Raw genomic sequence first — 72,089 nt, 5'->3', positions numbered from 1 at the left:
AAAGAGAGAGATGAGGTTTTGTGTGAACTACAGAGGACTTAATTCTGTCACCAAGACAGATGCCCATCCCATTCCAATGGCTGATGAACTGATTGATAAATTAGGTGCTGCCAAATTCTTAAGTACCTTTGACTTAACTGCAGGGTACTGGCACATCAAAATGGCACCAGGAGCAAAAGAAAAGACAGCATTCTCCACACCTGATGGGCATTATCAGCTTACCGTTATGCCCTTTGGTTTAAAGAATGCCCCTGCCACCTTCCAAAGGTTGGTGAATCAAGTCCTTGCTGGTTTGGAGTCCTTTAGTGCAGCTTATCTTGACGATATTGCTGTCTTTAGCTCCAGCTGGCAGGATCACCTGGTCCACCTGAAGAAGATTTTGAAGGCTCTGCAATCAGCAGGCCTCTCTATGAAGGCATCCAAATGCCAGATAGGGCAGGGAACTGTGGTTTACTTGGGACACCTTGTAGGTGGAGGCCAAGTTCAGCCACTCCAGCCTAAGATCCAGACTATTCTGGACTGGGCAGCTCCAAAAACCCAGACTCAAGTCAGGGCATTCCTTGGCTTGACTGGGCACTACAGGAGGTTTGTGAAGGGATATGGATCCATAGTGACAGCCCTCACAGAACTTACCTCCAAGAAAATGCCCAAGAAAGTAAACTGGACTGTAGAATGCCAACAGGCCTTTGACACCCTGAAACAAGCAATGTGCACAGCACCAGTTCTAAAAGCTCCAGATTACTCCAAGCAGTTCATTGTGCAGACAGATGCCTCAGAACATGGGATAGGGGCAGTTTTGTCCCAAACAAATGAAGATGGCCTTGACCAGCCAGTTGCTTTCATTAGCAGGAGGTTACTCCCCAGGGAGCAGCGTTGGAGTGCCATTGAGAGGGAGGCCTTTGCTGTGGTTTGGTCCCTGAAGAAGCTGAGACCATACCTCTTTGGTACTCACTTTGTAGTTCAAACTGACCACAGACCTCTCAGATGGCTGATGCAAATGAAAGGTGAAAATCCAAAACTGTTGAGGTGGTCCATCTCCCTACAGGGAATGGACTTTATAGTGGAACACAGACCTGGGACTGCCCATGCCAATGCAGATGGCCTTTCCAGGTTCTTCCACTTAGAAAATGAAGACTCTCTTGGGAAAGGTTAGTCTCATCCTCTTTCGTTTGGGGAGGGGTTGTGTAAGGAAATGCCTCCTTGGCATGGTTACCCCTTGACTTTTTGCCTTTGCTGATGCTAAGTTTTGATTTGAGAGTGTGCTGATGCCTGCTAACCAGGCCCCAGCACCAGTGTTCTTTCCCTAACCTGTACTTTTGTTTCCACAATTGGCACACCCTGGCATCCAGGTAAGTCCCTTGTAACTGGTACCCCTGGTATCAAGGGCCCTGATGCCAGGGAAGGTCTCTAAGGGCTGCAGCATATCTTATGCCACCCTGTGGACCCCTCACTCAGCACAGGCACACTGCTTGCCAGCTTGTGTGTGCTAGTGGGGATAAAAAGACTAAGTCGACATGGCACTCCCCTCAGGGTGTCATGCCAACCTCACACTGCCTATGAAGTATAGATAAGTCACCCCTCTAGCAGGCCTTACAGCCCTAAGGCAGGGTGCACTATACCATAGGTGAGGGCACCAGTGCACGAGCACTATGCCCCTACAGTGTCTAAGCAAAACCTTAGACATTGTAAGTGCAGGGTAGCCATGAGAGTATATGGTCTAGGAGTCTGTCATGCACGAACTCCACAGCACCATAATGGCTACACTGAAAACTGCGAAGTTTGGTATCAAACTTCTCAGCACAATAAATGCACACTGATGCCAGTGTACATTTTATTGTAACATACACCCCAGAGGGCACCTTAGAGGTGCCCCCTGAAACCTTAACCGACTATCCGTGTAGGCTGATTGGTTTTAGCAACCTGCCACACTAGAGACATGTTGCTGGCCACATGGGGAGAGTGCTTTTGTCACTCTGTGGCTAGTAACAAAGCCTGTACTGGGTGGAGGTGCTTCACACCTCCCCCTGCAGGAACTGTAACACCTGGCGGTGAGCCTCAAAGGCTCACCCCCTTTGTTACAGCACCCCAGGGCACTCCAGCTAGTGGAGTTGCCCGCCCCCTCCAGCCACTGCCCCACTTTTGGTGGCAAGGCCGGAGGAAATAATGAGAACAACAAGGAGGAGTCACTGGCCAGTCAGGACAGCCCCTAAAGTGTCCTGAGCTGAGGTGACTCTAACTTTTAGAAATCCTCCATCTTGCAGATGGAGCATTCCCCCAATAGGGATAGGAATGTGCCCCCCTCCCCTTGGGAGGAGGCACAAAGAGGGTGTACCCACCCTCAGGGCTAGTAGCCATTGGCTACTAACCCCTCAGACCTAAACACGCCCTTAAATTTAGTATTTAAGGGCTACCCAGAACCTAGGAAACTAGATTCCTGCAACCTAAGAAGAAGAGGACTGCTAAGCTGAAAAACCCTGCAGAGAAGACGGAAACACCAACTGCTTTAGCCCCAGCTCTACCGGCCTGTCTCCCCACTTCTAAAGACACTGCTCCAGCGACGCTTTCCCCAGGGACCAGCGACCTCTGAATCCTCAGAGGACTACCCTGCTCTAGAAGGACCAAGAACTCCCGAGGACAGCGGCCCTGTTCACCAAAGACTGCAACTTTGAAACAAAGCAGCAACTTTGAAACAACTTGTGTTTCCCGCCGGAAGCGTGAGACTTGACACTCTGCACCTGACACCCCCGGCTCGACTTGTGGAGAACAATCACTTCAGGGAGGACTCCCCGGCGACTGCGAGACCGTGAGTAGCCAGAGTTGCCCCCCCCGAGCCCCCACAGCGACGCCTGCAGAGGGAATGCCGAGGCTCCCCCTGGCCGCGACTGTCTGCTTCTCAGATCCCGACGCCTGGTAAAGACTCTGGACCCGCAGCCCCCAGGACCTGAAGGATCCGAACTCCAGTGCAGGAGTGACCCCCAGGAGGCCCTCTCCCTTGCCCAGGTGGTGGCTACCCCGAGGAGCCCCCCCCTTGCCTGCCTGCATCGCTGATGAGACCCCTTGGTCTCCCATTGAAACCTATTGAAAACCCGAGGCGTGTTTGCACACTGCACCCGGCCGCCCATGCTGCTGAGGGTGTACTTTCTGTGTGGACTTGTGTACCCCCCGGGTGCCCTACAAAACCCCCCTGGTCTGCCCTCCGAAGACGCGGGTACTTGCCTGCTGGCAGACTGGAACCGGGGCACCCCCTTCTCCATTGAAGCCTATGTGTTTTGGGCACCACTTTGACCTCTGCACCTGACCGGCCCTGAGCTGCTGGTGTGGTAACTTTGGGGTTGCTCTGAACCCCCAACTGTGGGCTACCTTGGACCCAAACTTGAACCCCGTAGGTGGTTTACTTACCTGCAAAAACTAACAAACACTTACCTCCCCCAGGAACTGTTGAAAATTGCAGTGTCTAGTTTTAAAATAGCTATATGTGATTTATGTGAAAACTGTATATGCTATTTTGCTAATTCAAAGTTCCTAAAGTACCTACCTGCAATACCTTTCATTTGACGTATTACATGTAAATCTTGAACCTGTGGTTCTTAAAATAAACTAAGAAAATATATTTTTCTATACAAAAACCTATTGGCCTGGAATTGTCTCTGAGTGTGTGTTCCTCATTTATTGCTTGTGTATGTACAACAAATGCTTAACACTACTCCTTTGATAAGCCTACTGCACGACCACACTACCACAAATTTTTGCCACTATCTTACCTCTAAGGGGAACCCTTGGACTCTGGGCATACTATTCCTTACTTTGAAATAGTGCATACAGAGCCAACTTCCTACAGTGGTCCAAAGTTTCCTTCAATGGACTGCAGTAATCCTGGATGGTAATACAATTCTGGAAAGACTAATGCCACAGTGTTTGGTATTTCTCAATGTGATACTTCCCAATTCCCAGTTTGGCAGTTTAAATGAGCAATAACGCCACATTTCCCCCCAAAAAGTGAATATTGTGGCTTTTCACTCGCACAAGGTTGCCAGGCAAACTTTCCACAGGGAACAACCGCCATGGATGTTCAAACTGTAAACATTGGTTGCAATCCTCACGCAGGTGCAACTTTCCATTAGTATCCAAATTGGAATGAGGGCGAAAGCAGGAAAGACAGTCTAAATTATGCTCTTAGACTGAAGGTGTCCCATAATTAATCTTACAAATATGCCACCTAGTCAGTAATCCACTGACATAGTTGGTATTGATAAGTCAAGCCAGTAAAAAGAAAAAAAGTAGGCTCCTCTAGTATTTTATCCTCATTGAAATATAAACCACAAAAATAACTATTGTCTGAAGTATTACTAAACTTTGTATAATCTAATCCTAAATTATTATTAAAGAAAAAGGCAGAATTGTCCTATCAAGAGAGTACACAGGATTTTACGCAAATTATCTTTAAGTTACCAGGTAGGAGAATCCCCAGAATATCATAAAATGAACAAATGGCTGGCATTGTTATCTAAAAAACACAAAATGGTACTCCTTTACAACAGACATGATAACACAGCCCCTTGAGCTGAAAAAGCTTCAATTGAACATGGAACAATTTATATTCTTACTTAGAACACAACCCAAAAAGCATGAGGTCACTGTACTGAGCAATAAAAAGACACATGCAAGGCACCTCAGGGTCACCTAGGAATGCATTAGAGAAAATGACCAAACCCCAGAAATGGTTTTATGTAGGTTGAATCGCTTTCGGTAAATGAATAATTACTAAAAGTAAAAATGGTAAGTTCATACTTGTTCTCATTTTGAAACAATTTTCAGACAGAAGGCGTAAGCAGTAGTAGTTTGTTCTCACTGCTACGTTGACTTACAATATACAGCTTACAGCTTTGAAGTTACTAACATTTCTGGAGTTGAAAAAGAGTGAGGTACGAAACTAAATTCAACTTTGTTGTGAAAACATGAAACAATCTACTAACAATTCATGCTGAGAGTAGCGTGACCAGATTTTGAGACACAAAAAGTGGGACAGATCCTCTATCTATCTATCTATCTATCTATCTATCTATCTATCTATCTATCTATCTATCTATCTATCTATCTATCTATCTATCTATCCATCTATCTATCTAACTATCTATCTATTGGATAGCCAGTAGGCTGTTATAGTTAGGACCTAGAATCTATAGGAAAAGCATTTTTTATTTTGCCTATATCTTTGGTGCTGTTTGCCGAATATTTGAAATTTTTTCAAAACTAGTTTGCCACTTACTTCTGCTGCCTTGTGGAAAGTTTCAGGGTGATACGTTAAGCAGGGCCCAACCAAAAGGGGGAGTCTCAAAACGTGTCTCCCCCATGCAATTTCTCATAGGAATTTTAGACACGACTACAGCCCAAACCGCTGGAAGGAATTACACCCATTTTGGCAGAAAGCAAGATTTTTGTCCAGAAAGTGGTGTAAAACTGTTCAGTAGTATTGGAGTTATTAACCTCTTAGCTGCTGGGCATTCCCCCCGCCCCCAGTGCTGAGCGCATTTTTTGGCTATTTGGGGTGGTTTGCACTTAGGCCTTCATAACTTTTTGTCCACATAAGCTATCCATGCCAAATTTGCGTCCTTTTTTTCCAACATCCTAGGAATTCTAATGGTACCCAGAGTTTGTGGTTTCCCATGGAAGAGACCAAGAAATTAGCCAAAATACAGTGAAAATTTCGTTTTTTTTAAAAAAAGGGGAAAAAAGGGCTGCTGAAGAAGGCTTGTGTTTTTTGTCCCTGAAAATGCCATCAACAAAGGGTTTCTGGTGCTAAAATCACCATCTTCCCACCTTTCAGGAACGGGCAGACTTGAATCAGAAAACCACATTTTTCAACACAAATTTGGCATTTTACTGGGACATACCCCATTTTTGCTGTTTTTGGTGCTTTCAGCCTCCTTCCAGTTAGTGACAGGAATGGGTGTGAAACCAATGCTGGATCCCGGACAGCTAAACATTTCTGAAAACCAGACAAAATTCTGAATTCAGCAAGGGGTCATTTGTGTAGATCCTTCAAGGTTTTCCTACAGAAAATAACAGCTGAAATAAAAAAATATTGAAATTGAGCTGAAAACAACAGCCATTTTTCTTTATGTTTTACTCTGTAACTTTTTCCTGCAATGTCAGATTTTTGAAAGCAATATACCGTTATGTCTTCTGGACTCTTCTGGCTGCGGGGATATAAAGGGCTTGTAGGTTCATCAAGAACCCTAGGTACCCAGAGCCAATAAATGAGCTGCACCCTGCAGTTGGTTTTCATTCTATACTGGGTATACAGCAATTCATTTGCTGAAATATGAAGAGTGAAAAATAGGTATCAAGAAAACCTTTGCATTTCCAAAATGGGCCCAAGATAAGGTTTTGAGGAGATGTGGTTATTTGCACATCTCTGAATTCCGGGGTGCCCATATTAGCATGTGAATTGCAGGGCATTTCTCAAGTAGACGTCATTTTTACACACTCTCTTTTATTTGGAAGGAAAAAATGTAGAGAAAGATAAGGGGCAATAACACTTGTTTTGCTATTCTATGTTCCCCCAAGTCTCCCGATAAAAATGATACCTCACTTGTGTGGGTAGGCCTAGCGCCCGCGACAGGAAATGCCCCAAAACACAACGTGGACACATGCCATTTTTTTGACGGAAAACAGAGCTGTTGTTTGCAAAGTGCCTAGCTATGGATTTTGGCCTCTAGCTCAGCCGGGACCTAGGGAAACCTACCAACCCTGTGCATTTTTGAAAACTAGAGACCTAGGGGAATCCAAGATGGGGTGACTTGTGGGGCTCTGACCAGGTTCTGTTACCCAGAATCCATTGCAAACCTCAAAACGTGGCTAAAAAAACACGTTTTCCTCACATTTCAGTGACAGAAAGTTCTGGAATCTGAGAGGAGCCACAAATTTCCTTCCACCCAGCGTTCCCCCAAGTCTCCCGATAAAAATGATACCTCACTTGTGTGGGTAGGCCTAGCGCCCGCGACAGAAAAAGGCCCAAAACACAACGTGGACACATCCCATTTTTTGACAGAAAACAGAGCTGTTTTTTGCAAAGTGCCTACCTGTAGATTTTGGCCTCTAGCTCAGCTGGCACCTGGGGAAACCTAGCAAACCAGTGCAGTTTTGAAAACTAGAAACCCAGGGGAATCCAAGATGGGGTGACTTGTGCGGCTCTGACCCGGTTCTGTTACCCAGAATCCTTTGCAAACCTCAAAATGTGGCTAAAATAACACGTTTTCCTCACATTTCGGTGACAGAAAGTTCTGGAATCTGAGAGGAGCCACAAATTTCCTTCTGCCCAGCGTTCCCCCAAGTCTCCCGATAACAATTATACCTCACTTGTGTGGGTAGGCCTAGCGCCCGCGACAGGAAATGCCCCAAAACACAACGTGGACACATCAACTTTTTTCATAGAAAACAGTGCCTACCTGTGGATTTTGGCCTCTAGCTCAGCCGGCACCTGGGGAAACCTAGCAAACCAGTGCATTTTTGAAAACCAGAAACCCAGGGGAATCCAAGATCGGGTGACTTGTGGGGCTCTGACCAGGTTCTGTTACCCAGAATCCTTTGCAAACATAAAAATATGGCCAAAAAACACTTTTTCCTCTCATTTCGGTGACAGAAAGTTCTGGAATCTGAGAGGAGCCACAAATTTCCTTCCACCCAGCATTCCCCCAAGTCTACCGATAAAAATGGTACCTCACTTGTGTGGGTAGGCCTGGTGCCCGCGACAGGAATAGATCACACAACGGTCAATGTTGGTCCTTACATTAGGCAGCTATTGACCCTGGGGTGATCCATTCCTGACGCAGGCACTAGGTGTAGGCACTCAAGTGGGGTAATGTTTTTATCAGGACAGGTGAGGAATCACTGGGTGGTAGGAATTTTGTGGATCCCAGCATATTCCTGTAGTTTGTGTGACAGAAATGCGAGAAAAATAGAGTTTTTATTCAACATTTCAGCTTTGCAGGGTATTTTGGATAAGAAAACTTTGGGGAATCCACACAAGTCACACCTCTGTGGACTCCCCCGAATGTCTAGTTTCCAGAAATGTTTGGGTTTAGTGTGTTTCTCTATATGGCCGCCGAACCCAGGACCAAAAACACAGGTGCCTGCCTTACAAAACCAGTTTGTTTTGCGATAGATCATTTTGATGTCTCCACAATACGATTTGGGCAGTGGAATTTGGGGCTGAACTAAATTGGGGAGCTCCCAAGAGAGCACTCTCTCTCTCTCTCTGCTTGCCGCCGCATTCACCTGCTCTCTGGGTTGGGCTAACCCACTATTACCCAGTTGCACAGACTGCTTGCGAAGGGACAGCAGGACTGTCCTCATCACCTCCCTCATAATGTACTGGAAGAGGAGTTATCGAATGGGACTCCTCTGACTGAAAAATCACTCCCAGAGTCTGCGCCATTGTCCTATCCCTCAGATGCTGTCTCAGTATCTGATGTCTCAGTCTCTGATCCTATGTCAGAGCTGTCCTCTATAACCCGAGTGCCGGCAGAAGTCATCCATCAAGATGCCATCTCTGCTATTGGCTAAACTGTTGCTCTAAAACACTAGCCTACGTAGACAGTCACAAAATCGATGGTGTGTGTGAGATACGTGCAACAGTAGAGGCCACCTTACCTGCGCTTCTTCCCTCAATCAGCACGTTCTTTCAAGACACTCAAAAAACACCTTGTCACATACCATTCGTCACAGTCTTTAGCACCTCCTGCGCCCAGTCCAACAATCATTATTGGTGCTCCCACTCCCTCCTCCTCGGATTCCCTCATTACCACCCAGCAAAAGTGCCCTTCATCTCTCCATAGCCGCCCTCGACCCCGCACATACATTTCATTTGTATTATAGCGCAGGTAATGGCTGACTTTACTAATGTACTCAGCTATTTACATAAAATACAGATTTGCTCTTTGCAGTAGGCATATAAACCTTCTGCGCTTCTTTATGGCACTAAAACTGCCACTAGACAAGTCTGACCCTTTTGTAGCAGAAACATAGTCACAATACTTACTTGACTTTTTTATTGCTGCCTAAAAGCTACAGTTGAAAAGCATCAGTTGAAGTATGTGCATTGCTTTGAAGACGCAAGTTGCAACTGCAAGACAACTGGTGGCAAATCTATATATATATCTCACTTTTAGATGTGGGTCTGGTTTTCCTGGGGGCCGATCGCAGCCCCCAGGGAAACCACACACATATTGACAAAAGTGATATATATATATATATATATATATATATATATATATATATATAGTTATATAGTTATATATATATATAATAGATCTATCTCTATATATATATTTATCTACATAGATATATCTATAGATAGATCTATATATATACATATATCTATATATATCTATAGATCTATCTATAGATATATCCATGTACATAGATATATCCATGTACATAGATATATCTATATATAGAGTATATATATAGATCTATTTTTTTTAGTTGTTGTATGGTTTCCTTGGGGGCCAAAATGGCCCCCAGGGAAACCCTACAACAACTAAAAAAATATTGCCCCCACAGGGGGTCGCCCTGCCCATGGGCGACCCCCTGTCCATTTATTTATTTTTAAATATGCTCCCGAGGGGGGGGGGGGGGCAGTTTTCCGAGGGGGCCGACCCCCCCAAGTGAAATCCCTGGCGTCTAGTGGTGTTTCCTGGCCCCTGATCGCAGCTCTGCTGCGATCGGGGGCCAGGAAACACTTTCAGAAGGCCTCATAAGAAAGGGGAGACTCTCCCCTTTCTTACGAGGCCTTCCTGAACGTGGGGAAGGCCGTTTTCCCCATTGGAGCATGAAGCGGCCGCAAGGCTGCTTCCTGCTCCGATGGGGAAATCAACTTTGTTACGTACAAAGGGGCGGGTGGGGGGCGGGGGGAGACACGGAAGAGCTTCCGTGTCTCCCTGGGGCAAAAAAAAAAATTATAAATCCTCGGGTGCGCCCGCATTGAAGGGGTTAAAGGAAAAAGAAATATAGATGTCTAGGGGCGTGGATCGTTTGTGGATCACCTCACGGGGGATTCAGGGGGAAAAGCAAGGCCCTGATTGGCTGGCCGCAAACTTGAGAGGAAAAATGCGGCTGCCATTTTGTTTCTCGCATCAGCTGGGGGTGAGGGTTTGAGCAACCCAAAACTGACATAAGGGGTCAGGATACTAGTATCCTGCCTCCACAGGACAGATGGAGGGGTCTCTGAGGGGCCACATCTTGTGAAGAAAATGACCCAAAGTTTATTTTTTTGGCCAATCCACAGATACAATGCGGCTCTCAGCACAAAACCCCAGTGTAAATCCGTGAGGGATCCGTAGATCCAAAATCCAATGAAAAAAACATACGTCCATTCACAGCAAAACCTGATGCACATGGCCAAAGGCAGTGCGCTGGGTGGAGTTGGGTGCATGCAAGGGGGTTGCCTGTGGGGCCTGGCCGCCAACTCCTACTGCGCACAGGCAAAGGCCATACGTAGTGGTGGTTGTATTAACGTACGGTAAGTATATATTACTTTTTTTTTTTTAATCACTGAAAAAATAAAGTTTACAGGGACATTGTAGTTAGGTTGACGTTTTACCCATACAAAACCATAGAAATTCAGCAGTTATGTTATACTTATAGTTATACTTATCTGAAGGAACTATAACTTGTGCCGTTAAGCACCGTTAGGCCACGAGTTATAGATACTTAACATAAGTATAACAATGACTGCTGAATTTCTATGGTTTTGTATGGGTAAAATGTAAACCTAACTATAACCTCCCTGTAACCTTTGGTGTTTTCAGAAAATATGTCTATGTGTGTGTGTGTTTGTGTATATATATATATATATATATATATATACATACATATATATATATATATATATATATATATATTTATTTATTTTTCACTCAAAAAGCGAAAGGCTACAAGGACGTTATATTTAGAAAATAGAGTTAAATAATCCTTAGATATTAACTAAAAAACAAAAGTTAGAGAAACGTTATAGTTGGGTTCAAATTTTAAATGCAAAAAAAACATAGACATTCAACAGTTATAATTATACTAATCTCAAGACACTATGGCCCTCATTACGACCCTGGTGGTGGGTGATAAAGTGGCAGTAATACTGTCAACAGGTAAGTACCACCAAATTATGACCATGGCGGTGATATCTCCAATAGACAGCCAATGTACCACACCGACTGCCAGGGTGGAAACAACAGTCACCACGGCGGTAGCCACCTACAGCCAGGTGGAAGACAAAGTACTGCCCACCATATTAAGACACATCACTCAGCCACCCTTCCCATGGCGGTACCAACGCCATCAAAAGCCTGGCGGAAACACATCACAGCAGAGAAAGGACTCATCTTCTGAGACACAGGGAAGAAACACGCCGCCATGGAACCCGAACTGCAAGTTTTCCTGATGATCTTCCACGTTATGCTCCACCTGGAACACCAATGCCGGTGAAGACAACGACAGTGAGTACAGCTGTCTAGCACACAAGGGAGGGTGGGAGGAAATGGAGAGTGACACACACACACGCACAACACACACCCAACACACACACACCATACACACAACCATATGCATTACAAAAACAATTTGACCACGAAAATCGGCAGAATAATGCAAAGGCAACAGTAATTTACAAAAATGATTGTAATCAGTCCAACAATAAAATCAACAATCCGATTTGCACATTAAACAGATCTGTACACATGTATAAAAAAGGGACACTACCCAGTCCATAGTTCACAGGGCCCACATGGCCAGAGGGCAAAGTCCAAGGCCCCAATCGAATCCTGCCCCAATCCGTAGAGAACACTGCAGGGGCATCAGTTGGCAAATAGGCAGGCACCTTAGTGGGGGGGGGGGCGCACCTCATCCGGATGCTGAAACAGGCTGACTAGTTCTGGAAGGGGCAACATGCCCTGTGCTTGGTCCTGGGGATTGCAAGGCCACAGTCTCAGGAGTGGGTGACTTGCCCACTGGTTCTGGAGGGGGCAACATGCCCTGTGCTTGGTCCTGGGGAGTGCAAGGTCACAGTCTCAGGAGGGGGTGACTTGCCCACTGGTTCTATAGGGGGCACATGCCCTGTGCTTGGTCCTGGGGAGTGCAAGGCCACAGTCTCTGGAGTGGGTGACTTGCCCACTGGTTCTGGAAGGGGCAACATGCCCTGTGCTTGTCCTGAGGAGTGTAAGGCCACAGTCTCAGGAGTGGGTGACTTGCCCACTAGTTCTGGAGGGGGCAACATGCCCTGTGCTTGGTCCTGGGGAGTGCAAGGCCACAATCTCTGGAGTGGGTGACTTGCCCACTGGTTCTGGAGGGGGCAGGCCGCACAGCAGCCCTTGGAGGCTGGACTATATGGCGTCTGCCGGCAGTGACATCTGCACTGTGGTGGTGTTTGTGGGAGGCTCCTGCTCAGCCCCTGCACCCTCCGATAGCTGCACTCTGGTGGTGGTTGTGGGAGGCTCCTGCTCAGCCCCGGCACCCTCCGTTGGCTGCACTGTGGTGGTGGTTGTGGGAGGCTCCTGCTCAGCCCCTGCACCCTCTGATGGCTGCACTGTGGTGGTGGTTGTGGGAGGCTCCTGCTCAGCCCCTGCACTCTCTGATGGCTGCACAACCACGCCTGGCGGTGGGGACTCTGTGGCAGCTGCTGGTGGTGGCGGTGCTTGGCTGGCATCTTCCACTAGCGTAGATTGCCTCCTCTCCTCCTGCTCATGGGTAGGGGGTCCCTTACCCTTCCTGGCACTGGTCGATTGGCTCTTTCCCCCTCTGCCTGCTGGAGCAGGCTCCTTCCCCTTCTCTGCAGCTGGTGCAGGCTCTTTCCCCTTCTTTGCAGCTGGTGCAGGCTCTTTCCCCTTCTTTGCAGCTGGTGCAGGCTTCTTCCCCTTCTTTTCATCTGGTACAGGCTCCTTCCCCTTCTTTGCAGCTGGTGCAGGCTCCTTCCCCTTCAGTATTGTTGGCCTGGAATCCTTTCTACCACGAGTAGGTGGTGCTACCACTGGGCCCGTGGTATGTTTGGCTGAGGTGTTTGGCTGGGTCCTTGCTACCCAGCCCATACGTGCAAGACAGAGGTGGAGGGGTAGGGAAGAGGTCAATCTGGGAAAGGAAAAGCTTTTAGGGACTTTGGGGCGGGAAAAGGGAGGAATAATGGGAGTCGAGGATGAGGGAGTGGTTGTTGGAGGTGTTTGTCTGCTGGATTTGGGTGCAGGTGCATGGGCTGTATGCTGTTGTGAGGTGGATGGCTGTTGGGTGTCTGAGTGCTTGCATTTGTGTACTTTGGGGGGAACAGACACGGTGGGAGAGGACACAGAGGACGTGTGCATGGATGTTGTGGAGGTGTCTGACAGTGAGGTGTGTGTTCTGCTTGGTGTGGTGATGATGCTGGTAGTGGATATTGATGTAGTGCATGCAGGTGTGAGTGTGGATGTAACTGGGTGGGAGGGGGAGACAGTGGAGATAGTGGATGTTGTTGTGTCTGCAGCTGAATGGAGTTTGCGTGAGTGCCTGTGGGATGCCCGTCTGGTTGTGTGCTTGGGATGGGTTGGGGTTGAGGAGAATGGGACTGGGAAGTGGAAGTTGGAGGGGGGACGGTTGAAACAGGGACAATGGCTGCCATCAAAGAGAAGGCCAGAGTTTGAATCGATCGCTGTTGGGCCACCAGTCCACCGTGCCCTCCAGGAATGCATTAGATTGCTGCAATGGTTGTTTTCACTACAGAGATGGATCTCAGGAGGTCAATAGCCTCCTCACTTAGGGCAGCAGGGCTCACTGGGGCAGGGCCTGAGGTGCCTGGGGCGAAGGAGATGCCCACCCTCCTGGGTGAGTAGGCACGGGCAACTCGCTGAGGGGCTACTGGGAGGGCAGTGCTGGTACGGGGGATGGTGGCTGTACCTGCAGCTGGGGTGGTCACAGAGATGTCCGCCACCACCAGGGAGTTCCCAACGGAGGAGGTATCAGAGTCTGTATTGTCCCCTCCAGTCTCCGCCGTGGTGCTCCCCTCGCCCTCCGTCCCACTGGTGCCCTCAGCGTCGGTGGACTCTGCCTCCAGGGTCCTGTGGGATGCAGCTCCCACTGTCGCCGGTGCCTCTGCTCCTCCGCCAGATGATGACAAAACAAGAAAGGGGGAGAGAGAGAGTCAAAGGATACACTAGGTCAATGACTGCACCAACACCACCGTTGGCGTACACAGCACCCTCACACACAGGGAACAGGCCTACTGTGCATGGCACTACCAGTGAAATGGCTACTCAACAAGGAATGAGGAGGGGTACACACCGCCAACTGCATCACATCTGGGAACCACGCAGCCCTGACCAGTAGTGAATACTAACAAGCAAGGTAAGCGGTATTTCACAATCAAACCCTTAGCCACCAGGGACCTACGCTGCTATGCCTGGCCTAGCCTAGGGGCACCCACTGACATACAACCACCGCCCGTATACCACCCCTCCAGCCGTGAGTTTCAATGATAGCCTCTGTACTCACCCCCTTGTGGCTGCTGTGATGCCCTCAAGTGCCCATCCAGCTCAGGGTAGGCCACCGCCAGTATGCGGGCCATCGGGGGGGTCAGGGTCTGACGGGCACCCCTTCCTCGTTGGGAGGCCATCCTCAGCTGGGCCTCCGTGGTCTTTCGTGCCCAGCCAGTGGGTGCTCCGTCTGCCATAGACCCCCGGGGTCCACATGTCCTTGGCGATGACACGCCATATTCCCTTATTTCGATGGGCGCTGACCTGCAGAGGCAATACAGACAGGAGAATACCATTAGACAAACAGTCCAGCCAGCCAGCCACACAAATGGCACACCATACCCGTTTCCATCACCATTGGCACGCACATAGCCCAGCACACAAAGGGGGTGATTCCCCCCTCCAGAATACCGCACCGCGGTCATTAGACCGCTGCGGGTATTCTGTGTTTTACACTGGGCTGGCGGGCGACCGCCAAAAGGCCGCCCGCCAGCCCAGTGTAAAACTACCTTCCCACGAGGATGCCGGCTCAGAATTGAGCCGGCGGAGTGGGAAGGTGCGACGGGTGCAGTTTGGGGACCTTTTACGGGGGCCCCTGCAGTGCCCATGCCATTGGCATGGGCACTGCAGGGGCCCCAAGGGGCCCCGCGACACCCCATACCGCCATCCTGTTCCTGGCGGGAGAACCGCCAGGAACAGGATGGCGGTATGGGGTGTCAGAATCCTCCATGGCGGTGCAGCTTGCTGCGCCGCCATGGAGGATTCATTTGGGCAGCGGAAAACTGGCGGGAGACCACCGGTTTTCCACTTCTGACCGCGGCCGAACCGCCGCGGTCAGAATGCCCAGCGGGGCACCGCCAGCCTGTTGGCGGTGCCCCCGTCATTTTAGCCCTGGCGGTCTTGGACCGCCAGGGTTAGAATGACCCCCAAAGTGTACACCGCCAAGAGGACTTCCACCCACCCCCCTTACACAATGTCTTCACACACAACTCCATGCATACATGCCACATGCATCGTGCCCACAGTGTACTCACCTGTTGGTCTGGAGGCCCATACAGCAGTCCGTACTGGGGTAGGACACCATCCACCAGTCACTCCAACTCCTCAGAAGTGAAGGCTGGGGACCTTTCCCCGGTCACACGGGCCATGGTAGGTTCCAGACACAGGTCACAGCAGCACATGCAGTGTAGGTCCTCTCCTATGGAAGTTCAGGAAACAAGTGAGGAATCTGATAGAAATGGCGGTCACGTCCACGGCGGTGCATACCGTCATCACCGGCGTAGATCAGCATTGGCCACTGTACCCCATAGGGCCCAATTATAACCAATGAGGAATTGCACAGTGGTTCACGACCGCCCACTGCCACGGCGCACAAGGTCAGCGGCATTACCTCCCTTACACCTGTCCCTCCACACAAGACAGGTGGATGCCATTTCAAGGGGGGGGTAGGCCAATGGATTAATGCTGCGTCACAGGACATACTTCACAAATTACACTGTCCCATAACATATTTGCACATTGCAGACTGCTGTTGTGGCTCCATTGTTTGGTTTGTGACAACCTACTAACTCTTTTGTCCCTTAGATACCTACTGCTGTGGATGAATAGGAGATAGAGACATACCCCTGTGTACAGATCCCTGGTGGACTTGGCTACACTGGGGGACAGGCACATAATAATCACCTATAGACTGGACATGGCCACAATCACAGAGCTGTGTGCCCAATTGGAGCCTGACCTGATATCTGCTATCCGTCACCCCACTGGGATCCCCCCTCTTGTGCAAGTGCTATCAGTTCTCCATTTCCTGGCTACTGGTTCTTTCCAAGTGACAGTGGGCTTGGCAGCAGGAATGTCACTGCCAATGTTCTCAATAGTGTCTACCCTGATAAAACACACGTGCAGCTACATTGCATTCCGCCAGTTTGAGGATTTGGCCACTGAAATGGCCGGATTCTATGCAATGGGACATATCCCCAATATAATTGGTGCAAATGACGGAACACATATAGCATTTGGTACCCCCACGCCAGAATGAACAGGTGTTCAGGAATCGTAAGAGTCTCTACTCCATGAAAGTGCAGATGGTGTGCTTGGCGGACCAGTACATCTCCCATGTCAATGCTAAGTATCTAGGGTCGGTGCATGATGTCTTTGTCCTGAGGAATAGCAGCATCCCAAATGTGATGGCCCAACTACAGAGGCACAGGGTGTGGCTAATGGGTGAGCCCTGGTTCCCACCCAGTATATGTTGGTGTATGCCTAAGGTGTGGGCCATATAGGATAGTGTGTGGTTAAATGTTGTCCCTCTATATTTGCAGGTGACTCTGGTTACCCAAACCTATCATGGCTGCTGACCCCTGTGAGGAATGCCAGGACAAGGTTATAATGAGGCACATGGGTGAACCAGAAGGATCATAGAAAGGACCTTTGGCCTCATGAAGGCCAGGTTCCGGTGCCTCCATCTAACAGGTGGATCCCTGTGCTACTCACCCAAGAAGGTCTGCCAGATAGTAGTGGCATGCTGCATGTTGCACAACCCTGCCCTCAGACGACATGTGCCTTTTCTGCAGGAGGAGGAGACTGGAGATGCCCCTGTGGCAGCAGTGGACCCTGAGGACAGTGAGGATGAGGAGGCAGAGGATGAGGATGTGTACAACAGAACATCTGTGATACATCAATACTTCCACAGGTGAGAGAGTGCAACTTTACACTTCTATGACTTTGGTTGTATTCTGTGTGGCATTGGCATGCTGGCATTTCCCCCTTCTTTGCCCACTTACTGTTTCCTCTTGATATTCATTTTGCAGATATTGGTGATTTGACAAATTCTCCTGGTGCGATCACAACAGCCAGCTACAGGTCATTAATTCTATGCTCATTCTATGTAAAGTTAATTTGCAATGGTTGTAGCTGTTTCAATCAATACATATTTTAAATACATGAAATACTCGTAGTCGATTTGTATCCAAGGGTGTTTATTGTAGTGCTAACATATAGAGGGGAAAGTGCAATGGGATGGGGTGATGATGGAAGAAAGTCCAGGGTATTGTTCCAGTCAGTTTGTAGCACAGGTGCATTGTCCATGGGGACATAGGAAGGGGAGCAATGGCAGTTGAAGGTGGACAGGGTGACTGAGTGGGACACAAGGGGGACAATCAAAAGAGTCTCATTTCCTGGCAGTGGTCTTGGCAAGTGTCTCTGGCTTCTGTCTAGTTCGCAGGGAATGTTTGTGGGATGGTTCACCTTCTGCACGGGGAAGGGTGCTGGTGGCCTGTTGGTCCTGTGGCGGGGCCTCCTGGCCATTTGCGGCAGTGGAAGTGGAGGGCTGTTCAGATGACTGGCTACACTGCTTCCCTCATAATGTTGGCCATGTCTGCCAGCACCCCTGCTATGGAGATCAGGGTGTTGTTGATGGCCTGCAAGTCCTCCCTGATCCCCTGATACTGTCCCTCCTGCAGCTGCCTGTTCTCCTGCACGTTATCTAGGATATGGCCCATCGTGTCCTGGGAATGTTGGTAGGCTCCCAGGATCTCGGAGAGTGCCTCCTGGAGAGTCGGTTCCCTTGTCCTGTCCTCCCCCCTGGCACACAGCAGTCCTCGCAGTGTCCCTGTTGGCCTGTGCCTCTGTCCCCTGAACGGTGTGCCCACTGCAACTGACTCCAGGTCCCTGATTGTCTTGTGTGCGAGGTGTGGCCTGGGGTCCCTGTACAGGTGGGCACACTGCTGATTGATGTGTCCTGGGGACAGAGGTTTGAGGGTGCTGGGTGGGTGTTGTGGTGTTGGTTCCTGATGGGGGAGGCTCTGTGGTGGTCTGTGACTGGGCTTGGGTGACCAACTGTCCAGTGGTCCTTGATGGGCCAGGTAGATCATCCAGATCCTGAAGTCCAGAGTTACTGTCATCGCTGTGGGCCTCTTCTGTTGGGGGACTGGATAGTGATGGCACCTCCTCTCCAGTGATATTGGCTGGGGTACCTGTGGGGATATAAATGATGTATTATGCTTCATGTGTATGACATTTGTACATCCCTGGCTTCCCCTCTATGGTTGGTGTTGCCCTGCCAGCTTTTACTTGTGTATGTTGGTGTATGGTGGGATTTTTAGTTTCCCTATGCTGTGCATGCTTTAGTGATGAGTGTCCATGCAGGGCTGTGAGGGGTGTCCATGCATTGGTACAGCAGTCAGGATTTGGCATTGGGATTAGTGTGATGTGGTAGTGGAGTGTGTGGGATGGAGTAGAGGGATGGGAGTGAGGGTGTGCGATGGCATGCAGGTATGGAGGCTGATAATTGTTGAAAGTTGACTTACCAGAGTCCAGTCCTCCTCCAACTCCGGCCAGACCCTCAGAACACAGTATTGCCAAGACTGGCTCCTCGGATGCTGTGAGTTGTGGGGGAGGACGTAGGGGTCCACCGCCAGTCCTCTGTGTAGCGAGCTGTTGTCTAGCTGCTATGGAACGTACCATTCTCCGTAATGCGTTCCACGTCTGCCTGATGTCGTCCCTTGTTCTGGGGTGCTGTCCCACGGTGTTGACCCTGCCCACAATTCTCTGCCATAGCTCCATCTTCCTTGCTATTGATATCTGCTGCACCTGTGCTCCAAATAGCTGTGGCTCTACCCTGACAATTTCATCCACCATGACCCTTAACTCTTCCTCAGTGAAACGGGGGTGCCTTTGTGGTGCCATGGGTGTTATGTGATGTGTGTTGGTGAGGGTGTGTTGGGTAATATGTTGGGGTGTGTGATGTGGAATGCGTGAGGGGTGTATGGGTGTGAGTGGTGTGTGGGTCTAGTTGTCGCAGTGGTCTTGGTGTCAGTCTCGTCCAAATGATTTGTATTCGTAAAGGGTTGTGGGTACTGTGGGTGTGTGTTTTATAGTAGTGTGGGTGTGTGTATGGGTGTCAGGTGTGTGTTGTTTGAATTGTCCAATGTGGTGTTGTTTTGTCTGTGGGTGTCCATTCTGTGTGCAGCAGTATGTACCGCCAATGGTTTACCGCTGTTGAATGTCTGCTGTGGTGATTCGTGGGTCATAATGTGATGGGCATTGTTCTGTTGGCATAATGGTGTGGGTTTTGAGACTGCCAGTTTATCACTGACCTTTGGTCTGGCGGATTTGTATACGTGGCTCTATTCTGTCGGATTGGTGTGTGTGTGTCATAATATGGCAGCGGTAGGTTGGCGGCCATCAGCGCTGCGGTAAACGGGATTTACCGCTAGGGTCATAATGTGGGCCTATAACTTGCACCCTAAGGTAACTATAACTTGTGCGCCCACCATGCACAGTTTTCTCATCAATTATCAATTATTTTATTGCAAATATTGCAGGTATATAATAAATGATGTCATAGAAGATGTCATTACTGATGTAATATGTGGGGTAGGTAGCACTGCATGGCGAGGGCATGAGTTATAGTTGCCATAAGGTAAAAGTTATAGGACCTCATTAGGAGTTTGGCGGAGAGGAACTACGTCCGCCAAACTCCCTATGGGGTGATTGCCACCAGGCTGGCTACCTCCCTGCTGGACCCATTAACATTTTACTACTGGGCTGACTGTCAGAAACCAAGGTTTCCGCAGTTCAGCCCAGTGGGAAAGAGGCAGCAGCACTGTCGCCGGTTCATAATCGAGCCGGCTGCAATGCTGCCGCCCGCAGGGGGAACTAGCCCCCTCGTAATGCGCACTGTCTGCAGAGCAGAGCAGACAGTGCGCATTATGAGGGTGCTGGGCAGGGGGACCCTAGCACTGCCTATGCCATAGGCATGGGCAGTGCAGGGGCCACACTGTGGGCCCATGCAGCTGTTCTCTACCAGCCTTTCCATGGCATTGAAACGCCATGAAAAATCTGTCATGGAACCAGGTTGTAATCAGCAGGGGGGCGCTGAGTTCAGCGCCACCCTGGATGATTCCAACTTGCACCTTTTGTCAGCCCGTCAGGATCGCCGATCCGGGCGGAGACAGTGGTAGGTTGGCAGGGCTGCCCGCCAACCTCCTAATGTGGCAGTCAGACCACCACAACCGTGGCAGTCAGACAGCCACCGCGAGACCGCCACACTCGTAATTAGGCCCTTAGGGGGTGATTCTCACACTGGCGGGCGGCGGAGGCCGCCCGCCAGAGTTCCCCCCTCCAAAATACCGCTCCGCGGTCGAAAGACCGCTGAGGGTATTTTGGCTTTTGCACTGGGCTGGCGGGCGACCGCCAAAAGGCCGCCCGCCAGCCCAGTGCAAAAGACCCTTCCCACGAGGACGCCGGCTCAGAATTGAAGTGGGAAGGTGCGACGGGTGTAGTGGCACCCGTCGCGTATTTCAGTGTCTGCAAAGAAATACAAAGTGGGGCCCTCTTACGGGGGCCCCTGCAGTGCCCATGCCATTGGCATGGGCACTGCAGGGGCCCCCAGGGGCCCCACGACAACCCATACCGCCATCCTGTTCCTGGCGGGAGAACCGCCAGGAACAGGATGGCGGTATGGGCTGTCAGAATCCCCATGGCGGCGCGCAGCGGAAAACCGGCGGGAGACCCCCGGTTTTCCGCATCTGACCGCGGCCAAACCGCCGCGGTCAGAATGCCCTGCTGGGCACCGCCAGCCTGTTGGCGGTGCTCCCGCCAACCCTGGCCCGGCGGTCCATGACCGCCGGGGTCAGAATGACCCCCTTAGTGTCTTGAGATAAGTATAACTATAACTGTTGAATTTCTATGGTTTTGTGCATGTAAAAACTAAACCTAACTATAACGTCTCTCTAACCTTTGTTTTTTAGTGACTTTGTAATGTTTTTTTAATTCTGTTTCCTAAGTATAACATCCCTCTAACTTTTGTTGTTTTAGTGAATTTCTAAGGTTCTTTTAATTCTGCTTCCTAACTATAAAGTCCCTGCAACCTTTGTTTTTTTCAATGAATTTCTAGGGTTTTTAAATGTTAAGTAATGTTTAATTACCTTATGTTAATCCAACCCTACTGTGCACTGCAACAACAACAAAATGTAGGCACCCAAGGCGTGGCGGGAGTTGACTGAAGGCACCTAACACTGGTCCACGCACAGCCTTTGGATATGCGTGCTGGGTCGGCTGCAGGGCCGGCCACACCCAACCCCCACAGGCACCCACAGAGCAGACAGTGCGCATTACGAGGGTGCTGGGCAGGGGACCCTGCACAGGCCAGTCCCAGAGGCCAGTGCCAGAGGGGGTCGGCCTCTGGGAGTGGTCTGTATCCCACCCCCTTATGTAGGCACCCCGGGAGGGGAGCACGCAGCCCCTTCACCCCAGGACGATTTCGTCCCCAGGGACCCCATCCTCTGGAGCCTCGCCATGTGTTGTTGGGTGCCCTGGCCCCACCCAGGGCACTTAATGTACACTGTTTGTAGGGTGACCAGATGTCCCAGATTTCCCCGGACAGCCTCAGATTTCAGGGGACTGTCTCGGTGTCCCAACGGTTTTCTCAGTTTTTGATTCATGTCTTGGTTTTTGGACAAGGACCCCCTCCCCGTGCCAATTTCAGCCCCGGGGACAAGATCCCGAGGGCCCAACCAATCAGTAAAAGGGGAAGGGGGGGCACATAGCCCATCTCCTTGGGCTGGTTTTGGCTCTGGGGAACCCAACCCCTGGGCCCCAGACAATAACTGGAAGGCGAGAGGGGCCATGTGGCCCACCTCACGGGCCGATTTTGGCACCATTGCCCTCATCCCCCAGGGCCCGGCCAATTAGTTCAAGGGGAGGGGGGCCATGAGTCCTCCCTTTCCAGGCTGATTTTGGCCCCAGGACCTCATCCTCTGGGGCCCATACACTTGTTGCTGAGTGCCCTGGCCCCACACTGGGCACCTAGTGTGCACTGTTAGTAGGGTCATCAGACATCCCAGGTTTCCCTGGAGAGTCTCAGATTTCAGAGGACTATGGCGACAATTTTCTCTTAATTTCTAATACATGGCCCGGTTTTTGGACAATGGTCAGGTCATCCTGCAAAGCAGAATTAAAAGGTATGCTCTCCTTTCACAGGTGCATTTTAACTCTGAAAAAATGTAAGTAATCTGTTTGTTTCTGTCAGCAGCAGAGGAGGACGTCACCTGCCTGCTCCCAGAAGAGGGAGCGAGTGGGGGGGAGTGAATAGGGCGGCGCAGGGTGAAGGTCCTGCCAAAGCTAACATTATGTAAACATAGTTTTGTAAATTTGTGCCTATATATATATATATATATATATATATAGATATATATATATATATATATATATATATGACCACAGCACTCAAAACACATATAGTTACAAACACAAATGCGAAATCTGATGTGGGAGGACTGTTTGTGAATAGTACAGTACTCTTCCTTGTGTTCCAGAAAAGGATTTATTTGGGTCAATAGATATTTCGTATAGTTCGAACAGTCCTAGGCCATGTATAGTAATAGCCTTTGGAATATATATGTATTCATACACAGCCAACACATGTTTCGTCACACAGTGACTTTTTCAAGGCTAGACTGGAGATGAGATAGAAAAATGTCCAACTAGATTTATGGTGTGAGAAAACTGTATCCAAGTTAGGCGAGCGAGGAGTATGGCCTAGGACTGATCCAAATATACGAAATATCTATTAACCCAAATAAATCCTTTTCTGGAACACAAAGAAGACTACTGTACTATTCACCAATGGACCTCTCACATCAGACCTCGCATTTGTGTTTGTAACTATATATGTTTTGAGTGCTGTGGTCATATTTGTTTTTCTGTACATTGTGTTTATCTTCATACGTTAAATCTTTTGCCTTAGGGTAGTAGGGCATTTGACCACCGAGCACCACTTTGAGTAGACGTACTCACATACCAGATTGGACACAACAAGGAGGTGCAGTTTTCTGCCATTACTACCTTTTTCACAGTTGTATACATATGCTATATATACACACATATATATATATATATATATATATATATATATATATATATATATATATATATATATATTTTTTTTTTTTTTAATGGCTATGGGGTAGGTTGCAGCCCCTCTCCTTTGTTTTTGCAGGGCTTGGCCTGGGAGGGTGCTGGTCCTTGGGGCCAAAAACAGCCTAGGGGGGGGCGTTCCCTCCCCCTTTATGTAAATTGGCCTGGCCCCGGGGAGATGGTGGTCTCCGGGGCCATAAACGGCCTTCATATGGGGACTGCGTAGCCCCTCACACTTAATACTACCCATCCCCAGGGAGGTGGCGGCCACGTAGACTGAAATTTGCCAAGGGAGGGGGGCCACATGCACCCCACTCTCCATAACAATCATAAGATTATGACCCTGGTACGTGGCCCAGCTGGGGGCTGAGGTTTAAACAAGTGCAGGAGAGCGCTTTTTAAAAATAAAAATAAAAAATTGCCGAGATTTGTTGATCCTCCGCGATTATCATGGCAAAATTTTTAAAAAAAATGCTTTTTGGTCCTGGTGGAGTCCCTGGGGGAACCCCACCACCAGGCATATAGGGTCAGGGTGTTATTACTGAGTCTGAGTCCCAAAGTGGCTGCCAACGCTTCCTGGTTGAAATGGTGGAAGTCAATCAGATCTCAGCATGGGATCTGTCAGATCTGCAGAGGATCCGCATCCCTAAATAGCAATATTTTATTTCCTTTAACATCTCAGAAACTACTGAACGAATTTACACCAAATAACAAAAAGAGATGTTTCCGGACCAAGATTTACCTTTCTGCCAAATTTGGTGTAATTCTGTTCAGCGGTTCGGGCAACATTCCTAAGCGAAATTGCATATAGAATATGTGTTTTGGGACTCCCACTTTTTCTCGGCTCCTGCTTGACAAGTCACCCCGAAACGTTCAGTACAGCAGTAAAAGTATTTAGCATATGGGTTTCGAAAATTTCGTGAAGATTCACCAAACAGCACCAAAGTTACGTACAAAACAAAAAACGCTTGGTCTATGGGAATTAGGTCCTAACTATAACTACCTATTGGCAACCACGCACACACACACACACACACACATAAAATAATTTTCAGTTTGTCGCCTACATAAATAGGTCTATTTAGATCATTGTCAGCCTATAAAAACATATTTTCTTTTAAACTCTTGATTTACAAAGTACTGGTCATAGCTGGACCTCCACCCTGAGCCCACCTGCCCTCCTCTGGAAGCTTAGCATGGGGTTTTCCCATTAACCCCTGAGATATGGGAAAATAAACATGATAAATATAAAGTTACTGTCCACTGTCTCTTTTTAACCTTAAACAAACCAGAGAAAATATAAATGTAATGTAAAACAATTAACAATCCCACAATGTTAACTGTTCAGCCTTCACTCTGAATGCCTTAACAATTATACAAATAAAAAGTCTATATCCTTGTATTCAAGTGTATTTGCATTTAATTTTGTTTTTTCTTATGCAAACAATATACTAGCAAAAACATGTTCTGGAAAAAGACAATGGGCTTCATTACGACCCTGGGGGCTGGCGGTAAGCTGGCGGTGTACCGCCAGCGTATTATGACCAAGGTGCATTAGCCACAGCCATAACGCCTGTCCCTCCAACATACCGCCAGGCTTCCGCCTGGGGGTCTGGATTATGAGTCCCAAACCGCCAGCCTTTCCATGGCGGTAAACACCGCCATGGAAAGGCTGGCGGTAAGAGGGACCTGGGGTGCCCCTGGGGGGCCCATCGCGCATTTCACTGCCCGAATTTCAGGCACTGAAATGCGCGACGGGTGCTGCTGCACCCTCTGCACATCAACATTGCCGCCGGCTCTATTATGATCAGTCAGACCAGCCCATTAGGCACTGCCAGTTCAACCTTGAGGGTACACTCTTCTTATGCCCATTTTTTCCCCCATCTATGCTGTCCACGCCAACCAAACCTTTATTTACTGTAGCAACAGAGACAATGAAACGTCATTCTTGCTCCATAGCAAATAAGACCGTGCAAAATGTTGACCTTCACATCAGTTCAAAAATACAATGATTCTGTTGATTTAATATCTATCGGAAGATATAAAAATGCCCTGCTGTCTTCTTGCGTGCTGGCATTAATTCTCTAAGCAGAGTGTTAACTTGGGGATATAACCCCTGCCTTTATTGTCCTAAATCAACTTCTCTGGTTAACGTGGATGAGGGCAGGTCCAGTGCTTTAAATGGAAAAATAGAAGTGCAGGTACTCTGTAATAGAGTACCTGCTTGTTTCTGAGAAGTGCCGGTACTCTCCAATTAAAAGTATTACGTTTTTCTAGAGATTTGCCGGTACTCTCCCTCTCAAAATAAAAAAAGTGCCGGTACTCAGTACCGGAGAGTACCGGCCCATTTAAAGCACTGGGCAGGTCTATTCTAAGAAGGGGGATCTAAGCCTTAATGGTTTCATGGAGATACACTCAAGTCCTGTTGGATCCCGTGACAAAGGTCAAGGTCCTCACATAATAATGATATGACACAAGTGCATTCATCTACCACTTAAGGTAAATTATAAGCTTTTATTTTGCTCATAGCTCCAACAGTCTGAACCAAATCAAGACATGTTGGTCAATTTAAAATGCCCTCATTCAAATGTTACTTTTAACAATTAATAAGCTGGCAGAATGGGATCACATATACCTATTTTCTTTGATGGGTGTCGATGTATAGGAAAACAGGCATACAGTGCACTCGTGGCTGGACACATTAGCTTACTGTAAAAACTGAACATTTAGGTGTCAAATTTACGTTGAACTTTACACCGTATTTCATAGAAATGCAAAGCCATTATGTGACACGTTGGTTAGCATTTACAATTTCACATCTGTCTCTTGTGTACTAAAAGAAGCTGCCTCTACACCATTAATGCTAAAATACACAATGTATGTCACGGCTTCTACAAAGGCGATGCATAGCATAATTATAATTGTCATAATGCAATAGCATGCCATCATGATGTTGAAAACGGAAACACTGTTGGAAAGCAAACAACTGTATGAGTGTAAAAATAGCAAAGGGAAGGATGAAGAGGTTTTACTGGTTAAAAGGTTTATTTTTTCCAGTGACTGTTGCCATGAAACTTTGCTTCCTCCAATGTATTTCAAATTCGTTCTGGAATTGTGCTATGTGAGTATTTATGAGTCGTTCTTGTTAAAAAATATTTTTTTCCTTATCAGTCGCAGAAATAAATCAGTATGTTGTGGACAGAGATGCCTTTCATTTGAATGCCAAAATAAGTAAAACAGTGGAATAACCATAGCTATAAGTACTGTATTGGTCTTCTGTTCAGTTGGCACAACTTTCACATGATTAAAATCGTAGTTAAATGTATGCTAGATCAGGTAACCAAAAGTGCGTCCTTGCATTTTTGAAACCTTAAGGTCAAATGCCACTTTCCTGGAAAGAATTAAAACACACAGCCACTCTTGTTCCAATCCATGCATGGAAAAGAAGCACCACTGCAATAATGACATGAACTTCCTAATTGCAGGAAGCATAGCCTAACACAAAACCATCATATTCTACAGCTGATAAAAACTACAAACAACCTTCACAGGAAAATCAACTGTGCCATATGACGTCAAAGAAAATTAGAAGCTCTGTCATGTTTTAGGATCACTCAAAATGAAGGCCACGAAGAACAGAATCAGTGCTGAGGTTTCTATCCCACCCAAATCACAAGTGCTCACAGATATTTGATGCTTGAGGCTGTTCATGCTTAAGCTTTCCTTACTTTTTTTCACAAATGTTATCAACGTCAGATGTGCCTCCTCTTTCCCCACATGTTGGGGATTCTAAATGTACCCAGGGTTTAAGGATTAGCCTGGAGGGAACCAAGAAAACAGCCAAAATAAAGTTAGATGTTGCTGTTTGTATTTTTTTCTAACTGATAAACAAGGGCTGTGCAAGAAAGTGCAGGTTGTTTAATGGCATTAACAAAGGTTTTTTGTGCTAAGATCAGCCTTTTCCCTACTTTCAGGAATTGGCAGTATTGTAAAAAAGAATCTTTTATACCACAGTACTTCAATTTTTCTAAGTGTTGCTCCATTTTTAGGTTGAGCATAGCAGCGCGTAAGCGCTGCTTTTTCTGACTTGTTATCTATTTGGTCTTTTAGCCACGCCCACCTCACGCCCATCAATATGGCTCGTTCATGGGCTTGCCCTTCAAACATTCTTTGTTATCATTGGTAAATTCTTTAGGTTTGTCCCTCCTTAGGGCGATTTGGTTACCACCTTGGACCCTGTTACATGGCTAATTGCACTTTTGCCGATATGTTTCACTGCGAGCGAACTTCTTTTTTCTTTTGTGTGTCTCCTTCATGCTCATGGTGTGGCGCTTTGAATCTGCTTGCTTATGTGAAATTGTATTACTTTTCATTTTCAATTTATATGGCAAGAAAAGTCAGGTTAGGAGTTTACAACACTAATAGCTCTAATGCGAGCAAATGCGAGACCCATTGCATTGCAAATGCTTGTTTATTGTTAGCATCTCTCTGAGTAAACAGCAGCAGAGTGCTGCTGTACACCAGAGGGCCACATGTAAAAGTCAGGAGGGCCGCACGCAGCCCCCGGGCTGTACTTTGAGTATCAGCGGTTTAGAACCTTATTGTTTTTTCCAATCTTTTGTTATACTAGGACTGCTACAAAGGCTTCATTTGGATAGTAATAGCGTCTTTTTTGTATAAACAACACCGACTACTGTATTATGTGTTAAAGCTGGACTTTGTATTTCTCCAGACCAAGCACTATTAACATACAACAGCTATCAGGATGAATGATATATGACACTACACCAACCCTCATTCTCTTATGTAACATTCCTTGTACATTGATTTATAATCTTCTATAAATCATTGTATACTATGTGTGTGATATAAAGCGCTCTGACACCATACCCTTGTTCTGGGATGAGTAGGGCTACAAAAGAAATTAATTAAAACAAAGTACAATTTAAATTATGACTAAAGTATTTACTGATACAAAGAGACACATTGGAGATTCTTATAGTGTCTGCATATCTCACGCACAGATGTTGAACAAAGCCAAAATCCTGCCTCAAAATCGAAGTTTCTCTAAGCCCTTGCGAAGAGATAAGAAAATTGGTGCTTCCCCCCCCCCCCCCCCATTGCATTGGCATCAAGCTTTTGAAGTCCAGATAGCTCCTAGCTGGGATGAGACGCCAACAAAAGGAGGGCTGGTGTCCGTCTAAGTGAGATCTTTGTATTGGTCCCAGGTGGAAATGAAAATCTGAAACCCATCATCCAGTCTACAGGTTCCTTCTCTGAAAGAAAAGCAGATAAGATGCAGGTACTGCTGAATGAGCAATAGTGTCTGCAAATTACACCAGGACAAATTTAGCATAGTCCACTATCCCTGGACCAGTTCTAGGTCAAATAATGCTACTGGCTATGGCTGGGTCCCCATCAGATTCTGCACTGATAGAAGGGAATACATAAACAAGGAGAGAGAGAGAGCCTGGTGCTGAAGAGGAAAGCTGTGACACGTGAGATTTGCAGATGGAGGATTTCAGAAAGATGTGGGGGAAAAAAGGGGCCTCATAGCATAGGCCTAAACTTTCCCAGACGGGCATATAAAACTGGCTTTAACCCAGATGCCAGCTGCCACGATCAATTTACATGTGACCATAATTCTGTGTGCTCTGCAGAGAGGGCAAGGGTTGGATGTGGATGTACTCAAAACCCCTTAATAGCCCACTGGCCAGCACTGTGAAAAACTCAGACTGCTGTCAGCATCTGGACCCTTTATCGTACCCCACCATAAACATCCACCCGTACGTTGAACTCACCCAGACAAGTGGAGGTGACTCATTTTACAATATACACTATACAAGTGTCATATATTACATGAAAACAAAACTACAGAAACACACCTGGAAAAAGAAAATACCCCTATGTAAAGAAGGGTGAAATGAAAAGGATGATGACAAGTAAATAGGAACTGCGTTGCTGGCATGAATTACATTAAGGTTTTTTACAGTCATTGTTGAGAAACTGATCAATGCTTTTGAATTGAAAGTTAAAAACCTGAAAATAGGGCCCCTTAGTGGCCCATTTCAAAGTCAGTTTTAAAACCTGCTGCGCCTAAAATTGTGGGTAGGTGATAGGTTTAAAGAAGCTGCACAACCTAATGAGATTGCACTGTCAATGGTGATATGAGAGACAGTTCTCATGATGAAAGAGAATGGAATTCAAATGGACAAGTGGACTGAGAACAGTGCCATCAGACTTGCAAGAACGTTAGTGTTGAGATGTTGGGGGAGGGCATTGGAAAGGCATCTTTCCGCTCTATTATTTTTTATTTGGTCCCCAAACAAACCCATCCACTTCTTGCCAAAACTGGGAGCTTTAATCTAGCCTTTGATGAAACACGAAGGCAATGACATAGGACCTGTGTAATATTTTAGTGTCACATTCAGTGGTCATGGTGAAGGACTTTGGAGTGGAGGGCAGGGGACTATTCAGAGTGAGTATATACTTTTTGGCCTTTGTACTTTTAATGGGACGGAGTGGGCTTCTAGTCGCAGCTTGCCAAACAAGCTGTGTTGGAATTCCTTTAACGCCAGGGTGGTTTCTTTATATATATATATAGAGAATTCATTAAAATGGGTTATAGTCTGCTCTTGTAAAGTTTGTTCATCAATGCCAGGTTCAGGTTTGGATTTGTGGTGACCGAAGTAAGAGTGCAGTCCTAGTGGGGACCAACTTTCATAATCAGTAGTCACTAATAGAATTGGAACATGATTGTAGAAGTGCATAGGTGCCCATTGAACCTCTTTCCACTATAAGCACATTGAAAAGAAATTGGAATTATTCTTAAAATGTTTCCTCAAGGCTGTTTTTGCATACATTGAGGGTTGTAACTTTTGGCTGATTTCTGGGCTGAATTTGGGCTTGAACTAGGTGAGCACTAGGCTTTGTACGGGTCTCAAAATCTAGCAACACGGCCGCAAGGTACACGTAGGGCACCCCTACGACTTAAGTCAGAAGCTGTCAGGCCAGGGTACTCTGCTAAGGGGAGCCCTCGAACGACAGGGGCTGCGGGAGCCTATTATGCCACAGACACCGACAGCAGTGCACGAATCGAGGCCATCTTGAAATGCAGCTCCAATATCGAAAGGACAACCATGGCAGGGGACGCGTGAACAAGGAACATTTAAAAGATTGACTTTAAGATTCGGTGCTAATTTAGTATAGGTAATTTCATGCCCAGAATCATTACCTTATTATTACCAGTAGTCCGTAATTAACGTGTAATATATGAGCATACTCTTAATTAGTAACTAATCTGCAATTCTGAATAGCTGTTCTTGAGTTGAATCCATACAGCACATTTGAGGACGAGCTGACTCGATGCGCTTTCCGTGGATAGCCCCGTGCTTGTTTAACCGCGGGATGATTTGGTCTTTCTTCTATGTCTATTCTCGCCGCTCTTGGCTCTGTGACTGTGTTTGTGTCTGGGAAACAAGATGGCGGCCTCCGTGGGAAGCAGGGCTTGCTGGTTACCCCTAGCCCTGCGGCTTTCCAGAGGAGTCGAGCAGGTGCGATTCTGGAGCAGTCTGGGCTGTTAGGAATTGTTACGAAGGAGTGGGTTTAAATCGAAGAGATAGAAGTTTCTGGGGAGAGGAGACGTTATGTGAATATGAAAAGGGAGTGGGTAACTTTGTAGCAAAAGAGGAGACTGACGGAGAAGATGTGACTTTGAGGTCGTAGGATGTAGATGTACGGGAAATTAACATGATAGCACTGGGCTCGGGCAAACCCTAGGAGAGACGCTGCAAAGCGAAATTGCCTGAGGCGTCATGTGGTGTGGGCAGAGAAGGGGCGAAGGAGGTACAGTGCTTGAGATGGAAAAATAGAAGTGCAGGTACTCTGTATCCTGCTTGATTCTGAGAAGTGCCGATACTGTTCAATGAAAAGTATTACGTTTTTCTTGAGGAGTGTAGGTACTCCCTTCTCAGAATGAGTGCAGGTACCGGACAGTGCGGGCCCATTTAAAGCATTAGAATTTGGGAAGATGATGATGAGGAGTGGTGGACCTTAATACCGTATCGTGTTCCTTGATATACTGACTCTTTAAGAACCTTGGTCCGGTACTTCATTTTCCCCATTTTGTTAACGTTTCGATTATATATGTATAGTAGTTCGATCCATTTAAGCATCGGATTAGTGGCATATTTTTCGTAATCTAAACTGTGGTGAACACCTAACCACTCAGGTGAAAGAAAATAGGGTAAAGTCTTTAGTCGTGCGCTCTCTTCGACATAAAAAAAAGAACTACCTACAATCTTCATTAGATCAATTTTATTTTCTACTTAACAATGCGATCAAAAAACAACACATAGCCGATGCTAATGGTAGAAGGCGTCACTATACTGATATTGATGACAGAAAATTAAATTCTCCCCGTGAGTAATCCTATGCTTTGTGATTGGATGTGTCTTGTTGTCATGTGGAACGGAACAAGCGAGTCTTGATTAACATAGTGCACTGTTCACTTTCTCAAAGGCATAAGAAAACGTTCAGTACTCGCTCATTGTTTCAATTTTGATATAAGTGGTGCTGAACCTATTCATGTAAACCAAAGACACCTTTAAACAGTCAGTATTATTAATGACTTGTTTGTCAAATAGACTTGTGCATATTTTATTTCAGCCATATCACGTGTAGTCTATCAATTTAAAAATCCTTCTGCATGAGTTCTTTTATTAAGAGTTTTCCCAAATGAAAAGTCTTCCAAATTTTCTAAATAGCTATCACATTTTAGTTACTGATACAACATCATCGCCCATAGAAGATCTTGTGATTGAAAAGCCTGTCAGGGCTTTACCTATTAGAGCTCCATTCCTCTAATGGAGTTTCCTACAATTTCAGAGTGTGTTCTCTCTTCCTGATTGAGTGTGGAAGAGTTTCATAATATGGGCAGGTCCAGTTTGAGTGGAGATTGCTGCATGTGAATCACCCTATATGTGGGGCTTGCAGACATGTATACCAAGCAACGGCCAATGGAAAGCCAACTTTCTAATTAAAAAGAAGGGTGTGAGGCACTCGTTCGTTCATTCATTCATTCATTCAAACATTTGTAAAGCGCGCTAGTCACCTGCTCACCACTGACACTTGCTTTTTTAGGCTGAGGCTGACTGAATCAATGTAAGATTATCCGTGAGCACTCCAAAGAGATTATTTCCAAGGTTAGAAGAGAAGTCTTCTTAGTATTATAGCCGGGCATCTTGAACTTGGTATTCTTGTTGATATTTAATTCTTCATATGAATAATGATTCATATAAATCAGACATCCAGTCCTTGATGTCCATGTTTTTTTCACTTTACTAGCCAACACGTGTTTTGTTACTGGACATATCTTTTCCAACCTACTTCCTCAGGGCTAGACGAGGTAACATTATATTTAGAATATTCAGATGTAATAAAATAATGGACCATCACCCAAAAGTGCTATATAGTAGAAGATACAAATGTATTAAAACGAGGAACTGTAAACAGGTTATACTTGTAAGAGTATCCATGTGTTATAGTATCAGATTTAGTCACCGAATATAACAAAGTGCCAGTTCTGTAATGTACTATGTGACTCACCAGAGCTAATGACACCTGTAAGCTGTGACTAGAATAGATGTGTTAGACCCAAGTAAAGAACAGAGCCCACCGTGTGTCCCACCTGTTCGAAAAAAGTGAAATCGTAATTGCTATTCTATGAAAATGATGACATTTTTTATGTTGAAAGACAATATCAAAACTACATCCTCCTCCTAAACAGAACCAAAGTACAAAATCCTAAAGTCACACTGTGATGCAAAGTGAAAAAGGACTCCCCAAATTAGAGTATTATGAAGGCGATCGCCATACGTTGTGTATTAATCATATTTCTAAAATGGACAACAGTGGGTTACTCGGCATATACAGTCTGAGTGAGTATTCACTCCACCAAATGAGTGTACTTCTGTAGGTAGCTCTGTGTGTGGCGCTGAAGTGTGGTGAGAACACAGAGGGCCCCATTATATACACAAGCACTACTGCTGGTGGGCTTGCCTCATGGTACGCCAGTTAACTGCTTCATCAGAACTCAGCTGGGTGTATGTATCACAGTGGGCGTGATGACAACAGGAGACTGCTTCGAAGTGGGGCCCCTTGTCCCTCTAGAAGACCTTATTGACAGATTTCAGCTACCCGAGGCCAATTTCTGTTATACGAGGCACTGGTGCGAACCTTTAGAGACCTGTGGGGAGCAGGGAGAGAAAATCCACTGCAGCATTTAGTATTCCATTCACTGTTTACACTAGGTACAGTGAGATGACAAGTGGCCTGGATATATAAAGCACTGACTGAAATGGGACAACTAACCTTAGACACACTCAAAGCCCGGCGGGAGAGATTATTGGCATACAAGATAGTAGGTGCCGACTGGGAAAACATGCTCGCCTATCCCCAGAAGGTGTCCCGCAACACAACATTAAAATATATCCAATTAAATTATCTACATATGACATACCTCTCCCCCACAGATTCCCGGTGATCTATGGGGGGGATGCTAATTGTTGCCCGAAATGCTAAACGGCAGATGCTGACTCCAAACATATGGTTTGGGATTGCCCCACAATCCAACCCTTCTGGGACACAATCTTAGAACGTTTGGAGGAGACGATTGGAAAGGCAGTGCCATGAACTTTGGAAGTGTGCCTGCTGGGGTGCTTGGTGAAGCATAAGGTGGGCACAAGGTTCATAGACCTGGCCAAGCACAAGATTGCAGTGGCTTGGAAGTCCCAGTCGGCAGCCTGGGTTGGAGATGTTTCTACCCAGGCTAGGGCAGAGGAAAGGCCCTCTGAAGGGAAGACTTGAAAGGCCTCAGGAAACAAGCATTGGTAGAGCTATGGTTGGAGGTAGTGAATAGCCTGGACACCCCAACTGAGCTACTGGTAAATAGTGAACCAACCACGACAGATGACGAGGATACTGGTGGTAAACCTACCTTAGAAGAGACTTAATTGAGCAACCAGACTGAACTAACAAAGGACAGAGATTGGGGACGAGTGACAGAAGTCTTACAGCTATGCCCCCCCCTTTTCCTTTATGTTCAAAGACACTGTACTCTGAAGAAACAGGAGAGGGCCCACCTCAATGTCCCCCCTTTATACCCCCACAGTCACAGTAACTAATGTCACAGACACAAACACAAAATAAGTGCACTCCTCCTGGCCATGTCATGATGTTAAGTATAATATTCCCAGGGTTGTATAGTTCAGTTTATAGTTTGTTTAAGAAAAGAAAAAAAATGTAAAGTTCTCCTTCCCCATAGCAGGTACTACCTCCCCAGGAGCTGCTGGGCAAGACGTATACGAACCTTTACAGAACAAAAGTGCAGCGAGCGGACGGAACCCTACAAATGACCAACCCCGCTCCGGGAATCTATTACTGTGCCCTCAATAACTAGGCATTAATTTGCCCAACACCCATTAGTGGCTATAAACGAGGATGGAATCCCTAGTGGGAGAAGATTAATGGGGCAAGGTCATAGTTGAATATGGCACCAAAGTGTTGTTACATGTTCAAAGATTGTTTCATAAATGTAAAATTAAGAGTCAACAACAAATTGAGAATGTATCGAAATGTGAAAGTGACAATAAAGCTATATTAAAAAAATAGAATCTGAGTGAGTTAGTATATTTGTTAGCAAAAAAGCTGATCTGTAATCATGCCACCATTAGCTCAAAACCACATTATTATAGCATAAATGCCATCATAAAAAGTCTAATAGTATGCATCTGAAGGCAACAGTCACTCAAAATCACATTCTGCACAAGATTAAATGCCATCATGAAAACCCAAATGAAAAAGTGCTTCCAAAGGCAATCTAGGTAAAGATTCTCTTAGCCAGATAAATGCATGTCACTAAGTCGATGATGTAATCAGAGAGAAAACACAAAAATCAAACAGACTCACCAACAAGAAAGTACTCAGCACTATTGGGTTTCAAATGTCCATGGATGGCATTGTGGATGGCCACCATGTTGGGTTGGTTCATATAAATAAATCAAAATAACCTCAGTTAAACTAACATTTTGTGAGATGAAGAAATATTTGGTTGGTGTTTGTGTACTTCAAAACAATGTGCAAGCTAAACAGATATACTTAGATTCTCATTTCATTTTCTTTTCAGTTCTTCTATATTTGTGTGGTTAGTGTGAGTTTTTGCATTTTTTTAATGAAGCACTATGATTAAGTGGGGTTTTGTGAATGCAGTTTGTTTAACAAACTCTGACAGGGAGAAAAGGTACAACTTATACAGAATGTTTTAGAGCTTGTACTGTCACCATGATGAGGGTGGTGCTTGAAGGAGGACAGCTAACCCATTATCATTCAGCAGGTAATGTGCATAGCTCTTATTCCATTCACATTACTGCTGTCTTCTAAATTTTAAACAGCTGCTTATGCTATCAGATTTGTAAAGTGGTAGTCGTAGTGCTTTTTGGTTTAAACGTTTGGCACCAGTGCATTTTTTTTTCTTCTAAATTCAAGTAGTGATGAATTACTTAAGTATTTGGTGGCATTGACAATGAAACTCCCCTCATATTGCAACTGTTGGTTGAACACTTTTTAGTGAGCTTTCAGGTGCTTTTTTATAAAATTCATTGTAAGCTATACATGGCAGTAGTAAGTTAAGGACAATATTTACCAGGAAATACTGTTAAGTAACTATTGTAGATAAAATAATGACTACATTTTAAATGACTCCGAAAAATTTGGATTCTGTTTTTTTGATTATGTATTTTAACGAGGGATTGGATGTGAATGGTGTTTTAATTCTCGCACAATATTAAGGCAGAATATTTTAATAAGCATTTTCAAAATTGCCAATTTCAAAATTGCCATGAAGTCTCGGAATGCAAAATTGATAACAATAAAACACATATGCTTACATCAGCTAAAATGTGACTGAGGATTGACAGGACAAATGCTCCCCTAGATATCTAGGTATCAATGTTAGTTATCAGTGCCCTGTTTCGTGCTCTTTATGATTCTGTAATGCCATAATACCAGTTAGCTGATATTTCCTGCACATATATCTTACTCTTCGAAACTGGTAATGTCACTTTGGCTTAACTTTGGAGGAAGCTCGTAGCTCATCACTCATACCAGGGATAGAATAAACGTGTGCTTGGCAGATCCCTCTAGACCACAGAGATCTGTTCTAGGTCTTTTGTATCTTTACACATGAAAGGCTTCAGCATACACACACGATCGCTGCATGCTCTGGGTACTAAATAACAATTCCATGTATACTTACAGTTGGGTAACATAGGGTAGGGTGCTGGTTCGAAAAACAATGCAGGAGGCTTTCCCGTCCCCAAAGTGGTGTTAAAATGTTGCTCAACGTTCATTCAACTAGAATCCACTGGAACCACAAGAACCATGATCATATGCCAACCCTTCCCCATTAGGAAATCCCAATTATCCGCCCCACAATGTGGCAGAGTGAATGCTAATTACAATAAAGGTTACTTTTCATATAACTCTGAATTTATACCATGTATACCCCTGTCGTTTATGAGAGAACTGTGCTTGATTCCATGGCTGCAGGTTCAGTGAGCCTTTTGTCCTTCCGAGGTTGATAATATGAACACCATTCTGGTGGGTAACAATAAAAAATCGTTTTCAAAGACATATCATATATTTAATATGCACTTTTATTTACTTAGTTTTCATTGTGTGATGCACTAGGGCTGGTATGGTGTGGTATATGACGGTTTAATAGATGTGACTACGTCTGGTCCAGTTCTCTTTACCTTTCAGATGATAGACTCATTCTTCACCTGCCCAGGCAGCCTGTCAGTAGTAATCCTAAAGTGTCAATAGCTATGTCAAGATTTTCTCATTTTTCAGTAACAGACCTAGTTCATTTCAGTCACCTATAAGCCCTTCTCAAACTAATGTATCAGGTGACTGATCATGCCCCTCCTACTGACCTGTGATCACCTGTTGCTCAGTCCTGCTAGTGGTTTTGCACTTGTGATAGGCTTTTCACCAAACCTACTCACCTTTAAGGAATTACCCTTAAGACTGACTTCAGATGATGGAAATGGGACTGAGTGCTCCCAAGCCTTACCAACATTTCAGTTGTGGTTTCGGAAAAAGCAGTCTTACAGGTAAAAGCAAGACAAGTACTGGCTCTGCAAGGATTACTAAAATGAGACCTATGTAGCAGCTCTGAGCACGTGAAAAGTAAACACAGACTGAAGAGTTAAAAGTTAATTTGCAGACAAATCGTGCTTAAAGTTCTAGGCCTGAAGAATTTCGTCAAAATTAAAGGGACATTGTAATTATCAAATCAATTTGCTCACCGCTTGCACGGAAAGAGGTCAAAACATTCAACCTTAATACACTTTTGTCATCAGGTAGAATCTAGGCCAGATATTCTGAGGCCTGTTAACCTGCAGCATGTGCTCTGAAGCCATCAGTTGGGGACATGTTAAGTTATGGTACAGCTTTCTCTTGCCCTCAATAAATAACAAAACCACTAGGTTTCACCGTTTGGGTCGTTTGAGATGGGTGATGAGGTTTGAGGGCTGTGGATGGTTGCAGGGGGATGGACACAAGGGAGAGAGCAACACTGTGCATGGGGTGCAGAAAGCACATGAGGGAGAGAGCAACACAGAGTACTGGGACAGGGGAGTTTGCAAGGGAAAGTTCATGCGGAAGAGAGCAACACACAGCACTGTGGGAGGATATTTGCAGACGAGAGAAGCACATGACTGAGCTGTTTGGATTCAGTTTTTTCTGATTATATATGTTGAAGAGGGATTGTATAAAACATAATATTAAGCAGCACATTAGGCAACACAACAGGTGGAGCATGCGAGGGAGAAAGCAACAGAGCACTATGTTGTTTTGCAGGTAGGGGAAGCACACAAGGGCAGGTGGTTTTCAGGGGAGAAACACCTGACAGCGAGAACAACATGAAGCATGGGGAGGATTGTAGGAGGAAAGCACATGAGTGACAGGGCAACACAGAGAGCAGTGGTATTTTGCAGGGGAGAAAGCAGCAGAGCTCTGGGGTGTTTTGCAGGTAAGCAAAGCACACCGGGTGGGTGGTTTTCAGGGAAGAAGCATGCGACGAAGAGAACAACATGGGAGCATGGGGAGGATTTCAGGCGATAAGCACATGAGGAAGAGAGCTAGAAAACACAAGCACTCTTATGGAGTGCTTAACCAAAAAGAAAAAAGGTGGATGGATGCAGTTCAGCGAAGCAAAAACATGATAAAGGATCAAATAAAGAAGCAAGCAAATAAGAGTGACAATAAAGCCAAGTAATGGTAAGTGACAGATGAGCTGTAAGCCCATGGCAAGTTCTTTGTAAGCCCACAATAGCCCCTTCACAACCAAACAGCTTGTGGCATCTGGTAGACGAGGCCTAAAGAAGAGAGTGTGATGCAGCTTATTGCTTGATTAATCAGTAGGAAGTAAGCTGAATGGGACCAGGCAAGACCTTGAATGCTGTTCAGCTTCTCTGGACCCAACATATATGAGGATAGCATATTAGACGTTGTTAAGTATTTCAATGTTAGTATTTGTTTCAGCTTTCCTCTTTTCTTCTTCATAGGTTGGAGAAACTTTGCTCAGTTCTTCCAAATTGGTGCAGCCTTTTTTTGTGGTCCCAGTGCGAACAAAGAAGAGATATTTTATTCCTCCATCGGTAGGCGTTAAGAACAGAACTGTGGACGAGCTTCAGTCCAAAGCGCGGCAAGCCGGCTTGGTGGTACCACAGGAAATAATAGAGCGTCCAATCAACGTGTCTTGTACAGGTTAGAAGACACTTTGGGTTTACCTTGCCTAATGCTAGGAATGTTCTTTGGTGTCCAATATGAATGCAAAAGCTTCTTGGATATCTTGTCACTGATGTCTTGCAGTATAATACCACTGTAGTGGATGGGCAAGTTTTAGAGCATATTAGGAAAGGCCCTCCTTGTGTATTTAATAATCTAATTTTAATAGTATTAGTTCGCTCATATGTTTAGCCCCTCTCTAGAATTAATTCCATGACAAATGATTGAGGAGTTATGCACAAATGCTCTGTGACAGGTGGAAAAATAACTTGAATTTAAATAGAAGTCAAGTCCACATTTACTTGACCTGGGTTCAGGGAATTTTCAGTGTGGATCGATCTCTTCTGGTTAGTGGTGTAACATAAGCCCTCACATTCCCTGCAGTGCAGGGGACGCCGAGCTCCAGAGGGCCCCCTCAGCAAAAGTGGCAGGTGGTCAGTCAGATGGTGGGGGCCCTCCATGTTCTTTGCAGGGGCAGCCCCTCAAGTTTTGTTATGCCACTGCCACTGGTAACTATGTTTTGGTGTTTATCTGGCACCCTCTCTCTCAAAATGTAGCTGTTTTATGTTGATTGCAGAATTCTGTGGGTTTTCCACAAACTCGTGGGAGTCTGCAATGTGTGGCACTGTAAATGTGAGTGGGCTGCAAATCATAAGTAATTGGCTTTGCAGCCCATCTCCATGATACTCCCCGCCTTATCGTCTTTTTTTATTTATTTATTTATAAATAAGGCTAAGCCTGTGCTCCATTTTTATTTTCACTTTTAATGCTGGAGTGGACCCGGTTGCTGTGGGCCAACTGTTTTTTGTACCAGTAGTACCCATATTCAAATCCAACTGCCATAACATCCACCACTCCCACTTTAATTTTTTGACTGTCTTTCCTTTGTATTTTTATTTCTTTTCTATTGTCTGCCTGCAGCTGCTGCAGTACATATCCCCAGGGGGTGAGGTGGATGGTAAAATGCCTGGCCAGGCTATGTCAGAAATATGATGTCCCCACACTCATAATGTGACATTGTTGTGGGAAACGTAAGATTTTTTTAAAAAAAGACTACTCTCGGCAAGGCAAACACAGCTTTTTACTGTCATGGCAGGTAGAGTACCTATCTCCATACAGGCAAACAGCTGGTCTCAGTTTGCTGCTTCACAGGCAGCCACTTATATAGATAGCAACATGAGCAATGGTTATTGCAAAAGGTCAAATGATAAGTTATTAGTAGTTATATGTTTGTTACAAAAATGTCACATCACCGGTGTCCCTTAACCTTTAACCTATTTCTTACGCATTCTTTATTGCAGTCATGATAATGCTTAACAGTCTAGCTATTCATTACTCTTGAATGCATGTGTTTTTTTTCCACTATGCTCCCAAGACCTTTTGTCAGATTCTGTATACCCTTGGCTAATTCAGTCTCCAGCTTCCATGATTCAATCATGTTTTTAATGTACTGGAACAACAGAATAAGTGCCTGTGTGCTAAGCCCTAAATTCCTTCCAGCTTGCAAACAAAGGTTTTTCTTTAACTAAGACCTTGCTGGTCACACCTTCTATTTTCAAGTGAACTCTTCATTTCTCTGGCATCACCACGTGTTTTTGGCCTATACTGCTCTTTCATCACATATGATTTTATATTGTTTTCTACCAATGCCTGATGTGTAATTTCTTCTCATTTCATTTCCTCTCCATCATTCCCCCCTCCCCACTGTAACTGATATTTCAACTACTGGGTCTGAATCTTGGTTTGCACTTGGCACTAGGTGATATATATTGCCCTAAGCATCTACTACTAATGTTGGTGTCGTAACTGGAAACATTCCTCCCACCTTTGCACTGATCCTTCTACAACATGCTAAAATTAATTGAATACCAAAACATATCAATAACAGGGCCACAAGAGCTGGCAACAAGGCTCCCAACAGCCCAGACATCCAGGATGGTATTAAAGAAAACCACCCACTAAGCCAATTATTTGGGGCACCTCCTTCATCTACCATTTTCTTCTGTAGATTATGCAAAGCTTGTATGGCCTCTGACAAACTTCCACTGTCCCATCATTTGCTGGGACATAAGTACAACAAGGAGTCCCAATCTTTGCACATAGCCCTCATTCCATGGCCATGATAAGCTCAAGTACATAACGGTGCTGCATTATCTTCATTCTCATAGCACACAGCTCTTCCTTTATGCTACTAAATGCTTCTTTCGTAGTATTTATAGACTTCATAATTTCCCATTGAGTTATCTGTAGCCAACGAGCAGTTCTCTTTGCCTGAACAAATGGCAGAATACTTACAAAGAACAGCTGAGCATCATTAAGCAACCAGTACTCTTAGGGAACATCTTTCCAAGTGGTAGTGCTATAGGGCTCTGCAGTTCTGCTCCTTGGGTGATGATGTAACAAAGTTGTTGGACGGCTCACGGGGTGTTCATGAAGCATTGATAAAGTAAGTCCAGGAATTACCAAAACAGGGACGTGCAAAGTGACCATGGTACATAGGCCGTTCCAGTTCAGCGGTTAGTGAGCGTAGATTAGTTCTTCACACTGCCAATAATAGTCCATGAGACTGAAAGTGCACCCCTGCATGTCAACGTTATCTGTAGTGATACTACAGTTGATATTCATGCCTACATTAATGGTGCTGTTTCCTCTAAAACATAAAGAAACTGACATTAATGTACTGACTGTCTGAGGACTTACTGTATTATCTAACCAAGTTTAACACTCAACATTGTTGCCAAATACTCACACACTTTCCTACTGCATCCTGACTAATATTAGTTCTGTTCCATTAAAACATGACCTTATGGGAAAATTCAGTATCAGGATGCCAATGATTATGGGCATAAACTGATCCAGTAAATCTAAATAATGGCCTACGAACACAATCCAGGGGGGGGGGTAAAGATTTACTTAACAACTACTACACTCAGTAGGCGGGCTTGTTGCCCCTAAAAAAAACCTAAACCCAAGACTGTTTGAATTCACTCTGCAGTGTTAGGATAACTTGTTTTCTTCATTGGTGTTATTTCATCCTTAATGTCCTGTCTGTCTTTTAGGATGTATAAAATGCCTGTTGAAGAGTCTTATTTTGTGGCATTAACTAGAAACTGTACTACCCTAACATGCATTGGCTGCATTCTAGCCTTAATCCTACACAGGTAGAGATGTAAAAGACCTAGAGCTGTTCTTTGGGGAGGGGGGGTACTTCCTTATTTGAATATAACCTATCTGATCCTGTGACATGAGGAATTAAAGAGCCAACTAAACATGATTCATTAGTACTTTCTGAACCACTATCCGATATGCTGATACCACATGTTATCTAATAATCTGGTATGAATACTATGGGCCTCATTATCATATGTAGAGAATTCTCTTTGCTGGTGAATGATGTAACTAGAAGAGCTAGAATACATATTACTATAAAAGAGCTATAGTAGAAGTGATAGTAGTAAAAGTCAAAAAAAGGACAGAGAAACAAAAACACACAACTTTAGTTTTGCTGGTGCGAACAATTGTCCAAACACAGACAATTGTCCAAAGGCAGAGGTTGAGAGGGTATTTTTACGGTCAGAATCTTCTTCCCCTCTCTTGTTTCATTTAAACCACTGGTGTTTTATTGCGTGATGCAGGGTTCAATTGAATGTCCGATAAATGAATTCAAGTCTTCCTGCCATCTACCTTGAGGAGAGTGGGAGGAGTCATAGTCACAGTGAAAGGTCCATCGAACCTTGGCGCTCTCTATTTCCGGACAAAATATCTGACACAAACTGTATCTCCCATATGCACAACTGGGAGGTCAACCCCCGCGGCGGCGCGCTTCTCCTTTGCCTTCGTTACTTGTTTAAAAATGAACTTTGTGACTTTGGTTGATTCGCTGAGATAGACATGCATTTCATCATTCAAGATTTCAGCTGTACTGTCTCCCTGTACCTTACTTCTGATGGCAGGTAGTTGCGTATTCATAGGTCTCTGACACTATCTCATGAGGTGTGAGGTGATGATCAGAACTAGGTGTGTTCCTAAGGGAGAAGAGTGCCAATGGTAAGCAATACAACCACTTCTTATGCAACGTGGCGCATATCTTCCTGATCTTATTCTTCAGCAGGCCATTAAGGTGCTGAATTATGCCATTTCTCTGGAGATGATTAACAGAAGTTAGTTTGTTTTATCCCTAGCATTGTTGTGATATGTGTGAAGATTGCATTAACAAAGTATGTATCGTTGTCACATCCTATCCCTTCTGGAGTTCCATAGAAGGAAATCACCTCATGAATCAGAAAAAGTGTCAGCTGACTTTGCATCACAATGGACGCATGGTCCTGCTTCATTCCTCAGAGAAAAAGGACAGACTATAACTGTGAGATACAGGTAGTTGTTGCACCTTTCTAACATGTCCAAAAACATGTCCACAAATTCAAGATAGAGAGCTTTAAAAGGACCTTGTGCTTACGAACTGGTAGAATTTATCACCTTCAATGTAGAATTTCGAGAGAATTGTTGGCAAATAGTACAATTATGAAAGTACATGGTAAGCATATCTTGTTGCATTTACATAGACAAATGATCTCTTGAGATGGGAGCTGGTAAATGCAACTGATCAAGAGCTATCTTAAGTAAAGCCTGATACATCACTGGTTTACCTGTAGATATTTGCCTATAAACTAAGTCATCCCCTGTCTGGGAGCGTTCTTCAGTCTCCCATAACTGTTTCTCATGTGGTGGAGCAGCTTCCTGCAACTTTAGAAATATAACCTCACTGTTTCAGCATAATGAGGTGTGATATTATCAGTGGTGGTGTCAGATTCAGACTCAGATGAACTGAGTTTTTGTTGCAGAACCCCCCCACTTTTGCCTGGTATTTGATGCAACCTTGACTGAAGTGCACTAGGTCCCTGCCAACCACGTCCCCAGTACCAATGTTTTTCCCCCCTAAACTGTACAGTTGTTTCTCCAATTTAGCACCCTCTGTAAGTCCCTAATAAATGGCAACCTAGATAGCTAGGGCCTGAGGTACTAAAGAGGGTCCCTAAGTGCTGCAGCATGAATTGCACCACCCTAAGGGACCCCTCAACAAGCACATGACATGCTGCCATTGCAAGCTGTGTGTCTTGGTGCAGACAAAAGTGTAAACACGACATGGCACACAGCCTGTGTGCCATTCCCCTTACACTGCATGCAATATATGTAAGTCACCCCTCTAGCAGGCCTAACAGCCCTAAATCAGGGTGCATTATATTACATGTGCGAGCATATCTGCACGAGCCCCTGCTATGCCTTTGTCAATTCTTATACATAGTAAGTGACCACAAAAGCCATTAAATGCATGTGCTGGACACTGGTCAATATGAGTTCCCCAGCTACATGATGGCTTCTCTGAAGATAGGGATGGCTGGTATCAAACATCTAGTATTGGTGAACCCACACTGATTTCAGTGTTGGATTTACCAATACATGCACCCAGAGGGCACCTGAGAGGGTCCCCCTGAAACCCTACCAGCCTCTGGTGTACTCATTGACCAGTTTCTGCCAGCCTGCCACCCGAGACATTGTTCTGGACCCCTAGGATGAGAGCCCTCTGCTCTCAGGAGGCCCAGACAAAAGCCTGTCTGGGAAAAGAGTGAAACACCCCCATCCCACAGGATGACCTGCTGATTAGCCTTCCTAAGGTGGCAAGCCTCAAAGGGCTCCCGCCTTTGAAATGCAGATCTGTCTCCCCTCACAGGAGAGGAAGCCACATCCCTTGTCCAGAGCCTATTTGGCATCTGGACAGGTGGGAAAAATAGCTAGTCAGGCAGGCGTGCCCATCCCCAGGCTAGTGCCACCCCTAACGTTGGGCTACTGTGAGGTGAACACGACTTTACAGAAGTAGCCATCTTTGTGATGGCATACTCAAGAATTCTAGGACCGGATTATGCCCACTTCCCACAGGAAGTGGTCATATAGGGTGTATAGTGACCCCAAGGGTCAGTAGCCTATTAGCTACTACCATACACACCCCTAATACTCCTAAATTCAGTATTTAGGGGCGCCCCTGGCACCGGAGAAGCAGGTCCTGGTGACCTAAGCAGACCCAGGACACTGAAGAGTTGTGAAAGCAGAAGAAGAGAAAAGCAGCAGCTGACCTGGTACCAACCTGCCAGCATTCCTCAATGACATCTGCACCAAAGGCGACTCATCCTACAGCTGTGACTCCAGAGCACTGCCTGCCTTCGAAAAAGACTCAAGACCTCCTGTGAAGAGTGGACCTGTTCTCCAACAAACTCCAAAAGAAGGGACTCTGGAGCCTCTGCAACCACCAAAACCCTGCACCTGAAGTCACCAATGCACCTGCTGTCTCTGACCCAAGTTGAAGTGGACCACCGGTGCAAACAAGGTTCCCCAGCCCTCCAGTGTCCCAATCCATCGTGGTTTCACCCCTCACAGACTCCCCAAAGACACATGCAGCCTCTGCACGAAGTCCCTCTCTACCGCTCCTGTCAGGAAAAACCTGACACCTAAGGACACCTCTGCACCCGTCGTCTCTCAGCCGTGAAAAAGGATCAAAGGTGCCCACCTGTGCCTGAGCACTGTAAGGCCTGAGCCCCACTGTTGGTTCAGCCTGACTGGCCTCCTGGCCAGAGGATGCAGACGCTTTTCGCAGTGACCGATCTCCACAGGAACACATTCACTACCTGACGCTGTTTTGCACTCTGCACCTGGCTGCCCCCATGCCTCTAAGGGCGTACTGTGGGTGCTGCCTTGGACCTTGGCCACTACTCACCTTAACCCCAGGAGATTGGTCTTGTAAGTCGCTGGTTTGCAGAACTTGTTTTTCTTCCCATAAGATAACATTTCATAACTCAGAAGTTGCAGTGTGTCCACTTTTTAAAGTGAAAATAATTCTTATTTAAAAACATACCTGAATGATTTTTCTCTGATGCCTAATGTATGTAAAGATACTTGCTATTTTTATAAACTGGTGTGGATCTCCTTCTTGAGTCGAGTCTCATTTATTGACTGTTGTGTGTATTTGTAGATGTCTTCCACTCCTCTGCTTTAAGCCTAAGGCTGCTTGGCCACACTACCCCTAACTAGGGCATTTTGGGATTGCGTAGCAAGTCCTGTTCACTCATTGGGGAACCCCTGGACCCTTTACATGGTATTCACATACCACATAAAGGGCCAACTTCCTACAGCGAGGCAGACTGGGCCACCAAAACTCGGACATGTTGTGGACCTGATGATACAGACGAGGATGTGCGCCTAGCTACATCTTTAGCCGCCCAATCTGGTAGTGCATTTCCTTGTGACACAACATACTGTTCATTGTATGTGCTGCACACTTCACAACTGCCACGGCCTGTGGTAATGCAAGTGCCTCTATTAAAGTCACCAAAAGATTCCTATGCATAGCATGACTTCCTTAGGACTTGAGGAAACCTCCTGCTCCATCACATTATGCTAGAAGTACAATAGTAATTACATAAGTTGAATCTGAATATCTTGTGATGACTTTCCTGGTCTTTGTTTAAGAGCTGCTATCGGCTCTGCTGCTTGTTCAGAATAATGTGCTGGTAGTGTTAACAGCTTTTCTATGTGGAGTGTGTCGAAAGTATCATGCCGTCGTGCTCCGACTAATGCTGCACCTGTGTGTCTCATTCCTGTATCCTAATCAATAGTAGAGAAACCATCACCAAAATAGAGAATGCTACTTGGATTAGAATCCTCTGTTGCTTGACAAGATTCATTAGGGATATACTTTGCACAGAATGCGCATCATCCTCAGAGTCTAATATAGGTGAGCAAAGAATGTTGCAGGGTTCAATATATTACCCTCCACATCTTCAAAAATTGTAGTGACAGTATCACCCCATATCCTGATACTCTCTGTGTAGAGTAGTCTTAGCCTTCTGAATGATGGCAAATACTGCATGTTCTACATAGTGTGTCAAAAGTGCTCCAATAACAATGGGGGTGCTCTTCTGCACTGCAGAGGCTGCAGTGGCGAGAACTTCCCCACAAGGATAATGTCCTCTCATCGCTGAATCTAACTGTTCACTAAAATATGTAATGGGTTTGTATCCTAAAATATATTTCTGTGTAAGGGCAGCTGTTATCACTTGACCAATGCAATGACAAAAAAGATAAAACTCATTGGTATAGTCAGGAGTCCCCAAAACTGGGGCATTTGTTATCTCAGTCTTCAGTTTTATGAAAGTCTCCCTCATTGCTGGTGTCCTTGTTATCTTATCATTTTTGTCTTTTTCCTGTTTAGTAGAAGCCAGCAAAGGCACTATTAAAGTGCTGTAATCAAAAACCCATTGTCTGACTTTGTTGCCAAGAAACTACTGCATTCCTTTAACATTTTCTGGCTGGGTCATTTGACATATAGATGTTGCTCTTTCAGGAGTTACTCGTTGACAAGAAGCTGATAGTAATTGTCCTAAGTATTGGACCTCCTCCTGAGAATACTGAACTTTGTCTTATTGTACCTTGTATCCTCTCTGTGCGAGAGTAACCAAAAGAGCTATTGCATCTTTTCTCTACTATTGTTCTTTCGGACTGCAAACTAATATGCTATCAACATACTGCAACAAGGTACTGTCACACTGGAAGTTTGACAGATCAATTTTCACCACTCTGTTGAAAATGCTAAGGGACTTGCAATATCCTTGAGGTGAACGAGAGTACTAATACTGAGTTCCGTGATAGAAAAACGCTGGCAAATATTGGCTATTTGGATGAAGAGAGATGCTAAAAAAAAAAAAACTTTCTTGAGATCTTTAAACAATAAATATTTACCATCCTGAGGAATATTTGTCAAAATGATGGAAGAGTCTGAAACATTTAGAAATTCTGGTACTACTACATAATTCAAGGGGCACAGGTCTTGAACCATACACCAAGTGTTAGCCATAGATTTCTTAACCAGATAAATAGAAGTATTATAAGGAGACACTCCAGGGTAATTTACTCCTTGCTCTATCGACGACCGTATAGTAGGGCGATGCTCTCATCTGCTTCTTTAGAAAGAGGTTACTATCTCACCCTAGGTAGTATAGCACTTTCGTTCAGTGTAATTCTAAATGGAGTAGCATTAAGAATAAGATCTACATCATGGTACTTGGGAAAGATCTACATCCCTGACAGATTCTAAAGCTCTACCTGGTGTGGGCATCCTTACTTCCAATACTGTTCTCAACGGTAAATCATCATGAAGCACTACAACTGTTTTCTTAGGATCCTCATCAAACAGTTGATCATTCAGTATTTCCGTAACCACTTTTCCTGGCTCAATGAATATAACACATGCCCACAAGACATGGTAATGATCACTAGTTATCAGAGTGCCATAGGCTGGTGATATCTCTAGGGCTTCTACTTATAATATCAACTCATTGTCAGGTATCTAAGAATCTTGCCTTTGTTGCCAGAAAATAAATTATTTAGGTAACTGGACCTGTCTTCCCAATAACTCTGGTTTTTCTGCTGTTATTGTATACACTGCTGTAATGAATGCTTCTTTATTGGCAGGTCGAGGTCTGATTTAATCTCCAGTAGAAGAATCTACTGTTACAACCATGATCCTAGAGGATGGAACACCAAGGATGGAACAAATCATAGTTCCATAAGGCTCAAAATGAATAGTCGTATTTAATTTGGCCATGAAATATTTCCCCAATAAATTAGCTGGTGCAGCTGGAGAGAACAGTAAGCAGCCATCAATGTACCTCCGCCTATATCCATATCCACTGGTTTAGTAAATGGAGCCCTCATTACTGCCCCAGAGAATCCTTGTGTGCCCATTGATCTATTAGAAATTGGAAAGTATTTCTCTCTAGTACAAGATTGGGTTGACGTACATATTTCATTTGCAGGTTTGACTGTGACTGTACTACTGTATTTCCTGGCTGATTGTAAACACCTATCCTTCCATTTTCTTCATCCCATCTTAGTCCTGCAGTCTCTGATGAAATGTCCATATCTGTGACAGTAATGGCATGCTTGATCCATCTTTTGGAGAGCTATCCTGCCTCTTCATGTTCCTCCTCATTGTCATGTGCGACTTCCTTGTGCACTTACATCATCCTGCTGTTGTGGGTACTGTTGTTGGGTGGTTCCTGGGGCTGATCTCACATACACTGCAGTCATCTGAGTGGTGGCTGCTACTACAGCCCCTTCCACTGCTCCTTTCTTTGCCAACCTTTGCTGCAGTAACTTGGCTGCTGTTTTCTCTGTCACCTCATGCTTGGTTGTCTCTTTCTCCTGCTTCTTTTTACAAAAATGGATTATATGTACCTTTCTCTTTGTCCAGGACTTGGCTTCCAATAACACTATATTATCAAGGTTGTCTTGTACATCAGAGCTTAACCCCTTTTTTACTACATTGTAGAACATAACATTTCCCCCTGTTGCTTCCCAACCCTGACCTACTTCTTGAGTCCACTTTTATTTCATCCCGCTGAGGAACTGAGCAGGATCCTCATTTGGCTGCAGTGATTGAGCCATGAGGTTACCGAATATCTGTCCTGTAAGGAGACATTTTCCTCAACTGGTCCCAAACTGCTGTCAGAACTAAATTGAATGGGTAACCAACATACCTGGTCTCAGTGAGGGTAACATTTCTCACTCCAGCTTTCTGAAAAAGAGTATCTGTCTCATTTCCTATAAGAGAGCTATGTAAACTCATTAGGTCACCTACTGCCAAGGTGATAGCTGCAGTTTGCTTTTCAAAGGACCCAATCAGTTTCCATGCTTTCTCTGTAAGTGGTGGTAACAACTTTTTAAGATTGTCCTTGTCCATTTGTGACTAAGGAACATAATGAGATGCCCCAGGTGCCTTATGTATGGGGGCATCTGATACACAGGAGTGACAGAATATTTTTGCCACACATGCAAACATTTCTGCATGTAGGGATAATCTCAGTCTGGATCTCCCTCACCATAAAGAATAAAATTTTCAGCGTTTGCCATGTCACCTGGATCAGAGGACCGTTCTTGTGGTCTTGAACTCATCTGTGGGGCTAAACCTTCAGTCCATCCTGCTAAATTATCCACATAAGGTACAAGATTATACCAACTATTTTCTCCTTCAGCAGCTATCTCACTAGGGGTGAGATCAGTGCTACAAAAAAACTGATTGAACACTCATCTGCCGCATTGGTTTATCACGTAGTGTCAGTCCTTCCATAGCTTCACTAGATCCCATCCTGGGGTCTGGCTGGCCATGCATTCCCTGAAACCGTTCAAGCTCAGTCGCTCAGGGTTTCCTAGCTCTAGAGAATATGTCCTTCTCTTGTTCTCTAGTGTCAGTGCGATTAGGCAATCCCATTGCTTCCTTTGTATGGTCAAGATCAATAAGGGGCCTTTCTTGAGTAAAACTTGTAGCCTCTGGAGCAAAGCACCTATTCCCTGGAGATCTAAGTATTTCACCCATATTATCTACATGTCTTTGTATTGTCTGTATTCTATTTGCCGTTCTCCCAAAATGTCCGTGAATCTGCCCTGAAAATTATCATAATATCCTTCTCTTCTTGTTTTGCGCGCGACTCTTCGAACCCTCACTTGGTGATAAACATTCCTGAGTGCTTTCTGACAAAACTATTACATTTCCCTTCTCCTTCTGCCAGTGTGGTAAACTATCTTAAGTCCTCCTAAAATTGTCATCTCTTTCTTGGGGTACTGGCCATCGCACCATAATAACATCCCTGTCTACAAAGTCATTTCATCTAGCACCATCTGCATATCTTCGTTGTGGGGTAGACATCCATTCCATAACTACCCTTCATGTTACATCCCTCTTCCTTAATAATTGCAGTGTTGCTGAGGAAACAATGCGCTGGTTATCAGTGTCTCCTGGACCCTGCTGTTCACCTCTGCCCTCCTGGGAAGAAGCTGGATCTAAATGCAGTGTAACCTACACTTCCAGTTATCATGAAAACTGAGAGTCACCCACTCCCTCTTATTGTCTTGGAGTACCTGCGTGACTTGGCTTTGGCATCTATGGGGCAACATTGGGGGATTGCTTTGGGGCTTGTGAAGGTGTCTCAACTTCAGGATTCTCTCATCCACTGAGGCTTCCTGTAGCTGTGTCAGTGGATAAATACCAGGCACCTTAAGGGAAGTACTCATTGAGTCATAGGGAGGTGGGGGAGCAGATGGCGTAATAGGGGCATCAACATTTGAGGACTCCTTAGACTTCTCACAAAAACTCAACAAAAGGCTAGGGTGGCTTCGCACTTCTGCAATTTAGCTCCTACATATTTACTCTTAAGGTGTGTAAGAATGTGCTCTGATATTTTGTCATCAAATGTCCCTTCCTTTGGCCAGGGATATGTATGCTTCTGAGTAGCCTTAAACCACTCCTGACAATATTTCTGTAATTTTTTTATGATCACTGGGAAAGATCTTCTTCATGTGTTCTAAAGGGAGTTCCACAATCACCCTTTATTTCTAACAACTTTTACAGTTTAACCTTTATCTGTCTACTCAATATTTCTTCTTTAAAATGTTCACACTAGTCCTTACAAACAAGAAAACCGTCAATTTGTTTTTTCAGTCGTGTTAATAACACAATGCAATATGAAACATCACTTTGTGACCACATTTCTATTTACGTGCATATACACCTATTCCTCATCATCATTTTAATAATACTAACACTTCAGCTTCTTCTAAATGTTAATCAAAATTGTGTTGACTCTAAATGGTAAATACTGTCAGCAGCAACTGGCCACTTCCCTCCGCGCTCAAGAGAGAATAACTCTCAAACAATGTGTCTCACAGACCATGCAGTGACTTCTGAGCATTGGGGCCAGAACAGTAATTCAAATGTTTAGATTGTAATTGGAGGGAACGTTTAACGACATGGGTCTTTCAGTCATCCCTCTGTCAGTGGTCACCAAACTTTTTAATACCACGCCCCCCCCAGTTGAAAAATACAAATCATTGCCCCCCACTCAGAAATTTTCACAATTATTTTATAAAGCTTGCAATGTTTAAATATGTCTAGACGTATTTAACCATTGCAGTTAAGTACTGTTACCTTTTTAAAAAAATGCAATAACATGTTTCTGCTTAAAACAAAGCCCTGTTATCTGTATAATGCCTATTTTGGCCAGAGCCTGCCCCCCCACCCCTGGGATAACTTGAGGCCCCCATAGGGGGGCCCGCCCTCCAGTTTGAAGACCCCTGCTCTATATCAAAACATTGGAATATATATTGGAAACCCAGCTTTGAATTGCCCACATTGACCACTTCCAATTTTTCTATTGGGATAAACACTCTACTGACTACGCAGAGCCTTAACTTAATATTGTGCAACACGTACACAATCTTGCATGCAATAGCTTTATATCTTTATATTTGCATTAGATCTGTGCTTACCATTGCCAGAGTGCAAAGTCATACAATATACACAAAACATCGGACGAAGTCTGCATTGTCCTCACCTTAAAAGACTGCATTTGCTGGGTCTTACCCACCACTGTGAATAGGCAGAACTTTAGAGAACACGGTGTCTGCTTACTCACCAAAGATGTGCAGTGATGTATGCATTGGGGGTAGGAATTATTCCAGTGGCAGCAGTTGGTTGAGGGCAAAAAAGAGACTCCTATGCTGGCTCACCAAAAGTTGCGGGGAAACGTAAGATAAAAAAAAAGACAAGACCGCTCTTGGCAAGGCAAACACAGCTATTTACTGTCACGGCAGGGAGAGTAGCTATCTCCACACAGGTAAACAGCTGGTCTCAGTTTGCTGCTTTACAGGCAGCAACCTATACAGCAACATGAACAGTGCTTATTACAAAAGGCCATAGAATAAGTTACTTAGCAGTTGCATGTTAGTTACAGGAACGTCACGTCACCAGTGTCCCTAAACCTTTAACCTACTTATTACATAATCTTTATGCAGTTCTAAAAATGCTTAACAAACTTACTATTTACTCTTGATTGCATGTGTATTTGCATGCATATTTTATCGCTCAGCTCCCAAGACCTCTTATCAGATTATTTGTACCCCTGGTTAAATCAATCTCCTGCTCCCATTCTTCAATAATATTGTTAATTTACTGGGACAACAGAATATGTGCCTGTCTGCTAAAACCATAAATTCCTTCAAGCTTGCAAACATAGATTTTCCTAAGACCTTGCTGGTCATGCATTCTATTTTCAATTGAACTCGGTTAAGTCTCTGGCATCGGCATGAAGTTTAGGCCTACACTGCTTTTTCACCACATATGATTTTACGTCATTTTCTATTGATGTCTGATGTACCTTAATTTCTTCACATATCATTTCCTCTCTAACAACATGCAGAACTTTTAAAACAACAGTAGATCACCTTTTAATGTACTTTTATGAATTGGTTAACTGAATTTACATCAAAAGTTAAGTACAGTTGCTAAAATACTAACTATTTACAGCCACTTGCATTTAATTACTGCATCTTTGTTAAAGCAATATGTAAAATACTCTCATATAGTAGCAATGTTTTTGGTGTTCTTAAACAGAACTCAAGAGAGCATTATAACTGTGTAGCCGATTTACTTAATTTCCTTGTGTTAAAAGAGAAAGTGCCTGTTTGCAAGTGAAAACACTGTTTGTCAGTAAATGTTTCCTCAAGTGCTGTTTTTGTGCTTTGTAAATAAGGCCATAGAAATGATGGAGTCTTTATTTTGTAGTTACAGAAACCCAAGTCTCTCAAATCATTTAGGTATTTAGTTCACATACTCTTGATGACCCAAATAGGTAAATACATCAATCTAGCCCTCCTGTATCCTGTTCATCATTTGGCATCCTGCCCTAGAAGCAGTAGTTCATATGTAGACCAAGCAATATCTAAAATGTTGCTGTCCACGGAAAGTGACTTATTTGTCTCTTTCATTGAATGCCAAAAGGGTGTACCTAACTCGGTACACACAACATCCTTAAAATATATCAGTTTAAACCAGAGACTTAATGTGCGCTAGCTCCAAGTGGAGTGACTGCAAAGGAATAGATTATCTAGCTGCTAGCAATGTTCGTTGGATTTTGGTTTCTGTTTCAGAGATTTCAGTGTCTGTGCTTGAATTACACTTACAGCTACATAGTAGGTTAATTGAGGCAGTGTGAGTGAAAAGTCCTATCAATTCTCTGTACTGCCACATTGGTCCACAGGATCATTGGATTTACCAAGTTGAACACTTTATTATGCATCAGTGTAATAAGTGGCACATTGTATTAATAGTGTGCTTAGTATGTCGAGCTTGCAATCTTATAACAATTGATGGAAGTTGCTATACCTTGCTGCAAAATGGTTTGCTGTTTTGCTAAATTAGCTGTAAGGCTATATTTACATTGGACATTTCTGTCCTTGTTTCTATGTCGAGCCTCTGTCTGCTGGAAAAATACCTGTTGTGGGCTTAACAAGACCTTACATTGGGCTTAAACTTTGTTTACTGATTAAAATTGGTTGGCTTCATTTTTACTCTCAATTCCATGCTTTTCATTCAATGGTGTGCACTGTCCATCTTGTGTTTGCCCCTGTCCTGGAACATAGGCCATTTATCATCCTCCGGCTCATGTCCTTCCGCTGCTGACTTTTAGTTACCTACGGAGCTAAAAAAAAAATTCTTTTTTCATTAAGCACTCCTTGAGAGTGTTTGTGTTGTTCAACTCTCTACCTCTCCTTTTTCTACTACCTCAAACATCCACCTGCTTTGTGTTTCCCTCTGCGTTGCTCTTTCCCTTGTGTGTTTTCCCTGCTCCTAAACACCCATGCGCTCCATGCCTGCTCTCTCATGTACTAGCCCCTGTCTCCCTCGAGCTCTGTGTTGCTCTCATGTGATTGGCCCCACAAACCCACATGGCTCTCCTCTTCCCAAACCCCACCCCACACTCTCCATATTGTCCCTCCTCTTGTTTCCTTCTTTCTCCCTGCCAAACATCCCCTGTGCTATATGTGGTGTTCTAGTAGGCATTGTATGGTGCATTTCCCTATCGATACCCTATAACTTGTGGCCGTTTCAGAATGAGGTATAGTGAGGCTTGCCTGAACCATCTCTCACCGCATGAACTTTGCTGTGGGTGCTGCACTCCTCCCAACAGTGCTGTTTTTCTGGCTTTGCTTTTTGGCTGTCTGCTTATTCTCTTTCTTCAAAGCTGGACCCCGGGCATGCTAACCCTCATAACCAAAAACACATGGTTATAGGTTGACTGTCAGGAGCCACAGTTTACTGCTTTAATACCCACGACCTACCGTCTCACAGTCAGCAGTTTTTTTCATTTTTTACTTTGTTTAAAATTAATTTGCCGTGCTTTTGTTCATCTTAACCACAAGGTTTAATGGTGAGTGCCTATTATTTCATCACAAGTGCATTGGGCGTCTCAACCATGCACTTGGAATTACGGTTGTCGTACAAGTTAATAATGTTTTCTTTTGAAGGGTGCACGCTACTTATGGTACAATTTTTTGGGTGTTACCACAACAGACATCCGCATCGTAGTTTGATTTTTGATGCCCGGCTGCCATTTTCCTCCAGACTAGAACACCATTGGCAAGTAAGGCTTGGATGAAATTCACTGATAGTGCCTGTTAGGAGTACCCATGATCACCTAAATTAGTCTGCTTATTGTAGAATGGATGCTGTGAAGCTAAACAAATTTGTTTGGGAAAGCTGGCTCTGTACCACCTGCTGTGTATTTTTTCTTTAACATTCTCTGTATTGGCTATTATGGAATGCAATTATGTTTGGCTTCATTGAATTAACTTATGGTATTTACTCGGAGCGCTCATTTCTCGGTTTTCTTCTTGCTAGAGCAAAGCAGCACTGCCTCACCTCTGCCACTCACTTCGAAATTATGCTTCACAGTGCTACTTAATTATTGGTGATGCTTTGTCATCCACAGAGTGCAGAGGTGGCAGCGCTGCTCTCTGGTATTGCTAGTGACTCTTTTGGGGATCAAATCCCACTTAAACACCTTACGTATTTGAAAGTTACTTAGGTTCACTTGTGGCTTAAAATATCATCCAAGATTTCCAGTTTGAAAGCTGAGTTCACTGGTCTGCTTAAAATTCTGTTTAGTTACAAAGAATTTCATGATTCAATAAACAGGTAATTCTTTTCACATTCTTGATGTTATAACTATTTTGTTTTATTATTCAGTGATGCCTTTTACTTCTGAAACCAATCTCGTTGACACTGCATGAGTGCAGCTTACCTTGGTTCTTTAGAGCCCTAATTTTCTTGCGAATACAGCGGAGTACAGCTGCCTCTTTTTAAACAATTTGCCTTCACAAGTCTATCTACCCTAAAATGTATTACTCTGCCATCTGCAGTGTTTGACAGTTTACACTGGGTCTTGGTACTTGAAGCACTTTTGGTTTTACAGAGTGGGGGGCGTTTCGTTCTTTAACTTTGTGTTTCTGTTGCCATTCTTCTGTCTATACGGCTTACAAGTATGACACAATTGTAGTTGCTCCATCAGCACATTCTTTATTTGTTTTTCTGTGTACAGGTACTGTTGATTTATTTATTGTGCTGGTCCTCTGCCTGACTTGAAATTATAATTTTTAGGTCAGCGCGCAAGCGCTCTGGCCTTTTGTAATTTATATGAGGGCTTTTAACCACGCCCACTGCAGGCCCATCACTATCACTCGTTCATGGGCTTGCCTTTCAAAAGTCCTTTGTTATCATTGGGTAAATGCTTTACGTTTGTCCCTCTTTGGTGCCGTTTTGTTACCGCCTTGGCCATCGACCCTCTTACATGGATAATTGCACGTTTGCCGGTACATTTGACTGCGAGCAAACTTCTTTTTCATTTTGTGCCTCTCCTTCGTGGTGCTTTGAAACAGCTTGCTTATGTCAACTATTTTTCATTTTCAATTCATGTGGCAAGAAAAGTCCAGATAGGAATTTACAATGCTAATATCTCTCACTCGAGCAAACGTGACAGCCATTGCATTGCAAATGATTGTTCACTTTTCGTTTGACTTTATTCCTGTGGCTGAGGTCACTGCCAAAGGAGACTGCTTCCCCCTGAGATTACCTAGGTTGCTAGAGTATAAAAATTAAATTGTTCTTTCAACGTTTTTTATTTAAATGCTTATACTCTACTTTTATTATCTTCTTGGCAAAGTTGGTATCCCTCTATAGTGTAAAGTGTAGTGGTTTTTACTAGCGTCATCTTTATTCACCCTCGTACTGTGCAACAGGTTCCCTGCATTCACAGGCACATTTACTGATGGAAGAGGGATTACATTTGCTATTTTCGGTCCACAAATGCACTGGTGACTACCACATCAGGCGCAAGTTACAAATAGTTTATACACAACAAGGAAATGGTGCTGTGCCTTAAATTTTACTCCTGATTGTTAATTTCTTGCCTAACATTTATTAGTGACTTATAGCCCCAGTGGTTGGTTACTTTGAGTTTGTTGAATACTGCAACAGGGGCATTTATTGTTCACAAGTAGAGTGTCATTAATATGCATTCCTGTTACTGCACACCATCTTTACTTTTTTTTTTTTGTGCTTCATCATGAAATACTTTCTCCACATTTTGAGGTCGGGCCTACCAGACAGTTAAGCAAAACACAAATGATGGACAGAATGCGGAACCAATCAAACATTCACCCCCAGTCACAGATCTGGGTTTAATCCATCGTTATTTTGCTCACCATGCCACCCCAGTTTAGACCCAGCCATATGCAAATCAGTCTTGACCCTGTTCCTCCATGGAACAGTCCAGCCCGAACTGCCAGGCCAGGTCCTCCCTGGACCAGAAACAAGCATCCTGGGACCGGTTTCAGGGTTTCACCCTTCATCAGCCAGGCTAGCTTGAATCCAGTGGCATAGTGATTCCGGGACCCACGTCTGGGCATACCTGGCGTACTTATGGCGGCAAAGGAAAACAGTTAAAGCAGATTGGTTGCAAAACACCTATTGCAGGCTTAAAAACTACTTATAGTGGACTTAAAGCCCGCCAATTGCTTACCATTTATTGTATTTATTGTCACTTTCACTTCCTTGCTTATTGCTTGTCATGCCCATCTTGTTCCATCTTGTGTTTGTCCCTCCCATGGATCACAACCTGCTTACCAGCCTCTTCATTCGGCTGAATTGTATCCTTCCACTGCTCAATTTTAGGAAACTACTTTTTACTTTTTGATTAGGCATTCAGTGAGAGTTCATGTGTTTTCCATCTTTCCCTCTCCTTTGTGTGCTCTCCCAAAGGTCCCTGTGCACTCTGTTTTTCTCCCTTGTGTACTAGAAGCCTCTATCAGATGAACAGGTTACTTACCTTCGGTAAAAAATTATCTCGTGGAGACATATTCTAGTTGCAGATTCCTTACTGACCCACCCGTCCTCCCCGCTCTGAGAACTGATTTCCTGTGACATGGACTTCCCTGCCAGGGCCCTAGTTCTGGTGCACCAGAGGCAGTGTTTTTCATGGCTCCACGCTCCTGGCGTGTAAAGTTGTGAAAAGAAACTGACGTCAGCGTGCTGGGATGGTGCCTATATACAACCCTCAATGCCTATACATGACCTGCGACGTCATAGCCGGCGACCACGATGCCAACAATGGATGCGGAGTCAACCAACTCTACCTGGCGGTGAACAGAGGTACTGCTCGAAGAAAAATCTCCGGATCCAGACTGATGCCTTGGGGGAAATTTGAAGGTAAAGAATCTGCAACAAGAATATGTCTCTACCAGATAATTTGTTACCAAAGATAAGTAAGGTGTTCAACTAGGCTAAAAAAGAGCCATATTTGGTGCAGATCTATCTATGATGGCCTAAATTCTAGGCAAATTAAAAATAAATGCTTTTTATTGGAAAATGTGACTGAACCATAGGAGCACAGTTACCACTGTGTAGTTCTAAATAGGTCTGAGTTTCCATAGAAAGATTGTGTGTGTTTTTTTGTTTATGTTTTGCTGATAACTCTAGTTCCATATGATGAATTTTCATGAAACTTTTCCCCCAGAAAAGTTCATCCAGCTTAGCTCCTTCCTGTAACATTTCGGGGTAATGCACCTAGAGGGGGTCAAGAAAAAAGAGGGCCGGGGTGCCAAAACCTCATTGTCTCATGGTACTTCCCATATTAAATTTTCAGAAGTGAAAAAGAAAAAACGGCTGAAGTGAATTACACAAAAAGTTAGAACTTTACTCTAAAAGCATGTTTTTCATTATTTGGTGTAAATCCATTCAGCATACTTAGAGAAATTAGTCTTTAAAGAAGTGCTCAGGTGGTCATGAAGGGGATAAAATGTTAGGGATACCTGGGTGGTTGGTCCTGCGGGAGTTATGCAGTACTGAAAATTCAGAAAATAATTGCCTCTGATTGGCAGAGAGAGCTTTTTCCCCAGGTTTATGCTTCTCTGTCAGCCTAACACTAAGGCCCTCATTACGACCCTGGCGGTCGGCGGTAATTTGGGGAAAGGTACTGCCAACAGGCTGGCGGTACCTTTTCCCAAATTATGACATTGGCGGTTCGGCTCAAGCCAAACTGCCAATGTACCCCTCTGGCCGCCAGGGTGGTAATGGCTGCTGGGCTGGAGAGTTCGGTCTCCAGCCAGGCGGCCGTCACAATCCCACCCTCGGAATTATGACCCCGCCTACCGCCTTGGTTTTCGTGGCAAGCGCACCGCCACTAAAACCATGGCAGTAGGCACTATCAGTGCCAGGGAATTCCTTCCCTGACACTGATAGGGGTCTCAACCGCCACCCCTCCCCAGAGTCCTCCCCCACCCTCCCTCTCCTGCCCCCCTGCACATTTACACACCCACACACATACACAATCATACACACACGCATACCCACATCCACCCAGGCATGTACTCATACTCACCCACACACCGCAACACACACCATCATACATTGTCGCATACACGCATTCACAACACAAAACATACACGTACACTCACATTGTCATTCACTCACGCATTCAACGCGACTCACACCCACATGCACGCATTCAAAAATAGACATCCCTCCACTCACACACACACACACACACACGCACACCCCTCTCCTGTCTGAGAACCCGACTTACCTGCTTGCAGGGGGTCCTCTGGCAGGAGACGGGACGCGGCGCTGCTGCCAGCAGCAGCGTCCGCAAGCAAAACACCGCCAGGTCATATCATTGCTCATGATATGGTCGTCACCTTACTGCTATCCACTGCCACGACCGTCGACGGTATTCTGCCAGCATTGTGGCGGAATTGCATCTACGGTCAAAATGCAGGTGGGCGGCTGGTAGCCACGGCGACGATATGTTGGCAGCCGGCGTCGATATGTTGGCGGCCGTCGCCGTGGCAGTAGGTGGTATTTACCGCCAAAGTTGTAATGAGGGCCAAAGTTCTGTACTTGCAATGGGAGATAGAATTGATCAGCCCACCAAGCTGATGCAGGATATTTCATGACGCAGTCAGGTACATGCTGAACTAAGCATAGCAATTAGCAAAAGTAATGTCGGCACCTCTCAAGTTTGCAAAGTTAATAGTGCATTTCCACGCTTTAGCTTTGCCATAAATGATCTTTTTGTGAACGTTTATAAGGTGAATTTGTATTGTATTTACCTTTCCATTTAATCTCTATATTTCCTCCCCTCCCACTTTGTCTTTAAAATGCAGCTGGCATCTTCGACCCCTACATCCCGCCAGAGGGTGATGCCCGCATGTCATCACTTACTAAAGAAGGTCTAAAGCAGCGGACTGAGCAGCTGAAGCAGAGTGCAGCTTCCCAGCTAGCGTATGTACTGCAGTGCCTTTGTTAGCATGTCTTTTGCAGTGTCTCATTCATTGTAACTATTGTTTAGTATCACTGTTTGATCAGTTTTATATACTAAGCACTCACTTAACAATTACCTCACTTACTGAAAAGCATCCCAGTCAGTGCACTTCAACAGGATTTCTTTTAAAATGTGTGGGGGGCATGGCTAGTGCATGACCAAGATGACCTTCTGAGCGCTTTCTTGGCCGACTGAGAGCCCCTCTTCTGCTTCTGAGGACCAGATGGTGGTGGGAGTGCTGCTTTTGATGTTACCCACCTGGAATAACATTTTAACAGTTTCTGAAACTCCGCCCCCTGTCTAATTTGCTCCAGAAACACCGGAGCTTCGATTTGAACTCAACAAAGTTCAGGCAACAAAATGCCCGCTGCCGTGCATTTCTTGCTTTTTCAGCTGTATACTGGGTGAGTCCCATATTTTGTGGACAATGGGTTTTCCCACTTACGCCTGTGCCTTTTTTTATGACTATCCCTGGGAGTATTGTGTTGTTTACACATCATTGACTGAACTTTTTGATCTGAGGGCCATGCATCATCTCACAAGACAAAATGGCGACCATGGCTAAAAGCTTGATACCTTACTTTTGAATATCTGTGAATGATTCTGTCTACGTCTCTGGCTGATTCTAATCTTTTAAAGGGTCTATCTGCCTACATATTTGCGTGTGGAAGACATGAAACTCCGGGTGGGTATTCATTTTTTGTGATTGAATATATAGATCCATGTGCACATCGCCCACTTACCTCCTCTGCATCCTTGTTGATCTGCCATATATATATAGACTGTTGTAGACCCTTTCTTTCAAATCTCTACAACACGCTACATTCTTCCACTGGCCTCTTATTGGTGGTGCATGTTTTCTTTTCCTCATACAAACATGGCCGAAGGTAGCAACAAAGAAATGAGACTCTAAGGAACTCAAAACAGGCCAGAAAAGACCTAAATGCACACCACCATTACCTGACTCACCGGTAACACCCAAGTCAGATCAGTCTACAAACATGGAACTTGTTCTTCAATGACTCACTGCCCTGCATGGCCTCGCACAAAGTACAAAAACAAACACCAATGTGTTGCAAACAGACATCCAGGGCTTAAGGAAGAAATTCAAAGATCTCGCCAACAGGATTATGAAGGATGAATCTCGTATAGGCTGCCTCGAAGATCATAGAAAGAGCTCTCAAAAACGCTCCGTCCTTCAAATTATCATCCCTCTCACTAAAAGTTACTGACTTAAAAAACGCAATCATAGAGCGAACCTATGTATTTTTGGCCTGCCGAAAGCGTTGAGGATACTGCAAATTAATTTGTGGAATTTCTTGAGACCTAGATCTCCCGTACCTTGAACATCACCTTCTCTAAAGCCTTTGCGATTGAGAGAGCTCATAGAATGCCCCCTGACAGACAATCTCCGGACTCTTCTAGGAGTAAAAAAACAGCAGTGTACTATGTTCTTTCAACCTATAGGATGCCAGCACAAGTAGGAGTTTTTGGAATATATGAACAACATCAATATATATATTGGGAAGGAGCAAAGGTTGGTATTGCTTAAGACTTTGCAAAAGACATCATCATTCACAAGAAGGGTTTCTTAGCCCTTTGACCTCAAGTCGGGTCTCTTTGTCTAACACCTCTTTGTGTATCTTTCCTGCTTCAAAACTATATTTAATGATAAAACCAGACTCTGCAGATCCTGCTGACCTCCAGAGGTTTCTCCAGGATGTGAAACACTCTGACTTGGAACACTGGGGAATACCTATTGAGACTTTGTTTCCTCTTTTATTGCTCTGATTCTATGGCTTAGTTTGTCTTGTAACTAAATAGGGATTTATATACCTAATTTTGCTGGCTTTTCTCGAAAAGTGAACTGATCAGTCATCTCATAGGTGAGTTTCATAGAACCATGCTGCCTTATTCGAATGTTCTGCTATTGTGTTTTCTAACCATGTTATCTAAGGTAGCTTGCTTTTATAACCACATATTCCCATCAGAAGATTAACAGTCTTGCATTTGCTTTTCTACATTGTCATGTAAGTTCTGGGTTACTATTAGGATGACACTTTTTATTTTCTTGTAGCTGCTCTAGAGAGGTTTCCATAGAGTCTGTAAAAACAGATGTTATCTCTTTCTCCAAACTGATATCGTTGTCATGTTAGGAGGCCTCCTCGTGGCGCTCCAGTTTTTTCCAATAATGTCGGGTAGGTTATTGAGCCCTTGTGCTTTTTGGGGCAGGTAGGTTTTTGTCTGTTTTTGCATGTCATCTTTTCTGTTCTTCCTTTCTTCTCTTTTATCACCTACCCCCATTCACCTGATATCTGGTTATATTTCTTGACAGTCCATGTATATGCGAAATACTCTTCTGGTTATTGCTGGTTTACATTTCGTGACACTTCAATGCACTGGTATCACTCTTAACCCACATTAGTCCGTTTCACAACGGTATGTAAAATGATGAAGAGATTTCACAGCATCCACACTATACTGGATCCTAACTGCTAGAGATATGTGCCCACCAACTCACAGTCTCTGAAGATACTCTCCCTAACACCAAAAGTCTTAATCACCCTGTCAAACTAACAAAGTTTGCTGATTATTGCCATAAATCTAAAGGCAACATTATACTCTTGCAGGAGTGGACATTAGGTCACTACTGAATCCCTGAAACATAAGTATCATCAGATAAATTATTGTTTTGACTCACCTGCACATCATGAGAAAAATGTAGTTGTAACTCTTCTCTTGAAAGACTTCAACATTTCAGCCACCTTCTATAAATAAAACAAGATGGGAATATGGGTAATTATTTGAGCTAAAAAAGGGGATTCTAAATTTTACATCATCAAAATCTGTGCTCCCAATATAGATGATTCTGATTTCTGGTCAATAAAACTATCATGGAACTCCCACATCTGAACAGTATAATTTTAGGTGGTGAATGATACCTTCCCTAGATGGTGCACTCAACCGTTTATCTCAAGTAAAATTTAGACCCAATCACATGCTCAGATCATGAACCTGTGTACTACACATCATTTTGATGATGTCTGGAGGATCCACAGCTCTATGGGCAGGGAATATACTTTTTACCCTTAAAAATCCTTAAACACCCCAATATTACAATTGATGCTATTCTTTTTGAGGAATTCTTAAATTAATTATAATTGCCTACTTTTGATCCAGACTCAAGACATTCTGAATAAACCTATAGAACATGGCGAAATCCTCAAAGCCATATCTAGTTTAAAATTAGGTAACACTCCTTATCCAGATGGTTTCAACAGTAACTTTTACATGACACGCACAACTTCTACTCACACCCTTCCATAATTGTTTTTTCTTGATTTCGCAACACTGGAAAAATCCAAGGCTCAGATATGTGGCAACAATAGTTTGGGAACGATCCCCAGTAAATTAAAAACTATCGCCTAATATTGTTAATAAATATCAAAGTGTTAGTTACAGGATTAGAAAAAGTACTGGGTAAGCTGATTCATCCGGCTCAAACTGGGTGATGGTTGAAGTATGCAGTGAAAGGGGCTGAGATGACAGTCATTGGCTAAGTGAGGCCTCTCTCACATGGTCTTTCATTTGTGCTGTAGCAGGATGCATAGTGACTGGTCATCTGACTTGTATCTGGCATGCTTTTTTGTAATCTGGCATGACTACAATGTCCATTGCAGTCAGCAAGCGTAGTTATACATGAACAAGTCTGATGTGAATGTTTACTTGCACAGGGCACCCATTGTGCCCAAAAGAAAACTGCTACTGAGACAGTGAGTTTCAGAGGACTTTAGTTAGTCCTCATTATTTGTGTCATGCTTAAGGAGACCCTTAGTCGGTCCTCACAATTTGTGTCATGCTTAAGGAGACCTTTAGTTAGTCCTCACAATTTGTATAATGCTTAAGGAGACCCTTGATTCAAGTTCTCGGATCTTGAGCACTAGATGACACTGTTGACACCAAAATAAAGCATGTGTTTCCTCCTTAATTAAGACTGTTCAGTTTTATTATTATTTTTTGTTTTTTGTTTCAGAATTCGTAAAGTGAAGGATTTCGATGAGAGTTTTAGCAGTAAGAGTTTCCCAGAGAAAGCCCATGAAATTTATGTGGAGGCGCATAACTGCCTTACCAGGTGAGGGGCTGGTTGGGAAGAGGGCTGTTTATAACTGTTTTAGTGCTTGGGGTAGACTCACTTCAAGTATTGGCTATCTGAAACACTGGCGAAGGCCAGGCTTCGTTTTGGATAGCATTGTTGGTGCTGTACCTCACCCCAGATCTCTTATCACATTCTCCAGCTGCTCTGAGAGGCTTCCTGTAAAGTGTGCCCTGGTTGGGCATGTGTCCATCACAATGGTACTTGGTGGTAATTGGTGGGAAGCGGGATAGTCCTACCAAGTGGTGCATGAGCATGTAGTATCATCATGGCACTTACCATAGGGAGGTGAGTTTAGAATATGAGGCGCACACATATGATACATAGTTAGTGCTCCTTCTAGGGTGTCTTGATACTTCTACAGTACATAGAGAGTGCCACGTTTTTTCTGGTTTCAGGAGTGTTTTTGTGTATAACCGTAGACTGCTTCCCTTGCTGGAAGAGGCTCTGGGGGCATTCTTAGGTGGAGCGAGTTTGCCTCAGCCAGTCTAGCCTTGTGTGTGCTTGGTTAGCCTGTTTTTGAGTCTTGGAGAATTTGAATCTGGTATTGGAATCTTTGGAGACTAGAGTTGGGTATCCCTAGTTATGTTGTGAGTCCAGTATGGCAGATGAGACTGTTGGGGATAAGAGGGATACCTTGATACGACAAAGGCCTAATGGTTCAGGAGGGAAGCCTTAGCCAAAGGTGAGAGTCACAGGGACGATCCTCTGTTTCAGATGAAAATCTGGTTGTATACCAATGACGCTTAGTAGCATATAGAATGTTTTAGATTAGTAGCTTGTTTTTATTGAAATATATCATTCACAAAGCCCTCTCATCTTTATATTTTTCATAAATTTAAAATTATTTGCATAGCATAATTTTTTTTTTTTTTTTCCTCTTTGCAGTTTTAACCGACACAAGTTGCATGCGTTTGTGACAGAGCGATGCTATCCGGTTAGTGTTCGTTCTCTGTAATCTACGTTGCATGGTTTTTGTAATATGTGTCTCTTGTATATACATTATGCTCTAAAAGTCTTAGACAAACTTGGCTCAGAAACCTAAAGCTTCTTAACTTGCATACAACAAGATTATGCAGTAACCAGCATTCTGTGTTTGGTGGGTGGGGGATTTTTAATTTGCTTCTCACCTTTTTTGTATACTTTGGAGCTTTTGCTGTTTGATGACTGTCTAATCAGACAGTGGTTCCCAGTCTGTGCGCCACGGCACCCCAGTGCACCAGCAAAACTAGCCAGGGGTGCCATGAACAGATGCACACAGTTTAGGAACCACTGACTGACACACAATAAGGGTAACACCAGGAGTGGAGGGCAGGATGCTACAGACAGGGATTTGTAATCAGTGGCATCAGTTTGCATATTCTTGCAGTTCAAAACGTGCGGCGGCCAGAGGAAACTGGAGTCCCAGGAAAAGTTTAAAAATCCCTCACCTTCTGCGAGGGCACAACTCTCCTGTTCCCAGTGACCACTAAACAAGGAAGGAGGTAGCCTTGCACAGCACTCCCACAAAAGGACAGAAAAGTGCAAGCGCTGCAGCACCTTGACGAGGAGTTCCGGCAGAGCCTCTCCGGGGAGGAAGACTGGGCCTGAGCGGACATACAGGCTCAGCAAGCCAGTAGACGGCGCTGCCAGGATTTGAGTAGGTGAGCCTGAAATGACACAGGGAGGCACAGCACTGAAAGTAAAAGTAAACATTTGCAGACCGCTTGGTTTAACACACAACACCCCCTTCATAAGGATTTACAGCACATAGGAGCCACCTCTGGAGCAGTACTGTAGGTAGAAGCGGGCAGATGAAAACTTGTGGCTACTAGCTGCTCCAGTGTACACATCTTATGGAAAATTATCTTTCAGTAGGTTAATGTGCCTACCGCTAAGAGCTGTGCAAAACCTGTGGGTCACTGCGATTTTGGAAAGACTAACCCTGTATTAGAGTGTAAATGGTGTGCATTTGCTTCCCTAATTTATGGCTTGAGCACACTGTATAATTGTTTGTGTCTGCTGCTGTTCCTCATTGACTTGACATTTGTTATTTGTTTTATCCATGTCCTCCTATCACGGACCAACGTGTGTGTGCTGCCCTGTGGGTGTACGCCCCACCACCCACTAATCTCTGTTTACTGGAATGCCACTGACTATTGTACTTTGTCTTTGCCTTCATAATTTTTGCAAAGTTCAAACACAATGCAGTTGTGCAACAACAGTGATTGCCTTTCAATCTTCCATCGAGTCCTGTGCACCCAGACAGATCCAGCACTTCCCTCCCCCTGTGCACCACAGATTGTTTTGAACAAACCCTGTTGTTACAGTTTGCACCATGTCATCCCAATAGTCCTTGGACACTTTATTTTCCTAAATATGTCACTGCTTTAAATGTCCTGTTCGTACAAGCAGGTTTTGTGTGCGTCCCGGACTAGACTAACTCCAAACAAACGGGCTGCAGAAGCATCATAAATTGAAATGCACATTAATTAATCCAGTCCAGTTTACTTATTGAATCATAATATAGTTTCCATCATCGGAATCAGCCTCTCCAATCATGCAGCTGTTGGCCTCTATTGAGGCAGCGCTGTGTTCACATAAATATACAAGTCGATTTTCAACTCTCCAAAGCTGCCTGCTCTGTAGACTCGGTGGAAAATATGTAGCAATGCTTATTGTTCAGTGTAGTAAACACGGCGTGGTGGGACATTGAGAGCAGGACAGGCACACTGCAGTAATCAGAACAGTGAAACTTCAAGCACTAAGGGAGCAGGGAGAAGCCTGCTCCACATTCCAGGGCTGCCCGTGCACACCATAATGCTGCTGATGCCCATTGCAGATCTGCCAGTAGATATCAGAGGGCTTCCAGTGCACATTTCAAGGCTGACACTGCCAATCATTGAGCCATCAGAGCCAGTGCATGCCAAAGAATAACCAGTCCACATTCCAGGTCTGCCAGTGCAGTCAAGAAATATTAGGGCTGCTTTGCCCTGCCCTCTGCATGAGCAGATTGCCCCAGGGTGGGTAAAGTGCAATAATGCGCCACTCCATTCCACACACATCCATTGTGTTCCACTGCCCCAAATTATGAAACACACAGTGCTGCACGCTTACACCTAGCGATGTTGTGTAAAGTGCCAATGGGAATTATTCCTTTCAGCCATCTCCCCCTCCACTTGGTTCCCAGGACTGAGCCCCACATCTGTGATTATAATACCTTCATCGGCATCATCCCAATTTTTTTCAGGAAGAAAAATGAAAGTACATCTGAGGCCAGGCTTACATCCCTCCCCACCCCCAGAAAAAGTAAGATAATGGGGAGCCACGGCTGACGGGCAACGGGTCAAGGGAGCAGCGGGTTGATAAAGTTTGGGAACCACTGGTCTAATCACTAGTGTGGAAAGAGTTTAATAAAATGAGCATGTCAACACGATCATTAAGCAAGGAATGGATATGCTCTCTCTGGCCTTCTGCCTCTTGTAAAGAGCTTGTGTCTTATTCTGATGAAAGGTTGCATTTTTTATCGCCATGTCTCAATACTGAGCAGGGGCGTTTTGGTGCAGTTTCAGAAGGTGGGTCTGATCAAGGTGTGTGTTTGGATAAACCACGGTAGACTATCTTTCAGCATACAATGTAAAAGCTGCATCAATCTTCCAGTTTAGGAAAGGAGCTGCCAGAGGTGAGGTCGCATGTGGCATATGGGATTGATAGGCATGGCTTTGGGCCTCTCTGCTATCTATATGTGATGCATGGACTTTGTTCCGAGGATATGGTACAGATTGAACTGTACCGCAGTAAATAGCTGATGTAGCTGCAATACGGCTCTCCTGTTGCAGTAAATATGTAATGTCAGAACTCACTACGTTGACACCATTGTTATTAATTTGCTTTGCTTGCTGCATTATTGAACTAGTTTATTACAGTAATCACTGGCTTTTCTGGGGGGAACGGGACGTCCTACCTGCATACCACACAAGTTTAAAATATATATTTTGTGTATTCCTAAATATTTTAAATTCCCAGTAGAAAATAGTTTATTCCTAGTAGCTACTTTACCTGATTTCTCATAGACATGATTATTGTGAAATATATGTCTCATCTTCCTTTCACTGCAGGAAATGGTTCGTGGAAACCGATACCGGACCATCAGGTGGACGTTTGTGGAGTCGCTTGAGCCTTCCCGAGTGGTGCAAGTGCGCTGCCCTGAGATGGTGAATAAGGGTAACCTGTACGGGCAGGTGACTGTGCGCATGCACACTCGACAGGTATGCAGTGGTGTCTGCATTGTTATTTTTTAGAGGCAACCATGTCTTGTATCCCTGTATGCTTGTTCTTTGATGTAGCCGATTGCTTTGTAACCTGCTGTGCTTCTTGTCTGGAGCCAGCTGTGATTCATGTTTGCCTTTCTCTGTCGTTATGTGTGTTATGTGGACGTTCCCTGTTCTCAGATGTTGTACAGGTGAAAGTATATACACACTCTATAGGTGTTATAAGCTCTGTTTCATTGGTGTTCTCATTCTAGGAAGGCAGCTGTGCCTCGCAATGTTTCCTTGTGTGCTAGTTCTTTAGAAGTAAAGCTCTCTTACTCTGTACAACCTGGTTTTTGTTTTCTAGAGATGGCTAGGTAACACCTTTGCCATCCTGTGTCAAAGTATGTGTTATTTGTAGGTGGATAGCTTGAAAATTCTGCATCCATTCTGGTCACTGAGTCCTCTTGTTGGCTTCACTGTGTGTAAGCATGCCTGCATGCATATTATGGTATTTGTAAAGTGCACTATACTGAGCAGGTGTGTGTGCCTAGCCCTGCCTGTGGTAGGTTGGTTAACTGAAAAGCCAGGTCTTCAGCTTCATGTAGAATTCAAGCAGAGGGGAAGAGGCTGAGATGTGGAGTGAAAGTTGGAAGCCTTTCCACGCTTTAGGAGCAATTTAAGAGAATGCCATCTGATCTGGTTCTATGTAGGTGTGGGAAGTGTGCGAGTACTAGTGGAGCGAGGTGTCTGTGTGGTTGGTGGCAGGAGATGCAACTGTTCGGGTAAGTGGGGCAAAAGTTGTCTAGTGGCTTTTTGTGTTCTCTCGAGTTGGTGGGTCTTACTCTCGTGATCTGTGTGCACGTTCTTGTGTAACAACTTGGTGTCATTGTTTGTATCCAGTGTAAGCATTCCATTTAAGTGGCAGATGTCAGTTCTATCCCGGTTTCTTTCCACAGACGCTGGCTATCTACGATCGCTTTGGACGCCTAATGTACGGCTCAGAAAATGTGCCCAAAGACGTCCTGGAGTATGTGGTTTTTGAGCGTCACATGGTGAACCCACATGGAGCCTGGAGAATGCATGGCAAGATTGTGCCAGCGTGGGCCCCACCTAAACAGCCCATAATCAAGGTAACACTTGAGTGTCTGTCTTTGCCAGTGAAGCAAACTTGGTTGTTGACCACTAGAGGCATAATAGAAGATATCGAGCTTTGCAGGGATTAGAGAGACGTTCATGAGTGTGTGGGGTTGATTATCTTAGAGGAGATGTTTTTGTGCAAGGAGGAGCCCATAGGTCACCACTGTGGGATGTAGACGAAAACGCCTTAGCACCTATGTGTCCTCCCAAATACCCTTTCAGAAGAATTGTTTGGGGTGTTTTCCTATACTGGCTGGATAGAGGTCTTTGCTTGGGATTTATATGAACATTCATTTGATCAGATGCAAATAGCTTATATTGCACTTTTTCATGCATGTATAATGTCGTTTGCAGTAGTCGTATAACTGCTCCTCTTTTCCTTTCTTTGTGTGTTCATAGAAATGATTCATGTATAATGAAACTCACTCTGCACCACCTAGGGAATTGAAATCATAGAAGTACAGAATTGACATCAAGCAAGAATGTCATGAAATAAGAGGAGACACTTCTTCATGCTGTGCAGTCCTAACTTTCTGTGCTTCTTTCAGACCCTGCTCCTCCCCGGACCCAACCTGAAGCCCTGGGAAGAACTGGAAGATGTGGTAGTCCAAGATTCCCTGTCCCAGCAAACTCAATGGCACAAATGATGCTCATCATGGCCACGCCGGTTGTCAACAGCTAATAGAACCTTGGCATCATGTCAGCTGGCACTGAAAAGATTTGGCCCATTTTTTCAGTGGAGCCTGCTTGCACCATAGAGGAGTGCATGCGGGGTGATATTGTGGCCCAGTTACTGTGGACAGAGACTGCTGCAGTTATGAACAGACTGTGACACGTTTTCCCTATGTTCTCATCACCCCCTAGCCGTTGCTACAATAATCCACACAATACATTTGCCAGAATGCAATCTTGTATGAGAGCCCCGTGTGTTCACTCTCTGTGCCCTGAGTTTCAGCAGAGCACTAGTTTTCTTTGCACAATAAAGCCAGTTATGCTCTCATTGATGTGTGTTTTGCTTCGATGACAAAAGGCTTGTGAGACGTCCGGTGATAATTTTCCTTGAGCTACGTGTTATACATGGACTCCTGACAGTCTTTAAATGGGAGCCAAGTATCCCAGGTTCAGTACAAATATACATATAAAGTTGAACTGTTTGGTTATAGGGTGTGTGTGTGATTAGGGACGTGCGTATTTTGTTTCCAAGGTGAATGTTTCTGCTGGAAGGACAAAATAAATGTACTGTTCTTACTTTTTCTGTCCTCACCAATATCTGTATTTTTTGTTAATACTGCCTCAGAGATATTCCCTGCTACTAACTTTCAGGCTAGCCTAAATTATTCCTTGCCTCTGAATTCTCTGTGTCTTGGGACAATTTATATTTATTTTACCTCTCAACGTGCACCCATCCTCCGTTTATAATATCTTCTTTGCCCATCACCTCTCTTATCCTCCTTGCCACAGTGGCCCTCTTCTCAGCATCTTCTGCGTGAGAAATGTTACCCTTGATCTTGTAAACACTGTCTCTTTCCTGGGTTCACCACTACATGCTACT

At 44.6% G+C, this 72,089-nt stretch overlaps 1 protein-coding gene across 1 annotated transcript; it reads left to right on the top strand.

Annotated features, from left to right (window-relative positions):
- Nucleotides 1-30,865: 30,865 nt before the first annotated feature.
- MRPL45 (mitochondrial ribosomal protein L45) lies at nucleotides 30,866-71,537 on the top strand. The gene is made up of 8 exons (XM_069237499.1): nucleotides 30,866-30,961; nucleotides 39,035-39,236; nucleotides 60,858-60,975; nucleotides 65,049-65,147; nucleotides 66,057-66,105; nucleotides 69,266-69,415; nucleotides 70,357-70,530; nucleotides 71,086-71,537. The coding sequence occupies exons 1-8, from the start codon at nucleotides 30,890-30,892 to the stop codon at nucleotides 71,182-71,184; spliced, it is 963 nt and encodes a 320-aa protein (XP_069093600.1). The 5' UTR covers nucleotides 30,866-30,889; the 3' UTR covers nucleotides 71,185-71,537.
- The last annotated feature ends 552 nt before the right edge of the window (nucleotides 71,538-72,089 follow it).

This window comes from Pleurodeles waltl, chromosome 6 (assembly GCF_031143425.1).
Source record: "Pleurodeles waltl isolate 20211129_DDA chromosome 6, aPleWal1.hap1.20221129, whole genome shotgun sequence".
NCBI classification, from domain to species: domain Eukaryota; kingdom Metazoa; phylum Chordata; class Amphibia; order Caudata; family Salamandridae; genus Pleurodeles; species Pleurodeles waltl.
The sequence above is the reverse complement of the archived record's forward strand: the minus strand, read 5'-3'. Positions and strand labels throughout refer to the sequence as shown.

What these genes read in the sequence shown, in the direction of transcription:
- MRPL45 (XM_069237499.1), top strand. Translation starts at nt 30,890, where the DNA reads ATGGCGGCCTCCGTGGGAAGCAGGGCTTGCTGGTTACCCCTAGCCCTG. An exon ending in AGTGCAGCTTCCCAGCTAGC is followed by an intron (nt 60,976 to 65,048) that starts GTATGTACTGCA and finishes TTTTTGTTTCAG; the next exon opens with AATTCGTAAAGTGAAGGATT. An exon ending in TGACAGAGCGATGCTATCCG is followed by an intron (nt 66,106 to 69,265) that starts GTTAGTGTTCGT and finishes CTTTCACTGCAG; the next exon opens with GAAATGGTTCGTGGAAACCG.